The 51297-nt window shown below is 37.5% G+C and overlaps 1 protein-coding gene across 1 annotated transcript; it reads right to left on the reverse strand.

The window, feature by feature from the left end:
* Positions 1–6618: 6618 nt before the first annotated feature.
* LOC139719947 (protein O-glucosyltransferase 1-like) lies at positions 6619–18929 on the reverse strand. The gene is made up of 11 exons (XM_071631325.1): positions 18818–18929; positions 17331–17421; positions 16270–16413; positions 15643–15775; positions 14570–14694; positions 14198–14257; positions 13691–13790; positions 12758–12816; positions 10334–10501; positions 7554–7610; positions 6619–6870 (listed from the first exon to the last, which is right to left on the reverse strand). The coding sequence occupies exons 1-11, from the start codon at positions 18927–18929 to the stop codon at positions 6720–6722; spliced, it is 1200 nt and encodes a 399-aa protein (XP_071487426.1). The 3' UTR covers positions 6619–6719.
* Positions 18930–51297: the final 32368 nt, after the last annotated feature.

Consider the following 51297-nt stretch of genomic DNA (forward strand, 5'->3'; position numbering starts at 1 on the left):
TCTATAAACAGCTTTTAAAGTTGTGGCTCTGTTGAGAGTTTTACTGGCCCATTACCATTAGATCAAGCATTGTTCCAGACTGAATTTCTTCTGCAGACCAGAGTACCAGTACTATGTTACAGTTTGGTTGAGGCAGTAATGGGTATGAGTTACACATGTATACTGACCTACACTGTGTGCATTCTGGTCGCTGTCTGGATTGGAACAGTTATGCTGGTAGGCCATAACATGTTGGAATTATGAAGCAATCATGAAGCAATTATCCTGAAAGACTGGTCTCATCACTCTATCTTTGAAACTCTGTACTTATGCACATATTACACTTATACATATTGAGAAGAAATGATACCTTTCATCTATTTCTGAGCAACAGTGTGCTTCCCATCTCTCTTTTTTTTTTTCTTCAATTTTAGGAGTGCTGTGCTAGTGACAAGGCAACAGTAAAACTCATGTGTATTAAAATGACATAAAATTCAGATAGTGTATCTTAAGCCATTCCACACTTTTTGGGCACATTGAAGCCATATTTCTTAATTCATGACATAATGGAATCCTCACTGTACTAAAGACAGCTACATTTTATCTTGGTCACATGATTATGATGTCAGTCAAGAGCCCCTCCTTTTGTTTTATCTTCTAAAATGCTGATTTTACATTCTCTTTCAAATTTTCATGTTTTCATAGCATTTATCTTTTTAGGCATACCAAGCACTACCAGCATATCTGAACTTTACATACACATTCAACATAAGAGTCTACAGTGTACTTCTTCATTCAAAGTCAATATGAATAAATTTGATTGTCCTCAAAGTACAAAGTACAAAATAAGCAAAGGAATAAACAGTATGGCACACATTGCAAGCAACATAGGCAAGCATAGCCAAGATGGCTGACATGCTTGCCCAGATCAAGAGGGACCATAAATAATCTGGTGTTGATTTTAGTCTTTCTTTAAAGACACAATAAGCTTTCTCGTCCTAAGACAACATGGTGATGTGGCTGTATTGCACAACACAATGACATTTAAACTCCAAAACTTTAAAAAAGAATAATATTTAGCCCATATCACTCGAATCCTGCTGAGCAACTGCTCTGAATTAAGATTTTCGATCATAACAATTACCCTATTTAAATGCTGAAAATTCTTTGAATTCAGCAAAGTATTTTAGAGCAGGATTTCAATATCAAATACCCGCGCAGTTAACACAGCCTTCAAAAGTTCATATACCTTCCAGCAAAATGCATAAAAGATTACACCTCTCCATCACAGCTAACATTCATAATAGGTGTACATGTTAGTGTTACTATCATTCAAATCTTTTCTCAGAATATGAAAATATTACTACCTAGATCTAGGCCATCTGGTAAACAAGTAGGGTGCATAGAGTGACAAAATGCTGGTTGCAATTTTCCCTTGAATTATGTACCCTGGATCATGTTTCATTCCATTCATGGTCTCACTGTATTTCAGCATTTTATAATCCATTGGCAATATGAATTTCATGACACATCTTCTTTTTTTTTTAACTAACATTACACCATGTTCATGCTAAATTCTCAGAAATTAAAAATCAAGACAACCCTCCCCCTTCCATGAAAACAGTCATCTAAATGTTGATACAATAAGGCTCAATTCAAAACCCTACTGGCTTCACTTTGCATGGCTTTAACAGAGCACACCTTAAATCAAGACTTCATACAGAGTTGTTGGAACAATATACATTTTTGCATCAGCCTACTTCAAAATGCTCTCAACGTAACGTCTTGGAATTGACAAGTCTTCTCTTCTTTATTTCGTTTGGTCAAGGAATGGACTGACGGCGTGGAGAAAGTGTAACTGATCACAACATGATTGCAATGCATTAAACTGTAGTCTCAGCACACAACAATACACAAGGATAAATACAGGCCTAAGTCTTCAAATATAATATATACCCTGCCATGTGCCGTTTGTTTTTACCAGTCCTATGAGATGAGAACAGATTGAAATAGTCTCTTACTTCAAGATTTTTCACTCTCAATCCACTCTCACCTGCAAGGTTAAGACCAATTATCAAAATGTTACAAAGGAGTCTCTAACAACCGACTTTCTGTACTCACACGACTGTGAACGAAGGCAAATCCCATAGTCTGATTCACTGACATGTTTACTACTTATTACCGTATTCACGCAAAATATCTTTCGACTGCAATGTACAAATAGAAGAATTGACTGCAGTATTTATTAATTTTCTCCATATCATCATAACACGAGGGGTTTATGCCATGTATGAATCAAACCTACACACCATGTGTCTTTGTTTGTGTGTAACTAAGGACCCTGGACACACATTCATGAAATTCATAAACTATAACAAAAAGGAATGTACATGGAGCTGTTCTCTGTAGTACATATACTATTAAAAAAATACATTTACAAATCAAAACAACTTTGCACACCATTACCACCGACATTACAACTGCCTATAGAGAAGTAACAATAATCCTCATGACCACATATCATATTCCAATATCTTTGTCAACTACAACAGCACAAATTGAAAAACAAATAAACAAAACTTAAGACCATGATCGATAGGAAAAGAAAGACAAAAACATGAAAAATAAAAAAAACAAAATCCATAATTTGCCTCATGACATTGAACAACTTTTTCCTTCCAAACACGACAGACGAAAGATATCAATGGCTGCTGCATAGGACTCTTTAAGTACACAACAGGGCTGTTGCTTTTGCTGCCTCCTGACAAATATAACATGAAGAAGCTACATCAACAATGCACGTGTGTATGTATACTCATACATAAGTCTCCCAGAAAACATTGCATAACGACACTGGTAGTTATAATAATGTTCAGAGGTAATTGTTCCTATGTACAAATTAAAATGTTTCAGTTTTTATGGAAACGGAATAACGACATATACATATATGCGCATTGTTGTTCGAGTTTTTTTTTTTATTTATTTGATTTGTTTGAGTAATTCAAGAAGCACTAGAAACTCACTTGCCCATCACGACAAGCATTTAGTGAGCTACTGGTACTCCTGACCATTAATAGTAGCATCTCAGTCAAATGCATATTCTGTAAATCTATCTGTGTTGCCTCCTCACACTAACAAGACTTCATCCCTCAATGTTACCATAAATTGTTGACCGTGAATGCTGAAAATGCCACAATAGTAAAGTACCACAAGGCATAGAGCTGGTTCAGCATTCCAGAAGTACATCATTTGCACCTTATTGTTCTGTTCACTAAACATTCTAGTGCGATCATATCTTCAATAGCATTAACAATGAGCGCTTTTCTACTGCACGATAACAATTCAAGGTGAAAGCAGGTGATGTGTGGTGAAACCTCAAATTTCCTTCAGAAGAAAAACATCAGGTAGTAGGTGATGCAAGGGGATCTCAGAGACTCCAACCCAAAGTACCTTCTAATCTGGAGATTCTCCCGCCTGAAACCCCAAGCAAACGGGAGACTCAAAGTTGATGTGTGCGAAGCGCGAAATTCCCAGGGTTCTAGATGCTCTCTGGTGCTATCTAAGGCTTATTTTTTCAACATACGATAGAAATATGTAAGAAATCCTTTCCAACGGGAGACAAAGAGCCAGGGCGGGAGAAATTAAATCTCAAACGGGAGAACGGGAGATTTTGCAAAAATGGGTTTTCGGCGGGAGATCTCCGGTCGAAAACGGGAGAGTTGGAGTCTCTGGGATCTCTTTTTAAGGTGGTCGATGCACAGTGATGTGAGGGACAATTTTCAGTAGAAACACAGCAGGTGACAAAATTTGTGGTGTGCCGGAAGTCTTGATTTCTTGTTGGGAGAGTCTGCACCATAATCAATTGGTCAGAAGGCAGTGTATGTGTGACCTGATTCGTGACCTTCGAATACACAACTTCCTGGTTCACCGCATTGCAAAGTTTCCTTGCGTTACCCTACATAACTGCACACTTTATTCCTCAGTATAAACGGCTGGGTCGTAGTAAAATATGAGGTGATGCAGGTGACAAAATTTGCGGTATGTGAGGTAATATTCAGCCATGAAAACAATACAGCATAACATTTTTGCTTCTGAAAAGAAGAAAATTGTGATACGTCATCAAATACAAGAGACAACACAGGGACTAATTTTCCTGGTTTCACATCACAATTTGCTATGCATGTTCTACACCAGTGCTACATAAACTATCTTTTGTGTAGCAGTTTTCTTCCAAGGAAGTGTACAGGATGCCATTCGAAATATCATTCATCAGATGAAATTGCTCATCAAATTTGATTTTGGAAGTTATTCCCTGCTACAAAGTCACAAAACAAGAGGGAAAAAAACATGAAACAGAAGTGAAAACAATGACTGACAAAAAAAAAAAAAAAATTACAGACTAGTTGCAAACTATTTAAAGTGTATCAGGCAACATGTAAATTGCTGAGCAAAAATGACTTTCTGTTATATTCATAAAACTCTCTATTGTGAGCCAAGGCGACTTTCAGTTTTGGAAGAAGAAATATATCAGATTTATATAAGAAACTAAGACAGAAAGATGAATAGATGGGAAGATTGATAGACAGACATGGATAGACAGATAGATGAATAGATAGATAGATAGACAGACAGATAGAAAGACGGACAAATAAAGAAATCAAACAGCAAGGCACTTCGGTGAATCAAAGATTTTGTTGCTTTCAAGGAACTTTTGAAATCCAAGTCAGCACATACTACAAATAGAGAAGCCTTTACCTCCGAGTCCTCTCAGTTTTTACCACAGCCCATCTGAAAATGACAATTAACTACTGATTCCCATGATTTCATTCACTGCTCAAACTCCCTTTTGCAGGAAGTATTTTCAGGATTTTATGAATTCTCCTCTTGTAGTGTAAGAAGCTGATCTAATGCATCATGAATGTGACATATTGTGGCCACAATACTGTCCTAGAAGGTCATAAATATACCACACAAGACCAAATTCTGTTTGCAACATCTCCCCCTCCCCCACCCCCCCCCCCCCCCCCCCCCCCCCAAAAAAAAAGAGGAAATGGTAAAAGAAATTCCTATAAGTCTACTGTTGAGAGCGCAACACTTTCAGACTAGAGAGCCCAGCTGCCCAGGTGAATGCAAGTAAAAATATTGATGCTCATAATGATATCTTTCATCATTATCCATCATTTGGATAGAGTATCATCCATCTTTGATGCTGAAAGACTGTCCTTGGAATTTCTATGGCACGTTTGCTTTTCTAATTACGTGGAGATACATACCCAAGTTTGCTGTACATACATGCAAACAAACCGAGGTGAAATTTTCACTTCCAGCAGATTTTTTTTTTTTTCTTTCAGTCATTACTGGCCAGTCAGTGATTAATTTCTGTATCGTAAAACAAAACTTACGAGAAAAAGTCGAGCATAGATTCTCTTTGTTGTGGATCCCAACATCATTCATTATCCGTGCTTCCTGTCACAACCGTGCGAGAATCGACAGGAAAGAGACTGACAGCGTCAGCACGCCTGTCACTCAATCAAAAATTGGCCCTGTACCAATCTGTCGTTCTGTGGGTCCCGTCCACGGGAAATGGAATGCGCAGAGTCATCAAAGTCTGACACGACATGGTAGGACCTGGAACCAATCCCACATTCATGAATGTTGACACTGTAGATGCCAACACTCTGTCAATAGTAGCACGCTACATGGTGAATGCTGCTGTCAAAGGGCATATATTAAAGAGAGTAATGACACGTACAGGCCCTTGCATTACTAATGAAGTTGAAAAGGTTTGACACTTTGATAATTAAAAATGTTTTTGAGTATGGACTACAGAGGCATAAAAAGTTGGCATTTCCTATTTCTTTTCACAAAAATAAGGTTGATGGTGTTACGATTGCTTATAGTAGTTACTATTTTTAAAACAATCCCAATCTGCTAAAGTGGAGCCTTAACATCAACATCCTGTCACCCTCATTTGCATTCCATACCTGAGCTAGGCTTACCCTGAACTCAAATTTACACTTACTTCTTATTTTATGAGAATGTAATTAGCTGTAGTCTAAAATGTCTCACACAGTAATTCATTACCAGAATATGCTGCATGCATGAACAAAACAAAAATAACTCCATCTTTTAGCCACAAACAGTTGCATGTGCACCAACAGGTAGCATTAGGACCAATCTCGAAATCCTTACACTTTCATATGCTTGGAAACTTCACATCTGCAAAGCAGAGATGAATTACAATTGAATTCTTTTTTCTTTTCTTTTCCTGGTTGTTTTTTTTTTTTTTGACAGCAACATGTCAATCTAATACCAGGCAGTTATAATAGACAGATCTCTCTTGTACTTGATTGCCATCATGCCAACTCGACCAGTGTAACAATTTTTTTTTTTTTTTCTGATTGACTGTCACATTTGATAACATCGTGCACATCACAGCTTAATGCTGCACATAACATAAGTGCTTCAACATATTTACCAATACATGAATACATTAAGCATCTCAAACCATTTTCTCAGTAAGAAGAGAGATTTTTTTTTTTTTAATCTCTTTGCTGATTGTGGCAGCTGAACATTAAAACATTGTTAAGTACTGGAAAAGGAAAAGTCATTGCATTCAAACGAAAATAAATACCACGCTTCATATGCAAGCCACGGAAGTTGAAGGTGGAGGGGAGAGAGAAAACATCTAAAATGTAAATGATTACGTTGGTCCGTGCTCAGTGGAAATGGGCAGGTGGTTATAACTCATCCTTTTTGGGTCTGATCTCCATGAGGTCCTTGCGACGCTTGGGCTTGTATGTCTGGAGCTTGGCGTAACTCTTCAGCAGGCTCCTCCAGTAGCACTGCACGTCGTCCATGTCAAGATGGTTCCAGATAAAATCACGGCCCCTGCGAGATGGATGGACAAACACTATGTTGTGACAGTGGCTATGGAGAATGGACTGTTTAAAGGCATGATCCAAAGGCATTATTTGAAAGAGGTTGAAACACAACAAAAGTATGTCAGATTTATTTCAGTGACACACCATTCCCTATGTAATGTCTTAATAGTCTTTCATATAAACATAACTTATAATAAACAAAAATAAACATGCAGTAAGCTACTTTACATAATTTAGAAAATTCTCGAAATGAGAGCAATATTGCTGTACCTTCCAGGGAATCATAGGACATTATGTACAGAATCTTCAGTTGCTAAAGGGTTAATGGACATTACAGGGACTCTGTTTCAACATGCCAGGAGAATGATCTAACAAGACATTTTTACCCTGAAACTCTGTTGAGTCTAGAAATCAGCTTTGTGTGTATTGTTAAATCTCATCTGTTGAGTATAAAAAGGACATAAATTGGGTAAGGTTCAAGGTAAACTATTAAAATACTTCTTCACAACAATAACAAAGATCTTACGTGATGAAAAAATAATTGGATTAGATAACATTTTTCATAATGGTTTTTGTTTTTAAAATGATTTCCTTGCATTTAATTGCTGGCTGAGGGCCAAACATCTGACCATGATTGGACCTAATTAGCACAATTTCAACAAGGACATAGGTATGATACAAATAACTTACCTTTCCGCTATTTCTTGGGCTACTTTCTGGTTTGCTTTGGCAAACTGTATTAATTTTCTGTCAAAAAAAGAACAAGACAAAAAAAAGGGAGATATTTGACCAGACTAATTTCTGGCTGGTACACTGCCAAATTGCACTTTTGGTGTCTAGGATGTTTCAACAACCTACTGCCTGTTTCCTTCCCAATCTAAATTGGAAAAAAAGAAGAAGAAATAAATATGCTACAAACACACACACACACACACACACACAAATGCTATGCTGTTAAAGTGGATACTTTCGCGTGACTAATTTTTCACGCTCGGCGGGGTTAGAAGAGTTTTGCGTGTTTTTCATTCCGCGGAATCAAAGACGTCAACTACTGGAACATATGGCAAGCAAAAATATTCACGTGCTTTTATTTTCGCGCTAGTTTCTGGTTGCACGAAATGCACGAAAATTTCAACACCGCAAAACTGTCCACTTTTACAGTATACTCTTGTTTTGTAAGACCCTTGTGCAGCAATATGTAAATGCTGAGCACATAATCTGCATTTCATTTCAATCCATGGTATTGCCAAAGTTCACAAAGTGCACATAAATAATGGGGGGGGGGGGGGGAACAAGAAGAGACTCTGTAGCAAGAGTGGATTATATATGGGCAAGTCCAAGATAAGGTCCCCTCAGAAGGCAAAATTTCATCTTTGCTCAATATTGACATGTTTGGTATCATTTTGAAGCTTATGAGTTTAAGTTTTGATTTCCATGGAGGAAAAAATTATATTACGTAAATTTATGCAAATTTCAAGGGCTTCATTTGCATAAATGTGAAACACAGCGTTACGTATGGGACATTTATAAAAATTCATATTAATTCAAAGGAAAGCAAATGATATTTGATTAATATGTGGACATAAGAAGTTCATCAAATAGTTTAACATGGGATGAAAATTTAGGGATTATGCAAATGATTATGCAAATTAGCTCGTGTCCTATCATGAGATGTCCCATACGTAACAAATTGAGGTCATTTTTTTAGGTTTTTTCTGAAATTGCTGAGGTTATATTAATGCCCTTTTGGAAAGTTCTAATTTATGGTTTAGAGAAATTAAATACCATAGAAAAAAGAAAAAACAGTAAAAGGAATATTTTTTATTAGGCATTGAAATAATGTTACGTATGGGACAAATGTGTTACGTATGGGACATCCTCATACATAATGCATGTGAATGCATGTAGCTAGCTGGGAAGGTCTCTCAGTACACAAATGGTCAATCATCCTGAAGAAAGCATCCCAACATTGTGGCTACTTTTTGAGTTATAGACACTTTAAACAATACATGTACTTGACTGAACAATTTTCAGAAAGGGGGAGGGGAAAATGGCAAAATACAGAATGAAAAATCAGCATTAAAGGGATGGTATAGTTTTTTGCAGAAATGGGGATTCAGCTTTCAACATTAAATGAGATGATTGGAAACCAATTATATGAATTACTAAAGAGCATACAATCCTAAGACTAGAGGAATTCAAAGTTAAGTGATGGAGATCCAATTTGAAATGGTTGTAATATAAATATTTAAAAAAAAAAATAAAGTAAAATGATGTTTTTTTTAATTGCAAGTGATACACAAATTGTCCTTATTCAGGTTTCAATAATAGCCACGACAAAATTCATGGGTATACATACTGAGGTGTGACTCGAATCAATGACCTGACTGCTAGACAGACATCATATCTACAAATGTGTACTCGATCACTTGGGTTCCACGCAGCAGGTATTGCTTATTTATAAAATTAATATTTCTTGTGTCAAATTGTGTTTTATTGAAACGAAATGGCAAACTGCCCTTCATCAATGGAAGTAAACACTTTAAACTATTCAATTTTTCAGTAGTAACTATCCTGATAAAAATAGGGCATACATACTCAGGTCGGTCATAAAAATATAGAATATGATTAAATATGATTATGATGGCAAATATTTGGGGAATATTGTTCCCTTGTCAATCTGGATCAGTATTTGAGTAGTTTCAACTGATTCAATTGCAATAATTATGCAAAAATTTGTTTATGGGTATTTTGCAATTTAATTACTTTGCAAAATACCCATAAACATGTCTCTCCACACACTAAACGAATGGGGGACAAAGGGCATGCATACTCGGGTTGGTCATAAAAAAGGTAAAAATATGATTGAATATGATTAGGATGGTGAATATTTGGGGAATATTGTTTCCTTGACAATCTGGATCAGTATTTGAGTAGTTTCAACTGATTTTACTTCAATAATTATGCAAAATACCCATAAACATGGTTCTTCACACACTAAATGAATGGGGGACAAACTGTCCCATACGTAACTGTCCCATACGTAACACGTCATGTCTGTCTTTAATTAGAACCTGTAATTAGAGCTTTTTGCCTAATGACACGAAACTTACTTGTGATAATCTTGAGTGTTGTGACTTTCATCACAGTGAGTTACAAGTTGTAGAATGAAATACTTTCAGAGAGTTTTGAGGTTGGAAAAAATGTTTAAAAAAACAAAATTTTTCTGGTCCCATACGTAACGGCACATATATATTTATGAAATTTCATTTAAAAACACTGCACAAAATTTTACAAAAAAATCATATTTTTCGTTACAAAACAGTAGGCTCTTTTTTTAGAAGAAAAAGCAAATCAAATAGGATAAAAAAAACCATATTTGTTGAGCATTCTGGAAAAAGCTTTATAACGTATGGCTAAGTACATTATGTAATAATACATAGGCATATCACAGGGTGAACAGGACATACTCTGCGTCAGACAAGTCTTGCTTGACAGGGATGTAGTGGACCCAGGGCTTGAGGGCGGGGTAGAAAAACTCCAGCCACTCGTGGCCGACGTGAAAGACGAGGGAGCGACAGAGGAAGAGGTGTTTGAGCCGGAAGCTGGCAGCCACGCCCCTGAAGTTGAAAAGGTACCTGGGTGAGAGAGATATAACAGAGTAATCAATGAGGTCATACACAGAGTTATTTCTTTTACAGACTTTGCAATAAGACAATTTTGATTTCCTGCCATTGCACTATACAGTAAACTTTGACACTGAATACAATGTATATAAAAAGAAATTGGCAAACATCCCATCAGTTTGACCTATTACGAGCATGTCAGGAAATGATTATGCCATCGTCTATAGTCCAGTTTTCACTCATACAGCTAGCAATTTTATGCATGTTTAAATCTTCCATAAAAATTGGCAGTGCGCATTCATTTAGAGGGAAAGTTTCTTGCATAATGCCGAAATTCTAAATGGCTTTGTGAAAAGTTTGTTAAATCATCATATAACAATTCATGTGTTGATGTAAATATTTAAAGGGACTGTACAGTACTGGTTGAGGTAGGGATTCATGTTTTGAACATTCCTAAGTGAGATAATGAAAAGCCTCTTATGAAATATGAAAGAGCATGTAATTTTAAGAAGGATTCAACGTTTATTTGATGAAAATTGGTTTTCAAATGGCTGAGATATCCAAAAAAGTGCTAACAAGGAAAAGTAGAAATTACGCGGTGCATAATATATGTCCCCGCCGGAAGTAGCATTTTGTAGCAAAATGTACAATATAGGTAAAAAATCAAGGTCAAAGGTCAAAGAAGTCAAAGGTCAAAATTCTGTGTACAAGTTTTGAAGCCCTCACCTAGTGCCATCACATAAAGCAAACGGAATCGAAATCGGGTTAGAAATGGCGGAGTAGCATTTTGTAGCCAATGTACAATATAGGTCAAAAATCAAGGTCAAAGGTCAAAGAAGTCAAAGGTCAAAATTCTGTGCAAAAGTTTTGAAGCCCTCACCTAGTGCCATCACATAAAGCAAACGGAATCGAAATCGGGTTAGAAATGTCGAAGGAGTAGCATTTTGTAGCTAATGTACAATAAAGGTCAAAGATCAAGGTCAAAGGTCAAAGAAGTCAAAGGTCAAAATTCTGTGTAGAAGTTTTGAAGCCCTCACCTAGTGCCATCACATAAAGCAAACAGAATCGAAATCGGGTTAGAAATGGCGAAGGAGTAGCATTTTGTAGCAAAATGTACAATATAGGTCAAAAATCATGGTCAAAGGTCAAAAAGTCAAAGGTCAAAATTCTGCGTAGAAGTTTTGAAGCCCTCACCTAGTGCCATCACATAAAGCAAACGGAATCAAAATCGGGTTAGAAATGGCGAAGGAGTAGCATTTTGTAGCAAAATGTACAATATAGGTCAAAGGTCAAGGTCAAAGGTTACAACTGAAATTCTGTGTAGAAGTTTCAAAGCTCCCATGTAGTGCTATCATATAGCAAACAGAATCAAATTGGCTCATAAATGACAGAAAAGTAGCAAATTGAAGATTTCATCACACGGACGGACACACGGACGGACACACGGACGCACACACGGACGGACACACGGACGCACGCACGCACGGACACACACACGTACGGAGCCCGTTTCATAGTCCCCTGCTCGAACTCGTTCGGCGGGACAATAATAAAAGGCGACATGCCCCAACTTTATTAGGATCTCTTTGTTTCACCTTGTTTTTGGATATCTCAGCCATTTCAAAACCGATTTTCATCGAATAAACTTTTGATACCCCTTAGAACTGCATTCTCTTTGACATCTCATAGAGTGGTTTCTGAATATCTCGCAAAATGTTAAAAGCTAAATCTACACCTCGACCAGAACTGTACACACCCTTTAAATTACTTTGTATTCATACAATTACATTGCATGTCTGACTGTAAAACTTGTTGACAAAAGGAAAATAAATGAAATGAAATGAAATTTACAAAGTCACAAATGACTTTGATTGAGCAAACTATCAAAATGGAAAAAAAAAGTCCTTTATAAATGCTGAAGACCATACTATAGGTCATAAGATATCAGCAAAGAGTGTCAGCCTGAGAGACAAATCTTATTTTCAAAAGCTAAAATCAGTCAATCACTTGTCAACATTTTGCTAACTTCTTGTCTTACCCATAACTTGTACAGATGTCATAATACAACGTCTACCTTAGACATGATCATTAAGATTAAAAGTTTCAAAAAAGTTTTCATTGATAATTGTACAAACCATTACATTCTGGCTTGTGTTAGACAATGCAAAATACATACATTAACAGCTTCAAGTTTTGTTGGATGTATCCACTTGGTGTAAGTTCACTCTATAAAACAGATTATTTCTATAGTTAAAAGTAGAAGCACACCTATATTTGCAGTGCTCCTCTAACGTTACTTCTTTTGCTGGAGGCATGTAGAGGGTGTCCTGGACAGAAATAGTAAGCAGAAGAGAACGAGAAAAGAAAAAGATTAATGAACTTATTTAAATATAAACTGCACCTCAGACAAACAACTTCTTTAATAGTCTAAAAACATTCTCTCTAACTATCCTTTTTTTTCATGAAATGCCATTTAAATCTAAGACTTACGTCTGTAACAGTGAAGGAATTGCCATACAAGTGGTCTATTCTATGAGAAGTAAAAGTGAATGGAACAATTAATCATGTCTAATAAGAGTTACATAATCCATTATATGTGTTTCCTGAAAATGTCTCACACTCATCTCCTCATACATGACAATGATCTCAATATTTCTTAGCTGTTCATACACCCTGTATCAATCTCCCCCATTGTACCATCATTGTCAGTGAAGGATTGTGAGCCTGTCAGTTTGTGTATTTCTGATGAACATTAGCTGTGAGTGCCTTAAGCACCCATGAGTGGATATGTTGCACGTTATAAATGTCTACTGTAAAAGTGGAAATTTTCGCGGTGTTGAAATTTTCGTGCATTTCGCGCAACCAGAACCTAGCGCGAAAATAAAATCATGCAAATATTTTTGCTTGCCATATGTTCCTGTGCGTGATGTCTCTATTCCCCGGAATTAAAAACACGCGGAACTCTTCTGACCCGGCCAAGCGCGAAAAATTAGTCGTACGAAAATATCCACTTTTACAGTGTATCATTATCATTACTATCATCAATCACTGTTGGGCAACTCTTGTCATTCTGTTCACTCTAATGACCTAATGAACTTAATTCGACTTGAGATGGAACAAATTACTGAAACATTTATACTGATTGTGACAAGTTAAGGAAAACTATGTGTGCTGACATTCAAAGAGCTGGAGGGTACTCACTGCATCAGACTTCCATGCCTGGTTCTTGGTATAACTCGCATCAACCAGCTCCGGGTTGTCCCTGGACAACAGGACAAGTGGGTCTCGCTCGGCGCTTGTCCTGATGAAGACAATCATTTCATTAATGAATACGAGTAGATATCAACATTGCTCATGATTTGAAATAAATCATATGGCATATCAATACTTAATCAAGTCTCACTAAATACTGAAAACAATGTATAATTAAAAATCCTCTCCATTGCCAGCAGAATGATACAGGGGACCTCTGAAGCACATTAATTTATGTAACAATGCTCTAAATAATCATGATAATGATAGTAATAACAATAAAAATACAGAAATATGAACAGAGGACTGTGACTGCTCACAGCATTGCCTCCAAAAGCAACAGGTATATGGAAGTAAATTTTAGGATAAATGTGAATTCAGGGTGGGGATTATTCTGTGGTAGAAGGCACTTTGCATGAGATCATATATCTGAAACAATCTTGTCATGCATCTCACCTGGATCCTCTGAAGAATGCCTTGTCTTCTTTTTCCTCCCATGGAAATTTCTCTGATTCCCTGTAAATTGCAAAATGATAACAGAAATATATATAATGCATCTCCAATTAAAAGCTCTACAGTTCTCATTAGAGTCATTTCATCAATATGTTCAATCGTCCAAGATCTGGCATCACAATTGTTGACTTACAGGTGTAATCATATCAATTCTGAGTTAAGTTACAAAATCACCCAGGATGCATAATCACTGCTACCAAATGGATGAATATACACATACACACACACAAAAAAAAAAAATATACTAAAAACAGCTTTACCAGTGCCTAAACAAGCATTGATTTTTTCAATCCGTTCAAAGAGTGCCATACTCACTTGTCTAGTGATTTCCTGAAGAGATCCCACCTCCCAAGACCGGTGGGAAAGATTGGCCATACAGCTGGACCCCCCTCCCAGAACGTCCAGGCAGGGTACATAATGTCATAGTGCTGGGCTTCAACCTATACATTAGTAGGGAGTGAATGACATTGTCAATCATGATGAACAAATAAAATCAAACCCTTCTCTATGGACCTATGTTTTAAATGCATGATCTTAATAAAGAAATTTAATAATAATATGTAATAAACATTTTTAGGACCATGTATATCATTCAGCATATTCACAAAGGAATATTCATTGTACACAAGATTTAAGGACACACAGAATCAGTCTATTGGGTTTGATGCTTTTTCTCTGTTTGATGATACCTGCTTTCATGCTGAACACAAATTTAGCATGGTTCCTTGCAATTGAAATCTAGTTATGCCCTGCTGAATGATGAGCCTACTAAGAATGTGCAGCACAACACTAGCAACAACCATGACAATAGTGGGAAGCTACGAGACGGTCACAGTAGTATCTGGCTTTGTGACTGCCCAGCTCAAAACCCACAAAAAGTTGTAGATAAGGATTCTCTGTAATGGACGAAAATATGTCATGTGGTTGGCTGACTCAAATTGTTAAAGTTTATCTTACCTGGGAGAGCAATCTTTTTTCTAGCTACTGTCAAAATTAAAAGCAAACCAAATTAGAGATACATGTCTTAACAGTTTTTCTGGACCATATATATATATATATATATATATATATATATATATTTTATTTTATTTTTTATTTTTTATTTTTTTTGGGGGGGGCACTGCTTTTACTGTAAAATAGAAGATGTTTTCATTGATACTGCTGCGCAACGCGCACAAGTGACCATAATCTTTATACCTTCTATTTTTCATTTCCTATGAAACTGCACCTCCTAACTCTCTTAATATTTCAATCACTTTTTGAATGGGTTTTTATGGTCCAATTTTTACAAGTTATATATCAGTTTAAAGCTTAGAGCTTATTCTACAATGAAGTCCCTACATGAAACAGCACAGAGATTATCACCATGACAATGTACATGTTCTCACCTTGCTAAAAGACAACACAGGCATTGGTTCTGAATACTTTGGACTCTGCGGCCAGTCTCGGACATTCATCACAAACTCCATGTCTGGCAGCTTCTTGATGATCTTGAGGATGAAGTGCTCTACTCCGCTGCACCTGTGGTAGTCAAGGATCAATTGTTGAATTGCTCAAGAAACCTGTCTCAATCTACACACAGCGGGGATTTTTTGGTAGATCTAATGATGCTCAAGCTGGTCATTACCTTTGCATCCTTGTCACTTGTTGATAAATTTCAGCTCCTTGTTTTGTGCTGGTGTGTCATTGCTCTTTCATCATGGTAGTGTATCATATGATGTGCCAGTAGAGACAAGTCATTTTATTGGTGCCAAATATCATGCAGGATTTATCAAAGAGTCAGTGGTTGAGTAAAATACACCCTGTCACACCTTCAATGAGGTTATATGAATGTCATGTCAACCTGCTACTGCAAAACCAGATTCCTGAAAATGGTCGTCTACACAATGCACTGAATGTCAGTGGCGATTCATGAAAGTTTCATGCTGCGAAACAGGCTGTCGGTATCCATTCGCGAAAGTTTCATGCTGCGATGCTTCTGGTTTTACAGTATCTGAGATTGCTTTGGGGCTCACCTTGCTGGAAACATGCATTTCTCCGCCCTGTAAAGCCTGTGGTTGATGATTTGATACAGCGTCCCTCTCGCCTCGGCTTTCTCCACCAGCTCCTTGGTAATACCTCCACGGTCTTCCCAGACTGACAGGTCATTCTTTAATACCCTGTGAAAATAGTCAAAACAGGCTTGAACTGGTTACTAGTACACAGTCAATGGCAAGAATGTGCAGAGTGATTCCACTGATGCCACTAAATTTGGACTCTTGTCGATAATTTACAAGTTTGTATATTTGAAGACATGGTTGTTCTTCAGTTACTGGGATGACATGCCAATTTCTCTCTTCACCATATTTCATTCCTACTTGGCTAACTGATTCAAATTTGGATCAATTCAATGATTTCGCATTAAGAGGTGATAATATTTCTGTCATATGTACATGCATCACTTCCTTTCAATATTTATAGCCTCATAAAGTGATATTGTTGAGAATATATTTGAAAAAAAAAATGCACTATCGATTATTTGTTTTGAATAGCTAATTGTGGAATATAGATGCTAATTACCGGTACACATTTCTTCCTGTAATAACTAGTAACTAATATATTGGGGCTCTAGCTAAATTGGTCTTCTTTTAATTCCTTCATCTATAATGTTTTCATTCACAGAGTATACAGAAACTCTGTGATTATGATTCTGCATAAACATGTAGAAATGTTTTTTTTTTTACCTAAACCACAAACAGATGGGATAATTTCCCGAATGAACTCTCCTTATGAGTACAGCATTGCTACAGTCATCCATTTTGGCAAATCATTTCTAGTTTTCACAAACACTAGATATGTTTCCAAATGTCAATTTGACTTGAGCAGATTTTGGCACAAAGAATTCATTTGATGCTTGTGAAATAAAAATGTCTTAAACAAAACTGGAACACAAAGTAAATCTGAAGAACAAATTCTCTATTATCAAGAAATTATGATCACATGAAGTGGTAGAGAAAAACTTTTCAGAAAAAAAAGAAGAATGTTTCAAGAGGCACTATCACTATAATATGAATTTTTACAAAAATTATAGATGTACCCTTCGTGACACAGACAGTCTTCTGTTGAGCAGTCCTCATAGTTTGCAGTTGCCTCCTTAATTAGGTCCAGGTAGGGTTTCCACTTCTCATCTGCCAGAAAGAATGAGTGATAGGCATTCAGTCCATTTATTTGTCAACTACTTCTGTCAAGACTTAAAGTTGGGCAATGTGCATCTCTTCCAGCCTCTTCTCTTTCTTTCTTTCTTTCTTTCTTACTCATTTACTATTCCGTGGTTATGATACAATGCAACATGCTAGTGAGATATTCTTCTCTCATAATGTAATCTTCAACCTGATTCCTGTGTTCTTCTTGGCATAGAAATCTGCTAATCGAGAAGTGCAAAAGTATCACACTCACTCAGGCCACTGGTATCATTTAACACATGAACACTCTTTGTGAAAAAACAACAACAACAAAAAAAATGATAATCTGATAAGGAGCTGTCTTCCATACACTGTATCAAAAGTCAGCAGACAATTCATTTTTTGTTTGCTTCCACAGTGGCGGATCGGGGGGGGGGGGGGGGGGGGGGGAGGAGGGGGGCGCACCACCTCCTCTTTTATTTTTGGTTAAAACAAATTAAATAAAAAGAAAAAAATGGGGGGGTGCATGCACCCCCTTTTGCAAAGGTGGAATTCCTGGATCCGCCCGTTTCATACCTGTTACTTGTGTGTTCAGTATATGTTCCTGTCCGAGTGGAAGTACCCTACATTTTTAGATAGATGTGCACGTCAGTCTATTGTACATGCACACGTTTTCTACCAAAAGTACCGCATATAAACAGAAACGTGACGTCGTTATAATTCTTCTGACGTTAGATCTATGTTATGTACATTAGAAATAGAATGTCTTTGATTATTTGATATCAGTTAACAAAATCAAGAGTAAATAAGTTCTACTTGTGAATATGAAATAGCTTCAAGTTGTGTAACATTTTCTTGCATAGCTTTTCAAACCCCTCTTGATAGCGGCGCTGGTCCTGGTCCTGCATGATGACACTATCTAGGCATCATGACCCTCCGTCGCGCCGCCGCGACGCCGGCCGGTCGGCGTCTGCCTACGCCGGCTAGCGTTTTTTTTAAAGACGGCACAGATTGGGGCATGGCGCGTGTTAAACCTATGGGAAAAACGTTGGGTTAGGGTTTTTGGTTATGGTTAGGGTTAGGGTTAGGGTTGGGGTTAGGGTTAGGGTTAGGGTTAGGGTTAGGGTTAGGGTTTGATGGTTAGGGTTAGGATTAGGATTAGGGTTAGGTTTAGGGATAGGGTCCCCGATAGATTTTTAGTTTCCCCAATCTGTGCCGTCTAAAAAAAACACGCCGCCGGCTACGGCTACGCCGCGACGGGCTGAGATACCGGAATAACACAACATGAATTATAACGAATGGGACCGGACATTCCAGTTACATCATTTACAACGTAGCAAGCATTATATTTTCCTACTAACGGACACGTGAAACAAAATACTTCATTAGACGTGTGTATTACCTTGATCTGTGTCAGCGTAGGAAAAAATTGGCTGACAAAATAATAGGAAAGTAACTATACGACCGATATGAATCCCCGACACCTGCAATTTCTGTCTACAGGAGGCTGCCATTTTTATGCCCTGATGAAAGGATGACGCCCTCCACGTCACAGTAGCCAATCACATCTCGCCTCGTGTCACTGACTACTGATGCGTAGGTGTGAAAAACAGGGAAAGTAAGAATGCAGATGTTGCCCATCCAATTTATGGGCCACTTACTTATCATTCAACCTGACGTTAAAATGGAAAAGTGTAGGGCCTACTGTCAAGAAGATATTTAATCGATGGCAGTCATAAGATAGGAAGTTTAAGGAATGTTGCAGTTTCTTATGTCATGAAACAACAGTTACTAAAAAATGATGACGGAACGATCACGTTTGCCTCCGGGGCTCGCCCATTTTCACAAAATCATTATCATAAAGCTCATTGTTCTTTAAAAGTGATTTACTAGTAACCACTATAATACCCCGTGAAGTTGTCACAGCCGAATGATTAAGATAATTCAGTTCCATAATCACATAATCATTATGAGAAGAAAACATTTTTTAGTACCTATAGACCGTTGTATAGACCTATAGATTAGAAGATAAAAATACAATTAATCTTAGGCGTAATTTGGTGTGCAGAATAATGAAAGTAGTCTGGTGGTAGTGGCGAATCTATGGGCGGGGGGGGGGGGGGGGCTATCAAGTGAAAATGTGATGTACACAGAAAAACGTCATCACGCCGATTTGTAGGGAGAACTGGCATTAAAAAATGGCAAGGGTTTGTTTTTCTTTCTTTTTTTCTTGTCAGCCGATTTGGCAACAGATTTGTTATTGAGTCGACATCTCCCCCCCCCCCCCCCCCCTTTAGCAATAACCCAGATCTGCCCCTGGAAACGTAGGTGCCTATTGACCGAGATTGCTGTTTCATGGAAAATGTGTTGCTTCTTAATAACTCATTTCAATTTGACCATTTAATTTGGGGGCATGAAGCAGTACTTCACTTAGAAGCGTTGATGTTAAATACGAGAAGAGTTCGCTTGAGCATTCGCAAAGATGAGTAATCGCGATTTTTGGTATAAAATTAAGAGTAACATGAAACTGAGCGGATTGTTGCTTACTTGTTACTCAGGGAAAACAATATTTTCGTATCTGTTAGCACGATTTATGTCTCTTTACATTACGCAGTGCGACACGGGTTTCTATACATTTTGTCGCATGTGTAAGCAGAGGTTATAAACAACGTCTCAGCCTCGCATTTCTTTTTTTTTTTGTACGGAGATCACTAAAATCATTTGACTAACTATTGTTATTCTTCTTCAATGGGGTTTTATCCTTACCGTTATCATTACATTATTAACATTACTATATCAATATTTTTAGCATTACAATCATCGTTAATAATAATTAGAATTATTATCATCATCATTATCATTGCTATCGAAACCTTGCTTTCGCTATAAAGTATCACGTACTGATGTTCTCGTTCAATCTGTATGAAGAGACTCCTGGGCTCACACCTGGAAATATCCCTGACCGCATCACAACATCGTACGAAAGATACTATAGATAAATGAAGAACAAAAATAATTAAACATCAGAAATGCAGTTTGGCAAAAACTGAATAGCTGCAGATATTTAGTATGTATCCCTCTGCAAACTGCATTTGGGTTGAAAGATGAAACCTTTTCTCATGGAATTTGAAGGGACTATATTTGATTGGGTGCATGTACAGAAAATAGGTGATTTTTGAGTGACAAGAACTCGTAGTCTGGCTTTGCGGACCCTTGGACAGAATAAGAGCAGAAGAACCAACCCTGGAAATTTGATGGATGAAAGGGTATATCTCATATTTTATTCAGGTTAGTGAAAATGAAACACCTCATTTCTCCCAGCTATTTTACAGAATTTTTTTAAATTTGAATTTTAACACACGTCTCTATGGGGAAATATTTACCCGTGTGAGCCCTCTAGGGTTCACACCTGTAAATGAAATGGGACTGTCCCAGACCCCTTCACAAATTCGTACCAAAGATACCAAAATAAATGAAGAAAAAAAAACAATTAAAAATCAATAATGCAGTTTGGCATAAAACTGAATAGCTGCAGATATTGAGTATGAATTCCTCTACAAACTGCATTTTGGTTTCGAGATGAAAGCTTTTCTCATGGAATTTGAAGGGACTATATTTCAATGGGTGCATGTACAGAAAATAAGTGATTTTTTGAGTGAAAAGAACTCGTAGTCTGGTTTTGCGGACCCTTGGACAGAGTCTGAGCTAAAGAACCCGCCTTGGAAATTTGATGAATGACAGGGTATAGCTCACTTATCCAGGTTAGTGAAGATGAAACACCTAATTTCTCCCAGCTATTTTACATATATATATATATATATATATATATTTTTAAATTTTAACACACGTCTCTAGGGGGAATTATTTATCCGTGTGAGCCCTCTAGCTACATCACCAACAGTACGCCATCTATTGGCACAATCAGAGCTAATCAAGATGCGACACCCTCGTCAAAAACCATGCAGAGACCAGAGACTGCTATATTGTATGTCAAAATTTTCTGCGAGGAGAGGTAGTAAGTTTATGTCTCCATATTGATACCATGTGAATGATGGACCATGTCATGTGTCTAGTCATGTTTAAGAAATAAACGTTACTTCCGGACCTCCTCTTTGATGAAATGTGTACAGTGTTTGAAGTTTGCACCGTGAACACGGATAGATAATCAACGGCGTCATAACATATTTGCCCGTAAAAAGTACATGTAAGACAATGCAATAGGACAAGAACCCCCATCCCTGTATGGACATTAGAGAGAAATTGCACTGGAGCTGGATTTTCAATTCATCTGTTTTGATGAAATGTCTAAACGATTTTTTTTCAAACACTATTGATTTGGTATCCCTCCAAATCTTGCTTTCCCGCTCCCCTCCCTCCCTTCCCTGTCCCTGTCCCTCTCCCTCTTCAAAAAGAAGAAAGCCATGTGCTATTATTAGATGATTATTATTACAGTGCGTTTACGTGGGTTCGTCCTGAAGCTATGGTGTAAAACGCACACGCTATAAATATTTCCGCTGTGACAGATTTTGTCGTTTTCACAGACGAATTTCCGTGTATATGGAATCATGAATTCTGGTTGTCAAAAAACACAAACAAACAACGTGCAGTTCAGTTGTTTTGGTATTAGTCGCACACGTTTGACTGAGCCCGTTATGCTATAGGCCCTACAGGGTTCAAAGTATTGTTGATGTATATTCAAAGTGTTTCACAGAAAGACGTTGAGAGAAAGATTAAAAAAAAATGTCATAGAATTGTCAACACGCATGTTGATTTCTAAGTTTGTCTGAAAAAGACCCCCCCCCCCCCCTTCGTGAGAATACCGGCCATAAACAAGCAAGTACAAACATTTTTGCAAGAATCATATCGATGTATTAACATTAATTTCACAGTCATTCTGACCAACGATGTTAACAAACCGTTTAATGACAATATTAAAGAGTTTAATGTAGAATTTGATAAATCTGTTCGTATTCTTGTTCGATCTCTCATTATGCAAATCTGTATTTCTTCTGCTTCCTCTTTGTTTTTAAATTTGAGAAAACGCTCTTGGCAAATCAGTTATATAAGGTAGTGTACGGTGGGTAATGAACCACATGCATGGATAAGTTGAACCGGATGTTACATTTACAGGATCGGACGGGCGAAGTTAATGAACACCACGTTCTCCATGCAGACGACACATTATTCCAGATCACACTCCTTGCTTGCTGTGTGTGTAAAACTAAGTCGCATTTTGCCAGTGTCTAGGTGAGTCAAGTGAGGTCACTCATGCCCAAAATTAAAGGGATGGTATAGCATTGGTAGAGATGAGGAATGGGCTTTAAATTTTTTGTGATGTACCATAGAAACCACTGATGAAATATGATAGAGCATACCACTCTAAGAGAATTTAGACTTTATTTGACGAAAATCGGTTTTGGAATGGCTGAGACATCAAAGAACAAAGGAAAAACAAAGCAATCGTATCTAGGTGGGTCCTACCATTTTCTAGGTTCGCTCTATTTTGGATATCTAAGCCATTTCAAAATCAATTTTCATCAAACAAACTTTGAATTCCTCTTGGCATTACATCCTCTTTCACATTCCTTAAGAGGTCTCTCATTATCTCACCAAAAAATGTTAGAAACCTTAAGTAAGATCTCAACCAAAACAATACAATCCTTTTAGCTAGCGGATTCCTAATTCGAGACTCGACAACCTCACATTCGATTCCCCTCTTTCATGTCTCTGGTTCCTCCGCACACGCTGCATCCCATCTGCCGGTCCTCTTTCGCCACTCAGTTCTCCTTCTTCTCCTTCTTCTTCTTCTTCTTCTTCTTCTTCTTCTTCTTCTTCTTTTCGTTTGTCTTTCCATCTTTCTCTCATCCCTCACTTTACCCTCTCTCTCTCCCTCTCTCTATTTCTATAGTCATTTCTCTCTCTGTAATCTAGAACGTAAGCACACACAAATTCAAAACTACAATCCTACTTAAAGGGAAGGTTTAGTATTGGTGGAGATGAGGATTGGGCTTTTAACTTTATGTTGCTAGATACCAAGAAACCACTTATGAATAATAATACAGCCCATACCATTCCAAGAGGAATTCAAAGTTTATTAGGCGAAAGTCGGTTTTGGAATGGCTGAGACATCCAAAAAAAAGAGGTAAAACAAAGCGATCCTAATAATAGGTGGGTTTCACCTTTTATGAGAATTGCTCTGTTTTGGATATCTCAGTCATTTCAAAACCAATTTTCATCAAATAAACATTGACTCCCTTTTGCAATGTACATGCTCTTTCATAGATTATTACATAAGAGATTTCTCATTATCTCGCCAAAAAAAAAATGTTAAAAACCTGAAGTTAGGTCTCAACCTAAACTATAGGATCCCTTTAATGTCCAAAGACGAAGGCCTATTTTACAACCTGTTTGCAAAGAATTGAGTTTCTCATGCTGTTATATCATTATCATGTCTCCCATGCTAATCGTGCATCCAAGAATCACACGAGAAATGACAACAAAAAGTAGTCACATCTAAAACTTAATACACACCTGTCCTCGACTACCACATACACACACAAACGAACAAGCACACAAGCACGTTCTTGCTTTTCTGTCAAAGAACAGCCAATAAAATACTCTTTCTTGTTCGTCGTGCCGTCTTGGGTTGTTTTGTTTGTTTGTGTTTGTCTGTCAATATTGGATTAATCACTCAGCCGTCGAGGACTAATTAAACATCTTCCGGAAGCTATTTCTAGTGTATTACATACTCCATTACATCGTCACCTAAAGACCGGAATATACTCACCTTTTTGAAAGGCTTTCCTATTCTTGGAATAGCGTATACGGCGAAAGGATTTGATTTAAACAAACTATGAGGTTGTCCGCACAAGGGATATATAGAGTGGTTTCATCTAAGCTCTAATAAATTATGCACGGAAAGCAAAATCTCATTATGGTTCGCCAGCCTCTATCGCGTCTACACTGCGTGTCCTCAGGTTGAGCCAGCACCCTTTGCGTGTTACCTCTCGCGGACATCATCATGCATAATGTTTTCGATTCCGCCGAGATGCCAAAAAAAATGATCGCTCTCGTGAAAATCCCCGTCCCCAAGCTCTTCCACTCTCAATTTCCAACCTCGTAATTCCTACCCAGTTCAACCCGCCTATCGATGGGGAAAAAAATACTCTCATTGGATTTCCACGAAAACGGGCCGCCAATGAATGCATCTTCACGAATCGCGACATCACTGTCGGTGGCGATGTTAGCTTGTTCCATAGAGCTATCCATGGAAGCTATGTTGCTCCATGGTTGTTCTCACACCTGTGACTCTCGATAGAAATGCAACAATGTATAATTCAATACACATTATGATATATATATATATGTGTATATATATATATATATATATATATATATATGTATATATATATATATATATATATATATATATATATATATATTAACACTTGAGAAAGGGCGGCGAGACGCTCGAAAATTTGTGTGAAGAAATAAACCGTTGGTGAATACAGCATGAACTTTGTTGCAGTTTTGTTACTTATCTTTTTATCTTGCCAACACGTGAACTACCTTATCAACATATATATATATATATATATACACATATTATATATATATATATATATATATATATATATATATATATACATATATATATATATATATATTAAATTCAATTTCAATTTCAATTTCAATTCAATTTATTTTCATATTTCTCAATGAAGGAATGTACATCAAATAATAAAATAAAAACTTAGTGAATCATAATATCCGGCTTGGATGCACAGTAAATTAATGTAAGCATGGAAAACATAGCGGTCAATCATCGTACGTTTGGTTCTATGTATAACGCTAAAGAAATATGATGGAACCTACTTAAAAACGAGCTTGTTAAGCGTAGGTCCCAAATTCTGAACAGAGTGTAAAGATGAGGAGCACGGATGCAACGTAGGACCAAAATAAAGAAAAACAAAAATGAAAGGCAAAATTACCTGGGGCACTAACAGAACCTTCTCAATACAAATAGTGATATACAGACAACCACATGCTGCAGATGTAAGAACAGTTGATTTAACAATGTTGACAATAGTGTAATGATATGATGTGAATAATGGTGAAAAGAGAACATGCGAGTCCTCGGAAGAGATACGGGAAACCTAAAGAGTGAACATACAAGTACTAACATTCAAAGAAAAATTAGAATTAGAATTAGAATTACCAGCCTGTGTAGCACTGAGGGGAGTACAACTGAGGGGAGTATAAATTATGCACGCGCTCGGATTAGTAACGGGTTTTCCACGTATTTCAACTTGTTTCAATTAAATTCTAACAAATTTCAAGGACTTTCAAATTTCTGTTCTGTTCAATTCTTTTCAATATCCACATGAGGCCGTGAGTCACACAGAATTGATGAAAATGCATTGCTCGTGTTCTGCCCGTGCAACATCCTTGAGGAAAAGTACTGTACAAGTCCCTCTGAGGTTGAATGAAGAAACAGGGTGTAATTTTCTTTCGCAGATTTCAAACTGTCATTCCTTATCTTTTTTCTCTCTTTACTTTTTTTTTCTATTTCCAATTTCAGTTTGCAGTTGAGTTTGCAGTTTGAGTACAAGTGTGAATCTTTTTGACCTGCCTACCTAATATCGTTTGCTGATAAAAGTCGGTATAATAAAGCTGCGCAACAGTCACCATAACGTTTGATTGATCATTGATTAATTGATCTTATTTCTTTTCCATACATGAATGTAACGCAAAGTCAAGTGAACAAACTTTAACTGACTACAATATTGCTTGAACCTTACAGTTGAAACAGGTAATTGATTAATGCAAGTATACATTATTCCATGATACTACAAAATGAAGACGAGCAGGTGTTCACATATGCAAACTTAAGAATATTCATGATATACCCCTTAAAGTCTTAACAGATTGACTACTGACAATCAAACAATCAATGCAATTGATCTAGGTTATTTATATGTTTAGCAAATCGCAATTGACTTTTGTTAAACAAGAATTTCGTGGTTGTTTATCAAAACCACGGTTAATATCTCCTTTACATGAGTAAGCTGTTGCATTTCCGTCGACCTTGAATCTTATTTACTTAAATTGCAGTAATGCATGTCCATCTTAAATGTAGTGTTTACTTTGAAATTGTGGAGAGAGGTATATAAGCTATGATAAGTTCTTGCATGGTGCAAAATTAATCTCTCATGATGCTTCAACAACGTCAGAAAAGTCTGGCTGTTCAGAGTCTATACATCAGCATAACGTAAACTATGTCATGAGATTAGCTTTGCTACAAACAAGCAGCCACTTTCTAGGAATGTACGTGTTGTTGATTCGGGAGGCTTCGTTTTTGTTTTCTAATTGTGGCAGGGGTGAAGGATACATCTATCTTTGCTTTGTTTCTTTGTTTTTGTTTTTGTTTTAAGAAAATAATATGATATATATGCCGGGTCGCTAACGCACAGGGGTTGCTTGTATTAGTTTGTTTGTCACTCCTATCTTGTTTTGCCTGTTTGTTCTTTTTAAGCTTTTCAGCTCTTTCACAGGGTTATCGGAAGGGGGGGGGGGGAGAGCTTGGCCGGGGTCTTTAAAAGAACACAAACACGGGAAAAACAACAACAAGGAAATAAGAGAAAGAGGGGGAAAGGGATGAGGGGGAGGGGTATGGGGAGGCCCACACACACACGCACACACACACACACACACACACACACACACACACACAAACTAAAAAACGTCCTGTGGCCCCTGTTTTTACGTGCAAGATTTGTTCGACGAATACCCTGACCCTCATCATGACCATGCATGTTTTTTATAAGAGACGCGTCTTATTAAGAGCCTCAATTAACATGCTTCCCACAACGTCCTTATGACATTGATGGTGTCACAGCTGTAAGTGAGAGATTTGAAATGAAAGAAAGCAGCAAATGTGATGAAGTTATAATTTATTGAATTACTTCAATTATGTTGAATTTCTCTGGGTATCTTTGAGTCACCTCAAACGCTGCAATCTAAAAAATCTCTCAAAACGCGGGATTCTGATATTAATGTCAGCGCTCATTCAAATTTGACTATGATAAAAAGACCGACCCTATGTCTCACAAGTGTATGCGACATTAATTCCCTCGCACCTACCTTCTATTTCGCGGTATACTTACAAAATAGAATTATGAAATATATTCTACTCTCATGAATGAGAATATAACATATTCATTTCCCTTTTGTGTTGTGTCTAAGAGAAATAAAAAAGTGGTGCAAAACGTGAGAGTATGATATGTATCCCATATACCTCTTCTTAGAGATATCATTAACACGTATCATCATTTGTTAACATGATGATTACTTTGCAATAATTATGTATTATTTTGATATGGAAAAATAAATAAAATTAAATGGAATTAAATGAAATTGATCGCGGGCGAGAGATTGATACCAGTATATTACTTAATCTGTGTTGTGTGTTAAGAAGATAGCAATCGTAACTTCCTACTGTGCGTTTTCGATGTGCATGGCGATGTAAAGAAACAGATCCCGTAGTGAGCTCCGGAATTCATGTTTGCTCAGTGAAGAAGAGTAAAATTAAACCATCACAATGGTCGAGGTTTGGAGTCGGACCTAAAAAAGGAAGGCATGGAGTTTCAAGAAACACACCTTCGCAGATAGAAAGGTATAGACAGACAGACAGACAGATAGTGAATTGAATTAAATTAAATTAAATTAAATTAAATTAAATTAAATTAAATTAAATTAAATTGAATTGAATTGAATTGAATTGAATTGAATTAAATTGAATTGAATTGAATTGAATTGAATTGAATTGAATTGGATTGGATTGAATTGAATTTGATTTAATTATTAATAATTAAGGTAAAATGAGATCAATAAGTATATTAAATAATTAGCCAGTTATATGCGCGGTATCATTCATACCTATATGCGATAGCACGCATCTATATTATTGGGGAAGTAAACCGACCTTGCAATAACCCTGTTCAATGTTAGGATGATATATTGGGCTTCAATTTCAGGACACCCGGAGACATGTTGGAAAAAAAAGGGGCAGAAAAGGAAACGGTATCACCGCGTTCGTGACTTCCTCACTTCGAAATGGCATGACCATGTACCTCGTGTGTGGGACAACAGACCGCAACGCCAAACCTCCTATCTCGATCACACGCATTACATCCCGCCATCACACGCTATCCATTCACATACCGAGGTTTAACTTAAAGCCCTAAATATCGGCCCATCCCAAGTCTGATGGAGACCGCGAAAGTAGGCCTACAACAAGTTAGTGGTTAACTGGCGTCTGAGACAATGCGTACATTAAGGTTCGACTTTGATGGACCAAACAACCCACAACTGTGCTAATTAGGCAATCATTATCGTCCACTTCATCGATCATTCTGGTTTTCCTTGTTTATATTTTTTTCGCTTCTATTTTATACCTGTTACATGTTTTTTTTTTTTGTTCTTTTTGAACTTGAAAAAAACCACATTTATTTGTTGGTTCTTATTTTCTGCCTTTCCTTTTTGATTTGTTTCTGATCATTTTGTGTATGTGTGTGTGCATGTGTGTGCGTGTGTATGTGTGTGTGTGTGTGTGTGTCTTTTCTTTTGGAAGAAAGAGAGAGCTTGCGAAGGCTGAGGAAAGCTAAGATCATCAGTTGCCCATGGATTCGTGACGGAAATCATAAGATGAAAATGAAGCTCTTTTTCTACGAAGTCCAGGTCAAGACTCATGATCATGGAAAATACAATCCATGGCCAAGATGTAAGGGATAAGAGATAATGTAAGACAAGGGGCGAAGCAAATCGTTGTAAAAGAAAAGAAAAAGAAAAGAAAAACTAATTCATGTTTAGGTGTAAGCGGAAGACCGGGATCTCTCTTCATCAGTTCATTTCCCGCATCGGTTCATTGTCCCTGGACTCATCAGAGCCCGGTGGGGGTCCCGGGAAGCCCGCGTGCTGATATCAAGATTATCGTAATTCATTATTCGTGATCAACGCTAACTTTTGGGACTGCTCCCACTCTCTCAAAGTCAAGTGAGTGGGAAAGGGGTTATGACAAAGGGACGGGTGATGACGACAAATCTCAGGGAGTTAAAACTGTCAGACTGATGTCGTCCTTGACCTCTGTCGAATTGACCACACGCTGAGTACGAGTAGTTCTTTCCAGCACTAAAATCAGTGTTTCCATGATTTAACCCGAAAATATCAACTGGATGTTTTTACCTGTATGAAACGTATACTATACTGGCGCCCAATTTAAATGAAATCACGGGCAGGGAAAAAAAATACGAATCTATAAATAAGGCGTATGTGTCGCACACACGTTGTAACACTCTAACAGTCGACGAAATGAGTAGGTCTGTTCGTTTTTTCGATCGTTAGTTCGTTCGTTCGTTCTTTCGTTTGTTTGTTTCCTTGTTTGTATATGACACGCGATATTTCATAACTGTGTTGCGGTATGTGGAGGCACATTAAGAGTCGACGAAATGAATAAGTCCATTCGTTTGTTCGTTTGTTTATTTGTCTGTCTGTATGCTTGTTTGTTTATTTGTTTATGTCAATTTCTTGGTTCAGAGTGACAAACAATGTAGTTAAGAAATACAATCATGCAATAATATCTGCATAAATATATGCATAAAATAATGCCTGTTTGTTTTCATTTTGCATTGTGTTAGAAAACAAGTTGGACATTTGAATTAATCATTTATCTGTTTTCACTGTCAGATTCAAATTATACTGTGCGCAATTAGTTCGTTCAATTGACTTTGTATTTCATCCATGTATGAAAAAGACATTCAGAAATCAAATCAAATTAAATCAAATCAAAATCAAATGTGAAGATACTCGCTTTTTGTTTAAACCTATACATGTAGCGATGAAACATATGAAACGTCGTGATCTTTTGACGAAAATTGATACATTTAGATGGATGGTCTATGCAGGCACTCTTGATGATTCTTGGTGAAAGTTGCTTGTGATCATAACTGAATTTTCCTCTCAATATGAGGCTCAATATGAGGCTCCTTCGAACAACTATGTATGCAGGGAAAGAATTCAAATAGGCTGCACTTTGCTCCATTGTCACTTGGTTATGTTTTGTTTAAATTTGTCACAACCATATGATTTATTTTGATTTGATTTGAGAAGCAAAATAAATATGAACAAACTAAGGAACGAACGAACAAATCGACGATGGTGGAGAAATATCAAATTTTTGTCAAAATCAACGAACAGAAATCAAATATCAATTGCAACTGTGGATGAGATCATCTCATGTTCCTCTTAATATTCCTGGAGCTCATGACATCAATTACAAAGCCATCTGCTGTACATATCACATGACTTTCACATCTTCTCCAATCACCTATGAATCAACTTTAAAAAAAAATCAATGAAAACAACAAAAGTGCATCCTAATCCCAGTAATGTCGTGATGATTATCGGTGAGATTCATCCGGTGCAGCTAATTACATCCGCTCAAACGTTTGATTCAAACCCTCGCTGCGGTGCGCTGTGGTGTAGACAGTCTAGAGGTCGATCCTGCTTGCAGTTTGATATTTGTATATCTTTCGCCATGGCAACCGGCTAATTGGATTCTATGTTTATCCTGGCAAACAACAGACACAACCATCGGAAACGGGGATGGCAAAAATGTCATTGTCAATTACACGGGACTGCACCTCGGCTGCAGTGGAGTATAGGTACATCAGTCATCAGGAATATTCACGGAAGCTTGAAAATGGGACATCGAACTTTAAAAGAGATATATGATATCTGTGATGTTTATACAGACCTTGAGATGTGGGGTGAAGTTACCTGCTTTATTTAGGCTATGATTGTGCATGCGATTTTTATATGTTTCAATGAAAGGGAAATGAAACCCACTATATATATAGCTATAGGCTTAAGGATTATGTAAATGCGGCGATATAGAATGCACATCAATGAAGTTTGAGGAAAATCTGACAATCAGTTCAAAAGTTATGAATTCCTAAAGTTACTTTGCCGCCATCCACTGCTGGGTGAGTGATTCACGCTTGGACAATGATGTTAGGGAAATAGACGGAGAATTCTACAAAATTTCTTCTTCTTTTTTCGTAACAAGTACACATCAAATTGTTCTTGATATTGACATATTTATGTTAAAGGAAATAATCTAAATTTCCCTTGATTTCTGAAATAGATAAGTCAAGTGTTATAGATATGTATGCAGGGCTCGACACTAACGGTGGCCCGGTGGCCCGGGGCCACCAAAAATGAAAGTCGGGCCACCAAATTTCAAAAAAGGGCAAATTTGGTGGCCCGCCTCGGGCCACCACAATTTTTTGAAAAGTATGTCAACTTAAATTCGTAACTTTTTGCGCCGGAAATTAGCAGTTAAATTTGTTTAAAGGATGGATGAAAAGAACTGAATGAGTGCCTGAGAGTGAGTGTTGCAAGTTTGTTGAAGTTTAATTTATGAGTAGATATGTCCAACTTTTAATTCTTACTATCATAAAACTTAAATATTTGACTAATCTTAAAAAAACAGGACTTTTTTATTGTTTTTTTTTCGGGACACCAATTTTTTCTCTCGGGCCACCAAAAATTTGAAATTTAGGATATTGGTGGCCCCATCGGGCCACCAAACAAAAAAGTTAGTGTCGAGCCATGATGTATGTATGTACGTATAGATAGATAGATAGATAGATATATAGATAGATAGATAGATAGATAGATAGATAATGCTAGAGTAATTAAGACATATAGAATTCTCTTTATTTTATAGTTTGATGTCGTTGTCCATGCGTGACGTCACGATGTCATAGTCTTCTCATCCAGCAATGGCGGCACGGAAACCGTACAAACTCATAGCATTTGAACGGATTGTCCTATTTTCATCAAGCCTCCTCGATGTGTTTACCTAATATTGTTTCATTCACTCGATCTATATTTGGGGTTCATTCCCCTTTAAGGCCACTCTGCCAGTCTGCCTTATTTTGTTTTCGTGCGTCGACAAAATGTTCGCATCCCTGTTTAATGATGATAAATGGTTTCCGTCAAGGGGTACATAGCTGTTGCCTGTAAGCACGCAGGTCAGAGCGAACTTTTGAAATTAATAGGTAATCCCTGAAATAAACTTTGCTGAAAGTCCCATCCTTGTCATTATTTCATTTGTATTTTTCTCTTTGTATAATAACGCGATTATTTCATGAAACCTGGAGTCTCTCGATCTCCCAACTACCTTATTATTTTGCACGATGTCGTTTGTAGTTGGTTCTTCCTTTAGTTAAAAACCGCGATCTGATAAGTTTCTCGGAGAAATTTAAAGTTTCGTGAGGAAAACTCATAACTGTCATATTATCTACACAAAAGAAAGGATCAGAGGATCAGTGAAAAGACCTAATAAATGAGATTATTCTTTTTTTCCTTGAGATTTTCATTTGCCTGTCAAACAACATCGCAAACAATCGTTACAGAAAGATATACTTTACATCTAATTGACAGTCAAGTTTGACTTATCAAAGATTGATGATAGTAGAAAAAAGAAAGTATACAGTATTCTGTAACTTTGAGGAGCAATCTATTTTTTTATCCTTAGTATTCCTCTCATTTTGCTCCTTTTGATGCATTTTCTTTTCTTTTTTTAATTCTACTGCTTCTTCGCTTCCTTCATGATTATGATCTTAATTCTCCTCCATCATCATCTTCATCATCATCATCATTATCATCATCGCTCTTATATACGATCGTCATTTCACTTTTTCATTTCATTTTATTTCATTTCCGACGAAAGTATACAATATGACATTTGCATATAAACAAAGTAAAGTACAATGAGACTTTTGCATATTCAAATTAGATTTAAAGGCAGGCCATTTTTTTTTTAACAATGAAACAAAACATACTTTTAGATGAAGAAATGGATGGGCAAACTGTAATTGAATCGTAACAAAGAAGAAAAATGTCGGAAATGGAGAGGACTGTTAAAAAGCCTAGCTTGTAGAATGAAGTCCCCTCATGAGCAGTACATTGTAGTAATAATCAAACGAAACGATAAGACATATTGCTTGGAGAAACAGAGGGAACATAAAACAAATCATACGCACACAAATGCTCATGCACGCAGACAAAAACAAAGCATTACAAACTCCACCATCACCGTTTTTATTCTTCAGAGTGTCCGAGTCCTTCTGTGGCGTATTATATGCGAATAATGCAGACCTAGTCGTTGACATCTAAAATAAGACATTCTCATTATCCACACGCAGCTCTCGCTTTTTGACAAAGTATAGTCTTCAACATTGTATTGATTATAGGAAAGTCGTCTGAAACTAAGATAACAAAGTAATATCAAACTTCATTTTTTGTGATCCCTTTTTGAAATCATCTGTCAATGTTCAGGGCAGTGACCCGACAGGCACCTGTCTCCCAGCAGTCTACAGTACTGTCAAAAAGACTATAGGAAGATAGGTAGAAAATGAATAACCTCGTAAATTACTAAAAATAGGCTTACCGAAGGGACACTTCGCGCACGTTGCCATGGTAACAATATTTTACGCTTTCAAACTATAAATCGTAACTCTTTCAGATGCAAAAGGATGGTTATAGATAATGACGGTAATAATTCAGACACCAGGGTATTGTAAAAAAAAAAAAAAAGAGGTGTAATTTAGAAACATGTACAGAAAACAATGAAAATTATCAACAAGACATGTTCCATTACAGTTTAGAACTGACTCATCACCAATTTGAGGGAGAAATCGCACAATTACAACTGGATTATGAAAAAGAGCAGTGCTAACAATTTGTGTTATCTAATTGCCTGACCTTGCTCTATTGCAGTGATGCTCAATTGCCTTCCTACGACACCACAAAAGGCTTAAATCTTACTCTTATACTAGCGCGCTGATCGCTTCAGCAATCGTGAAAGATCTCCTTCTGCGGCTTTCGTGACCTTACCGGCTGAACATGGCTGATGGAGAACAGCTCTTCAACTGTCCGAACCGACTGACCAAAGTGTGTGATATAGGCGGCATTTCCCTTTAAAGTTTGAAACCACTTGTATGGAAGAGGGATAACTTGTGTGCAAAGATGGACACGCATAGTACGGCAGGTAGAAAAGGAAGCTTTAGATTGACTAATCCCTCTGTCTATATAACTGTTTGTCTGCTTCGAAGGTACGTTAAAGCCTGTACATTACAGATTGCTTGTGAACGATACTTAAAAGCACACCTTACTACCTTGTGTACTATAGAGGCAAACACATAACTCATTTCAAAACCAAGGCTAAGTGTAGGACTATTTCAAGAATATACAAACGCGACAAACACACAGGATTTACGAGCCAAGAATTGAAGGCAGCAATTAACTGATTACTTGCATGGTTTAATGAAATTTCAATAATCGTCCTGCCTTTAACCAACGTGTCTACCAACCAGAAGTATGTGGGCACGGTATTACTGCTGGCCTTGACTGCCACTGGAAGGCTGCAGAGTGGTTGATATATTTTCGTCATGAAACTTACATGTACAAACTCATGATAAGCACAATTAATGATGATTCATTTCGCTAATAGTCAATACACTTTCGTGTTCTTTTCTTACAAAACTTATTACTATAATTTATATTACCTTACATATCGCAGCAAGGCTGCAAATTGTCACGAGTTATAACATGTGCAACTATGCTTGTTCCCTTTTTAGTCACAGGTGACAGAGTTTTAAGCAGTCTCTGTGATAATATGATGAATACAGGGCCTACACAAGTATGTTCTTGTGTCTGTGTTTCGCAAAGATAAACCGCAACTCGAAACACAGAGAAAATGATTACTGGTAATGATAGATCCACCTTACTGACCCGGACTTGGTCACTATTACATAGCCATTATTATAGCTGACACTCCCAAAGTAAAGCTGGAAAGGGCAACGTTGCCTTTGGTATTTTCTAGATCAGACGTCCATTCTGATGGGTTTAATTCTATATATGATATATGATAATTATATGCATATATATATATACACTATATATATATATATATATATATATATATATATATATATATGTATATATATATATATATACATACATACATACACATTTCTTTACATATATGTACACATTAATGAAATGAAATGAAATTAAATTTATTTACCAAACAAACAAACATCGTCAACAAAGTCACAACAATGAATAGTTGAAATATAGTTTGGCAAAAAAGAACTGGCAATAGCGTGCAGGCTAGTCGAGGCCAGTCCTTTCAATGATATAGATTATAATATAACGTATTTACAATATTCACATAAGAATTGTTATATGTACATATTTACATGTTTTCATAGGGGATCATTTATACTATAATTGATAACAGATACTTTCGCAATGATATCCGAAAAGCGTTACGGGTGTTTATCTTTTTTACATAATGTAAAATATATTTGTATAAATGTATTAAATGTATTTGTATAAATCATTAGAGTTATTTTCGTCCTTGTTTACAGATGATCCTGAATCCCCCAAGTTTCCTCATGTTTGTGCAAAACAGTAGTAGTGGTCGTAACCACAAATGAAAAATAGATGTATGAGATGGAGGGATACAAGTTTGACTTTGACCTTGATGCAAAACTGTGTAAAACCAGTTGTTCCCCGTTTTGAAAGAAACAAAAAGAAAATCCTATATCATTTGCAGTAAATCGTTGTCATGATCGTATAACCTATGCATTTCGTGATGACAATTTAAATGATTTATGTGGAGGGTTGTTGTTGCTAGGTTATAGACCAAATCATGAGTTATGTCTGATCTTTTGTTTCAAAAAAATAACAAAAGTTAAAGAGTTTGTGACACTATCACGTGATCTGCCTAAAAATTTGCATATTTGTGGCTACATGCGATAATTATTTGGTGAAAACATGTGAAAATTCCCTTCAAAAGGATACCGTTAAGGTTTTGACCCTTTTCACCTCTCCTGTTTCTCAGTCTTTTGGGAAAGAGAACAACATACACAGACTTTATGGGATGAGGCAAACTAAACAGTTTCAGCTGTAAGCTATCTTCCACAGAGGCTCATAGCACGTGTGCGTTATCTCGTAAAATAAATGAAGGTTCCAATAAGCATGATGTAAACTTGAAATAGCTTGTCCAGGTGTCAACTTCACAGCGACACGACAAAAGAGATGTTTGTCGTTTTTACTTTGTTTCCCAGATGATCACATGAAAAAAGGCACACAATAACCTACTCCAAAAACTCATCGGCAGCTTCACACATTCCCGTGCGCTAATCTCGCAAAGGTGTCGATTGGGATTAAGATCAAGGTGTTGCCAAAACCACCGGTTCTTAGCTTAAGTCGTGTTTTCCACTTTTGTCCGAGAAACAACATTATTTATTCAGGCTGATGATGTTTTCGAAGAGGAGTGCCGCCCTTTATGAAAATCTCTTCTCGAGCTGCAGGCGCCAGACCCATGTATAAAAAAACACAAGTCTCACAAACAATAATGTCTTAAAAGTACAAAACCAGTCCGTGCAAATTGATCTAAATTGAATATAGATAGAGGATAGAGAAATCAAGTAAACTCAATGGTGGGAATTTCGTTAGAGTGGGACTTAAAATACAAATATATATATATATATATATATATATATATATATATATATATATATGTGTGTGTGTGTGTGTGTGTGTGTGTGTGTGTGTGTGTGTGTGTGTATTTCAAAGTTTCGTATGTTTTACGAAGCAACGCTATTAGTTCCAATTAAAATTATGCAAACTAAATATGCTTAATGCGATGATGATCTGATCACCTCATGAGTATATTATTGACATGTCCAAAAATTGTCACTGAATCTCTTGCTTTGTTTGTTTATTTCCTTTTTAGGTAAAATAAAGAAGAATTCATTGCTTATATCCATTTCATCAAACGAATGATTGCCGAGTTGCTATAACTTTACAAAGTCATTGCTTTAAACGCTTAGGACTATTGTTGCTTTTCAATACATTAAAACATAATTTTATATTAAATGGCTTAGTCAAATACCGGTTAGTGATTGGCTAAACACAGTCACGTGATGGAGGCACATTGGTTATGTTCGCCCATGGCAGGACATTTTTGTAATGTTCTCCCATGGGAAAACATTTTCACGTAACAAATGACAAACGATGCCAAACGATTGAGCGATCATATTTTTCACGCATTTTGACTAACCCATGTAAAATAACAGATGATGACTTTTGTTTTCGGGAACATGTACCAAACGTTCCATCCTCAGGGTTTGAAATGCTATTTCGGGAGGCTATAAGTCCCTTGACTTCGTCTCTTATAACCTCCCTCAATAGCATTTCAAACCCTTCGGGTGGAACATTCGGTACGTTCCCTCCCCCGCCATTCATCATCTATAGATATTACACGGTTATATGCGACTGACACTAATGTATACGTGCACTTTAAAGTATCAAAACATTCTTCAGTGCTCTTCAGCGCTCCGATACTTGCAAAGAACGTGTCTGTTTGTTGATGTTATTGTTTATCATGGTCAACTTCATCAGTGAGTGGTATTTCAATGTAAATGTTGTGATCCCAATCACAGACTACAATCTTTCACTCTCTTGCATAATATTATAAGAAAACATGACATTAACTTGTTGAAATATGAGCTTGTCAAAAATCCACGCTTTGTTATCTCATTCCGTATCATTGTATTGTTGTAACCAATTTGGAAGGCAATACACCAATTGTTAATCACACGACAAATATCCATACGAGTCTCAAGTCTATAACCCAATCATACATCGTTGTTTCACAATGATGCCACAGTGATTTGGTAGACCTGATAGAAGAGAAAGTCCGTATAGCCCGACAGGACAGAGTTTGTGTATCACCTTTGTTTGATGAAGCGACCTTTCTGATTCGAAAAAAAAGAAAGCTCAACTATAAATTATTATATCTAAAAAGAAAAAAACCCGACTATGATGGATAATGATAAATGTATTAGACGATGGATGGATGCGGGTATATATAATGGCTGATGGAGCCTACGTGACTTCTTGTCTTAGGTAGAGCACTGCACCCCCCCCCCCCCCCCCTCCCATGATGAGTTTAATGTAGGATACGACATAACTTTACATATTGCAGAACCCAACATAGTTTGATAACACGCAAACCTTGACTCGGAATTAACTCGTCCATTTTTCTGATCACCATTCATGTTTCTCCCCTGTGGGTTGATTATACCTATTGTAAAATTTCTACACTTTCTGCATCATCAAGGTCGTGATGAACAAATTGCACGATTATTTACAAGTCGAAATGCGATGACGTTCAAATTACCTTATCATCAGGGGAAATTAGAGAGGATTCTACCTGTAATTAGATAAACCATTAACTCTCAATTCTTGTAATCAGTCTTCTTTCTTTGTGTTCTTTGCATACAACTGTGAATAATAGGATATATTATTTGACCTATGTCACGGACACTCCGCTGGGAAATGGCTCTTCTTCCTTTTTTCCCCTTTTTTTTGAGTTTGAGAAATCTTCCTGTATTATTCCTGATCTCAATAATCTTTGTTAGAAAGGTCAGAAGGGTTTGCATAATCTCTATCGCACCGCACTGAAAATAACCACAAATTATCAGAATTATCTCCTCTTTTCTCAAAGATATTATTCCCCAGGCATAATCATTAATCTTAGAGAAAAAATCTAATGCAAACTATTTCTCGTTTTACTCTTCCTTTGTCACACAACCTCCTATTATACATACAAAGACCCCCTCCCCATATACCTCGTTTGACATGTTTGATGATGTTATTCATTCTGTGTTATGCGATGTTATAAAATGGGCTTTTAGAATCTCTGATCTCTCAATCTGATTGGTCAATTACCATGCATTTATTTCTACTGATCCATGTGTCCTGTAAAATCCGAACGCATGACCAGACCTTGTGTAGTATTGTAGGTGTAACGGACACATGATGGGGAAAAAGGTTGAATTTCATGAATTTACAGGCCCATTTTATAAAGCGAATGATGCACATGCCTATTTAGTGGCTCAGTGAGAATTGGATGCTCTCGTTTAACTTTGGAAACAGCACTCGCTGCGCTCGTGGGTTAAACAGTTCAAAAGTTTAACTCGCGCATCCAATTTACACCGATCCACTCTGTCCTGTGCATCATATTTTGTATGCTGATAATTACCAACTAATTTTAGAATTATTAGGATATAAAGAGTGTATTTAACTCTCAGCAATTTTAAGACGGCGAAATGAGGGCAGACAGACAGAGGAATATAAAATTAAGATACCCTCATTTCATATCGGAGCTTTGTCCCATCTTACCAATACGTACGATTAACAAAACATCTGTTAACTCTTTTGTGCTAATGAGGTCAAATGTGCACAATTTTCCACAGAAACCCATGAAGAGGTAATTAATGTGACATGCAAAGAGTTAGAGTTGTTATGCAACTAAACAAATTTATCATCTTACTTTTCTTTTTTCTTTCCAGGAAGTCATTTCATGTCATGTTACACATAGATTTGGTTTGAATTTTGAAATTGAGACTGCTGAAGTATCACATCAAGTTACTTCCTGCTTTGTTGATAGTCCAGAAAGTTCACTATGATCACGGTGGTCATGATGGTACACACATCAGGAACTTACTAATCTTACTAACTTAGAAATCTTTGAAGACTTTCGTGGCGTAGAACGTTGCATATTGGTCCTGAAAAGGGCCTATAGTTCATACCCACTACCGACGTTTCGGCAGGCTTGTTATTGCCGTTTTCAAGATCCCATTCTCTCTTGAAAACGACAAGGACATGCCTGCGAAACGTTGGGAGTGGGTAGTCCCTTTTCAGGGCCACATACACACACAAGAAAGAAATATGATTAACTTTGTAGTTTGACTTTCACGGTGTGTATGTGGAATCAATGTTGTAATGGTTCCAGCATGCATCTGTTTGGTTCAGAAAGATTCAAAGCATCATTTTGTGATTCTTGAGGCGGCCATTCACTTGAGATGGCAAATGAGAGTTTTGTCCTTTTATGACGAAGACCATACGCGATCCTCCTGAAAAGACTCATGCACTTTGGATGCGACTGAGGGTATAGAGTGGTCATTTCTAACTTTCATTATGTTTCCTGAAGGTGTTCAATCAACTAAGATGTATTAATGCACCTAGGAAAAAGCTCATGAAACTGTGGAACAATGGGGATTTTTGTTGGGGTTTCGCTTCTTCCATTAGCCTATGGTTAACATTTTATAATGTCCTTTGTTGTGACGCTACTTGATTCGGCTTCCAGATAATCTCCCGCTGGAACGTATCTGGTTAGATTCTTTTTGAATGTACATATAGACACTCCGTTGGCTAAATGCTTGCCTTTATCTATCTACTGTTACCCTTTTTAGCCTCAAAGAGATCAGGAATTTCATTAATCTAATAGAGTTAACCCGACTAAATTACCCATCTAATGAACCCACCTCCTCTCAGCTCTCCTTAATCCACATGATCCCATTCTCTCAGTCTTACCACTGCTTTTCCGTGTGCTTCGCAGTTATACATCCACCAGTAGGCTCTTGTTCGCTGTTTCTTCAAGAAAATAAGGATTGATACGTTGAAAGATCTGACAATTGAAGACCTATCGATTTTAGCACGTTTCTCTCAAATGTATTTCTTGTTCTAAATCGATTCCGAAACTTTCAAGACCTTTCATATTGTTGATGACGGATTAAAGGTGATTCACACCATCGAAATATAATCATTATGTTTCCATCATATACATCTGAACGGAATGCCAAAAACTAATTTTAGCAGAACATTGAAAGAACATTAAACTTTACCTAGGAGTGGGGGGGGGGGGCTGCAGATCCCGACACTTTTGGCTCTAAAAAAAAGAAAAAAAAAGATAGACAGAGGAAAAATACGAGAAAATCTATGACTAACCAAGGGTATGATACCATCCCAAAGTTTTCAAACTTTAGATAGCTTTAAAGTGTATAACCACTAGGGAAAGAAGAGTATGTACATGCAGATGAATGGATTATCATATTCGGACGAAATGAATGCCTCACAGATTCCAAAACAATGGCTTTTTAGTGTGAATGCAACTGAATTTTCTCACGATGTAATATCAGAAGAATACTTTACAATGGTGATTTCCATGAATGTGCTGAGCTCCCTCCCAGATGGCTGTACATTGGCAGTGGCAAAAACGGAAGAACCTCTTTGTCCAGGGTTTAAGCCTATAATTGAAGACGAGGTTAAGGTTATAGCAAAGCCTCATCTCATCGATATTCCAGAGTTCATTTGTATCAAAGCTAGATAGTGGGACAATAAGACACCAGTGAAAAGGGAGATAAAAAGAAAGGATGTGGGGGAAGAAGTGGGATGGAGAACTCCGAGGACTTTAAGAAAGCCAGAGAACAAGATGAACGAGAGACGCGTTTCGCCAAAGCATCAGCTGACGATCTCTCCGCCCTTTTTAATTCAAGGAGATTAATCCCTTAATACATCCGATTTATCGTCGCTGAATTCCAAACCATGAACCTTTACAATGTGTTTCCCTTCCCATCCCTCTCCCTCTTCTCCCCTCTCTCTTCCTCTTCCCTCTCTTTCTCTCTATCCAATCTATCTCTTTTCTATCAATCCATCTATCTCTCAATCTGCTAAAGAGCCTGGAGTTAGTGAAAATGTCTTTTACTGGGTTACAATGGGAGTCTCGCCCGCGGCGCCAAAACCCCTTTCACGGCAAGTTTAGCCCGGCGCCACACGGGGACTTTTCTTACCTGCTAATCGCTAATTCATATACAGCGCAGTGAACATTTTCCACAAGGCTTTCGCTAATCTGACCTGTAACAGTTTTCCCCCTTGTAACGGATAATCCGTCTTTTTCGGGTCATCTACATTTACTGAGTTCATTAACTAGATCCACGCATTGTTGGCGCAACTTAAAGGTAATGAAAGCTACTGGATATTCTAGCAACACGCACAAGAGGAACTTTGTTGTTGTTGTCAGACTAGAGTGGTCTAGAGGTGAGACACGCATGCCCGGAGTCAAGTGTGGTACGATTTGCAACCAAGAGAATGTCGAGTGGCACTTGAACGAAATAAAAACATCAATCTTCCGCCTGATTGTATTCGCTTTAGTTGGTTTCAGCATTTTGCTCCTGAGACATTCATCAAAATGTTGGTATAAGAAACAGTTGTTAAATCTTATTGTTTGTTTTTGCTTCTTAGTTACACCGTTCTGGATATGGGGCTTGCTGAAACCATGGAGCTACTAATCTCTGTTAGTAGCTCCATGCTGAAACGAAACACAAACAGATTGTCCACATGGACTAAACAACAACATGAGTAACTTATATTCCACAGATAAATTGAGAGGTGAAGCCATTATTGTTGATTTATGCTTGAATAATTAATCCTGCCTTTTACGGTTTTCCATTTTGAATGCATTACCCAGAATATCTATACCGTGACTCTCGGTGAGTCAGCTCTAAACAAGGTATTCCAATTTGCTTTATACGTTTGCAGAAAAAGCAACATTTGTATGGATGACTATTGTATATAGACAGTAAACAGGTAAAACCACATGTCCAGAATGGAATGTTTACGAATTTTCAGACTGGGAAACTTAAAAGCACGACCATTGAAGCAGATCACGAAACATGTTTAAATCGCGAAAGAACATCATTCGCCTTATTCGCCTTATCACGATGTTGTTCTGTTATGTAATGAATTGTAGGCCGACCATTGCATTGTGCATTTTCCCCCCAAAGTTTCCGAGGCCTGTTTCAAGGCCTGTCCAGAGGTTTACCGGTGGAGGGGATTCTGAAAACTAACGTCCATTTTGTTTCAGAATCTCTGATCTCCCTTTATCAGCAAATTACATGTGTTATTTGAAGAGGGTTGAATTGAGTTACTTATGTCTCTGTCACTTCAGATAAGTTTAATTTGGCATTCCTGAGAAGGGAACGACAAATGTTATAAACTATAATCAACCTTCAGGAAACAAAAAGAAATCCAAACAAGTAGAACAGGTAAATTTGGACTTAAATCCAACATCAGAAAATTAAAGAAATTCCATATAGTTTTTAGTGTATGTCGGGGGAAGTGATTTTGGGCGTATGTGAACGGGGGTATATGAAAATTACATGAGGTGGTGATGTCACGGAGGAGGTCACTTGCACCTAAATTGTCGCAAAATTTCTCCCTTTTTTATATAAAATCAAGAAGAATATCTACATACATAAATATTGAAGAAGATTCGTACGTGTAGCATGACCACTTTGCAAAGAGGAAGTATGGATAAAATAAGCCAGCTATTGAAAATAAAAAAGCGATTGTTTACACCTAAGTGTTAACCCGAGGGAGAGTTGTGAGTTATTGATAACTTTGGCCAGTATCATACTGTTTTAAGAAAACATAATTAACCTTCACCCTTCCAAAGGTCCCTGATAGGGGAGTCGGGTTTTTTTTAATGATTTATTTACATTCAGACATAAACGTGAAACGGCTTTTATTTCCAATCCATTGGTAAAGATTCATACTAACGATTGTACTCTAAAATCATCGGAGTCCATGTCTGTGCCGTGCCTGACAGTTATATGGACAACCACAGGATCATGAGAGGGTTTGAATTAGTGAGGAAACCACAAATATATGTATGAAACGTCTTACAACCAGGCTAACATGTAACGGGAAGGAAACACCTATATCGTATGCGGCAAGTTGCCAGTGTTTGTTTATGTTAATGGTTCATCTTCCGAGAAGCAAACAACTATACTAGTACATGGACCGGCGTCCTGCAATGGCCCTGCAGAACAATCTTACAGGTGTGTGCAGTCAACACGTGGGTCACAATTGATGACACACTTAGGTTGATATGTCGATTTCTCTCACACTGTATATGTCTCTCTTCTTTTCTCTCTTTCTCATGAATGCAGAATGAGTCATGGCGCATTGTTTAGATTATAACAATTCAATGACAAGTCTTTTCGCGAAGGTGGAAGACCTTTCTTTTCAGCGGCGCACAAGAGCTAACACTGTAAACCTAAACCGGTAGTAGGAAAGACAAATCTTAATTGATGACGTCACAAAGATAACTTGTTCTACAATCCGCAAGGACACGCTGTACTGAAGACTATTTAAATGCTCCTGTCATGTTTGAGTTGTTTCGCTCTCTGAAAATATCTTTTATAGACGCATTTCCCTGTCTGTTCAGTATCTTCCTCTAAACTTCCTGTCGAGTGGAATTACAAGTATTATAAGTGAGCGGTGTCAACGTACTCTGTACAGGGTTTTTGATTTGCTTTGTTTCGCTTCTGGGTTTTTTTTTTTTTTTTTTGGTATGGGCAGGTGCGTGTGCTTGTATGTGTGTGTGTGTGGGGGGGGGGTCCACATAGGATTATTGAATTTTGTTTGCATTATGTTGTTCAATTGTAGCAATGTCATAAGAGGTGATGATGTAATAAGGATGTTGTTTGAAATAATGCTGGTAGTAATAATAACAACAATAATAATATTATATAGGATAACGGCAATAATGATTTTTGATATTACAATTTTGTAATTTTTCATGAATCTTATATCTTGTAAACTTGCTCACTTGGTATTATCAAACTGATTTGAATGATTATTATGCAGTCGAGAGTGTAATATATCCCTCATAAGTTTTTATGGTTTCTATAGTCGCTATATAGAGAAACATGCTGTTGTAACAAAGAACGGATCACCAAACAAACAAACTTTTTTTTTAAAGACATAAAAGCTGAATAATGGAGATGCTTTTCTTTTCTATGAACAAACTGACATTTCATCATAACTGGTCAGTGTAGTGTCTTTAATGAATTCAAAGATGATAAAACAATGGGTACAGTATGAGCTTGGCTTCAAATTCCGGTAATGGATCTCCAAAAACAGAAGACCAGGTCGAAATGTTTACCTACAATGAGTAATACCAAGTTATGTGCTCTCTATCGTATTAAAAGATTATTCCTGTTGGAGGACACAAAGCAAGAATAACGCCAGGGTTTCGTCTGTAGACACCGCATGGATCCTTCGTGCCAGACATCCGCCCCCACGCGGCGTGCTCTGCGGTGGAATTTAAGTCGCCCACTGTCGGGCCTTGTCCACAAGTATTCCTCCCGTGTTTGTTTGTTTCCTTGTTTGTGTGGTTTGCAAACTTGACAAGTGGAGTCATCCTGGAATGCCGTTTCCACCAGTTTCGAATAAAGGTGATGACCTTTCCATGATAAATATGGCTCGTTTTTCTCTCACACATAATGCTAGATATCTCTGTTGATTTTGTCTGTTTATCCATCAGCCTAATATACATCTCTCTCTACATATCTGTATTATTTCTATTAATGATTATCTATCTATCAACCTATCTATCTATCTATCTATCTATCTATCTATCTATCTATCTATCTAATCTATCTATCCATGAGCTAGCTCCGTGATCTATCTATCTTATATCTATCTATCTATCTACTTATACCTATCTATGTATCTATTTATCCATCTATCTACATACATACTACAAACATACGAGGGGAAAAAACCCATCAGATCAATGATAGTTTGGAGGAACTCGCGCACATTTTAGGCAAAGTATACATTGACCACCTGAATGTCTGTGATGTATAGGTGACCTGGTATCCGTTCAGTCATGGAAGTCACGTGGCTGATGGTGTTTGCGTAACACTTTTTATTATTTTACTTTCTGTAGATACATTGTATTTCACCAATTATATCATAAGTCTATCCAAGTATTTATTTATTTATTTATTTTTTTTTTGGGGGGGGGAGTTTTTTGTACAAAATCATTGGCGACATGATTTCCTTCGCACTGAGGCACCTGTGGGTTTGTTGCGATTGTGACGTCAGGGTCAGGTGACGAAGCTGGCTGATATTTCGTGGTCCATAGAAAACGATGCAGTATGCTTTTGGCTGACGCTTATATTATTTTGTAATCATAATCAAATATTCGTATCGTCCAGTGCTCTGTTGCCTTGATTGTATGTAACTGACCCATAACAATTTTACTCTAATGTAGATCACTCTTTATTTTCTTGTGAGAGATTGTGTAAAAAAAAACAAACGCAAACAATCTAATGGTATTCTGTTTATCACAACAGGAACACGTGCTCACCTCTTTTGTATCGCCAAATCGATATCTCCGTGTTAAAATGTAGTACACATTTAATGAAGAGCAACGAAATAACCTCCGTGAAAGCTTGGGAAACAGCAAAGGGTCGATTTTTTTAGTTCACCGGGCATTAACAGGCCTATCACCTCTTGTTGAAAGCTCGGGCCATTTTGAGCTTGAATGCGGTTTGCTCAGTCAAGGAGCGGCTAAACAAAGGATCTGGCTGATGAAAAGGCATGTTTAATGAAGACGGGATAACAGGCGAGCTCCGATAATGGCTGTATTAACTGGATCGATCGGAGGTAAAGTCAAGAATAGGTGCGGCGAACAAGATCGTACGTCCGCTTTTCCCTTTGTTATACACCGCTCGCCTCCAGAGGGCCGTGATCATTCGACTGGAGTCTGTCCGGAGTGCAGTGCGTGCATCGGAGAGGCGAGTTCGCATGTCCGGTGCAGACTACACAGATGCGCCCGCGCGATCATTTATGAATGAAACGAGTGTCGGCATGCACTCGATTACTATCTGTTCTTCTGTCAACAGGCCACCGGGACTAGTCCGCGGATAGCCGATTCTAATCAGTTCGGGCTTTGATGCTCACCGAACAGGAGGAGTAAATGATAGTTCGCCGATTAGCTCACCTATTGGGAGAAGTCGCGATTGCTTTTGGGATACGCAGAAACGTGGTAGCGGGGCAACAACGAGGCGGAGCGGTGTAGGCGGCCCGGAGTTCCCGTGTAGGCTTGCAGCAATCATTGGGGTTGGGACCTGCGTGGTAAATGTCCCACTCTGATTTTCTTCTATTATTGTCTCCGTAATGACGCATTGTATTGCCGCCAGAGGGTATACTTCAGGCATTCTCATGTTTTTATTCTGAGTCATCTGTTACGACACATTCCGCGGTTTAGTGAATAAAGGCCGAGAAGGCAATCCCAGACGTATTTCAGTTCTTCGACACTTTAATGTCCAACACAACTCCAAGGTCGACTCTCAAGAACGGTCTGCTCGAAAGTTCTTTCCCATCTCGATCTTGGGCTTGATATGTACTTGTTCACGCATTTTTTGTTGTTGGGACCAACAGGTGCTGCAGTATTGGTGTAATTCACTGCCAAAAGGAATATTAATAACTGGTGAACACAAGGGATCCAAAGTGAATTGATGCTCATATCTTTGTGAGAACCACCGGAACATCATCACATCACTAGAGGGAAGTGTCCTTGGAGGCTCGTTGTAGCAGGAGGAGTCGACCAGCCATCGCCAGCCAGAATTCCCCGTGCCTTCTATTGACTAAAATACGTGCCCTGTGCGTATCAACCAAGAGAAACACCATGTTACCGTGGACTATTCTCTCTGTTATCCTCATCGTGTGTGCTGACCTGTGCTTTGCAAAGTAAGTTGAACTTTTTTTTAAATCTTGCATACATTGCCCGTGACGTGTTTGTAATTTGTTGTGCTGGTAAGCATTTATGCTGACTGATTGACATGATTTTGAATTAGAATTATGTCTATTACTTTGTGTTGTTGCACCTTGTTACGCAAAATGTCATCTGAGTTTTACCAAAATTAATATCATATGCCAGCAGTGTAATTAAATGCTGAAGTAAATTCACACGCAAAATGATGAGACGCCCGTGAGATGGTCATCTCATATTATGGGATGCCCTGGCATGATGCTTGCGATAAATTGACAACAATATTGGTCTGGAACCAAACAGTACCAACAGTGACCTTCACCATCGATTAAAGATCATCAACTTTATCTTATTATGTTTTAAACAATTAAATTGTCCTCTTTTTTAGACCATAAAAGCAAATAAGACGATAATGAATTTTCAAGTTACATTATTATGACATTGATGGGAAACAAAAGATCTACATCTTAAATGTATGGAAACATTAATCAACATAAAAAAAACATAGTAGTGATAGGTCACAAATTTTCATAGCTGTTTCGTTTTGTATTGAGGTGGATTGGATCTAGAACTTAGCAGATGTACGAGCGCCAAGAGAAGCCAACAGTCCGTCTATAATCATACCCAGCATGCCAATGCCAAAACGTATACGTTGTCGCTTCTGTGCAAATATTTCATGCAGAACTTGTAATGGGATCGCCCAGTTAATGCTGAGGTGTTTCAGCGAGATGCCGTTTGCCAGACGACTCTCTCGCTGCTCTCCTTGTAAAAAGCAAGCTGGAGAATAGAGCCAGGTCGCTAAATTACCCCGCTTACAATTCTAACACGTTGTAACCTTTTCACTGGATGCAGTTGCTATAATGAATGTTTTGTGTGGTGCGGCATTGAGTTACAGTCACCTTCAGTTGTCATCATACCATTACAGCCCATTCGCCGCTCTTCGTCGCTACCCACCCCACCCCTCTTTTTAACTCGAGTGTCGTGTTCGCGAACGGTAACAACGAAAACAGCACGATTACAACCCGCAGAAATGGTGCTGAAAGTTTGTAAACAAAATTCATTTACGCCTTGCTCGACCCTTTCGCTTACCATGTTCTTACAGAGTCACATCGCGGATCCGACTGGTAATTAATGTACCAAATAACGGAATTTATCATCATTTTCTTGTTGTTGAAAAACCCGAAGTAATGTATTATTATTATCATCACTATCATTATTATCGATAATAATTATTTTCAAGCTAGAAGAACAGTTCACAAATGATTCGATATGAATAAAAATACCACGTAAAGGAGCCTAATTTTTTATCAAAACACATACTGAGATTTTCATTGAAGAAAAAAAAAATCTGTATCCGCAATGGATATATATTTTGAAAAATTTTTATCGATTCGTCAACACTGGTAAATGTTTTCTTTTTGCCAAGACGTGTGGGTAATAGATAACGTAGGGTGTTTGAGTCGGTTCGTTAACAATCTGAGAGAGAGAATAGTTGAAATACTTGCAAAATGAAAGGGGAAACGATTTTAGGATAGCTGGACGCTTTAACACATCATAAACAAAGGATATCTTTTTTTTTGCTTTACGGTGTGTTGCTATTCATTCCTTGTCAAGAATACCGCATGATATGGACTGGAGTTACCGTATCTTGCTCAAAATAGAGTAGCTCGAGACGAACAATAGCTTAATAAATCGAAGAAGTCTTGTTTTATTCCAGGATTTTGTGTGATAAGTGAGCCTATTATGATATCATAAGTAGGCCCAATATCATCAACTGAGACACGCCTATTATGGCTCGGCTTTGTATGTTGCGCTTATTTCTGCGGAGAGTTCGCATTCCGTTTTTTGTTTTCATTATTATCATTATTATTACAATTTCTATCCTGTCAAAATAACCGACCGAGCGCATGTGATTACTCATTACGTAACTGCCTGATTACTTTTTGTCGCCTTTCGACATGATTATCATTGACCTCGTTTGAATAGGAATTTTGTAACTAGAAACTCATTCAGTTATCTCGCGTAAACAGCATGACATCCAGCGAAGGTAATATCATGTAACATCACCCCCTTCCTCTATTCCTTGTTGTCAGTGCATTGTGTTGCAACCGCCATAGAATAGGTCTTCACAACACGGCATTGTATTGAATTGTATTCTAATTCGGAAGTCAAGAACGAAAATACAATCAATTTATATTCGTCTGTATGGTCTGGATGAAAGTAAGCTGTAGCCATACTGTGCATGTATAGATCAAGAAACGTGCGAAGAAGACAAATTCTCATAAATTTGTGAAAACGGCATGTACGTTAATAGTCACCGATAATGTCCTTATGTACAAAATGAGAGTTTACTTCTAGACGTTGGAAAATACAATGAAGGAGAGATAAAGAATAAAATAAATTAAGTAGAAAACAATTGCAAAGCCATGATGAGTACTAAATGGAGATAAATCTTAAATTATTGACGGCAAACATTCCCCCTCAGAAATCAGTCAAATGTGATTATTTCGTTTAGTTATAAAGATAGAGCTATTAAGAATATTCCTGACTTCTCGCGCTTTCATCATTGTATAAAATCAGTATTTCTACTTTATTTCTTACGGCATCTTCCCTAGCAGCTAGAGGTAGCGAAGCAAAATACGTTTTCTTTATAACCCACTTTCATCTCACGGACAACCTCCGCATCGCACCGGTTTTGCGCCTAGTTTGATTCTCCCAGTTCCAGAATTATTTGCGCCGCAACCTCATTCACCTTAATTGAGATCAATTTCCGAATGAAGGAAACGGTGGGTTGAGTGAGTCGGCGGGTTGCCAACATGCTTGCCAACAGTTTTTTTTTTTAATAATGTGTGTGTGTGTGTGTGTGTGTGTGTGTGTGTGTGTGTGTGTGTGTGTGTGTAATGCGTGAGGCCAACCCCGCAGATCCATCGAGGGGTGTATTGGTGATTAGGAAATTATAATGTAACCAGTTAAATGGACCGTTCGGGTGTCGACTGACATGCGTTTGTGAATGCACGCTGTCAGAACTATTTTCCGTATGTGCCTGCATTCGAGTGCGTTTATTAACCTACTCTAATCTTCGAATGTTTTTGTTTGTGGTATTTATACGCCACGATTATTATGATGTTGATGTCCATGGATATATCATCGAAACGTTTGGAAATAAGAATTGTTTACAAACCATTGTTTATTTCAAACAGTTAAGAGTCAACAGCTTGACAGACCGAACGATTGTCTTTATGATTATCATGTCACCATCCCACATCTTTTGCAGCCAAATTCGTCTTAGCTCTTCATAAGCAAATACAATTCATCTGTGATAGCAAATG

The sequence above is a fragment of the Diadema antillarum genome, unplaced genomic scaffold (genome assembly GCF_040938485.1).
Source record: "Diadema antillarum isolate AM-2024a unplaced genomic scaffold, OU_Dant_1.0 scf00000117, whole genome shotgun sequence".
Classification (NCBI taxonomy): domain Eukaryota; kingdom Metazoa; phylum Echinodermata; class Echinoidea; order Diadematoida; family Diadematidae; genus Diadema; species Diadema antillarum.

Coding starts and splice junctions, on each gene's coding strand:
- LOC139719947 (XM_071631325.1), bottom strand. CDS start 18,929: ATGGCAGCCTCCTGTAGACAGAAATTGCAGGTGTCGGGGATTCATATC. Junction 10,502..12,757: donor GAGGAGCACTGCAAATATAG/GTGTGCTTCTAC, acceptor TCTCTCACCCAG/GTACCTTTTCAACTTCAGGG. Junction 7,611..10,333: donor CAAGACTTGTCTGACGCAGA/GTATGTCCTGTT, acceptor TTTTTTTGACAG/AAAATTAATACAGTTTGCCA.